Source organism: Mytilus galloprovincialis, chromosome 3 (genome assembly GCF_965363235.1).
Source record: "Mytilus galloprovincialis chromosome 3, xbMytGall1.hap1.1, whole genome shotgun sequence".
Lineage (NCBI taxonomy): Eukaryota > Metazoa > Mollusca > Bivalvia > Mytilida > Mytilidae > Mytilus > Mytilus galloprovincialis.
Genome location: NC_134840.1, coordinates 104,963,119 through 105,035,207, shown reverse-complemented (window position 1 = coordinate 105,035,207; position 72,089 = coordinate 104,963,119). Strand labels below are relative to the sequence as shown.

At 32.7% G+C, this 72,089-nt stretch overlaps 1 protein-coding gene and 3 long non-coding RNA genes across 4 annotated transcripts; all 4 read right to left on the bottom strand.

The window, feature by feature from the left end:
• Nucleotides 1–1,932: 1,932 nt before the first annotated feature.
• LOC143066688 (uncharacterized) lies at nt 1,933–2,496 on the bottom strand. Its single transcript, XR_012975743.1, has 2 exons — nt 2,273–2,496; nt 1,933–1,977 (listed from the first exon to the last, which is right to left on the bottom strand). It is a non-coding gene; the product is annotated as an uncharacterized LOC143066688 (long non-coding RNA).
• A 3,983-nt stretch (nt 2,497–6,479) lies between these two features.
• On the bottom strand, nt 6,480–7,033 carry LOC143069654 (uncharacterized). The gene is made up of 2 exons (XR_012976452.1): nt 6,820–7,033; nt 6,480–6,524 (listed from the first exon to the last, which is right to left on the bottom strand). It is a non-coding gene; the product is annotated as an uncharacterized LOC143069654 (long non-coding RNA).
• Nucleotides 7,034–33,535: 26,502 nt separating this feature from the next.
• On the bottom strand, nt 33,536–36,569 carry LOC143069653 (uncharacterized). Its single transcript, XR_012976451.1, has 3 exons — nt 36,461–36,569; nt 34,658–34,745; nt 33,536–33,762 (listed from the first exon to the last, which is right to left on the bottom strand). It is a non-coding gene; the product is annotated as an uncharacterized LOC143069653 (long non-coding RNA).
• Nucleotides 36,570–54,432: 17,863 nt separating this feature from the next.
• LOC143069652 (cholecystokinin receptor type A-like) lies at nt 54,433–58,544 on the bottom strand. The gene is made up of 2 exons (XM_076244395.1): nt 58,331–58,544; nt 54,433–56,399 (listed from the first exon to the last, which is right to left on the bottom strand). Exon 2 carries the CDS (start codon nt 56,373–56,375, stop codon nt 55,161–55,163), a length of 1,215 nt encoding a protein of 404 aa, XP_076100510.1. The 5' UTR covers nt 56,376–56,399; nt 58,331–58,544; the 3' UTR covers nt 54,433–55,160.
• Between the last annotated feature and the right edge of the window lie 13,545 nt (nt 58,545–72,089).

Here is a 72,089-nt window from a genome sequence, read left to right as displayed (position 1 = left end):
TAACCGGAATATTTGAATCTTTTTCAGTAACCATTAACCTGTTCCATAAAAATCTTGTGTAAATAATTTGAAAGTGTTATTACCTGGTAATACTTCAAGGTATTGTTATCAATTTAATTGAATTTCATGGGAAATTCTTTGTTTCATACAGAAAGTATTGATACAGCAAACATACTGTTTCACAATCGTGTTGTTGCACTCTTTGACAGAGTGAGTAAACAGTCCTTTCGTAAATGAACAATTTAAATGCTTTGTCGGGAAAAAAAAAGATTGATCAACGTAATAAACAAAAATATTAGCTGTATTTGATTTGCCGAGATTCTCACTTAAAAAAAATGGAAAAGATGTAAAAAGACATGCCAAAAAATAGGACAACACTTTGGCCAAAATAGAAATTGAATAAACGAATAAAAGGTCCACAAAACTAAAAATTGGGCATAACGAATGGAAAATGGTGAACTCGTGTGTTGCGGATTGATCTTGTGTTTTATTTACAACAATTATTTTCCGAAGTTTATGTGTCATTTCATACTGATAAACGTTACAAAGGGCGCAAAGTTCAAAGGCGACATTAGAAGGCAATTTGTACGTCAAATATAAAACATGTGGTCATGACGTGAGATCATGACATGTTAGGAAATATATTCAACTCTCTGAACTTACATATAAGAAACAAAAGGACGTGAAATAAGGAAAACATTTTGCGCGCTGTTGAACCTCGTACATCCGACAATTTTCATTTGAAATCGCCCACAAGTCATGAGTTGTTTACGTTTTGGTCGTTATATATAGATGACATCTCAATCAAAATCTACCAATATATGACTATAGCTTTTCATAACGTTCTTTAATTTATCTTTTATGAAAACAAGAATGTGTCCCTAGTACACGGATACCCCATCCGCACTATCATTTTCTATGTTCAGTGGACCGTGAAAATGGGGTAAAAACTATAATTTGGCATTAAAATTAGAAAGATCATATCATAGGGACATGTGTTCTAAGTTTCAAGTTGATTGGACTTCAACTTCATATAAAAAAACATCGACCCAAAACTTTAAACTGAAGCGGGTCAGACGGACGAACGAACTAACAGACGGACGGACGGACGAACGGACTAACAGACGGAAGGACGGACGAACGAACGAACGGACGCACAGACCAGAAAACATAATGCCCATAAATAGGTCATAAAAAAGTAATTTAATTTTAACTGTCTCCTTAAAAAAGAAACAGGAAACCAAAAAATTGTACCTGTAGTGCGTAGAATACGACAACTCCTCAACTTATTGAATATTATCATAACATATTTAAATATTTGAAATGTATGATTTTAATTTTTTTTCTCAAGCAGTAAAAATGACCAATCATTATAGTTTTTAAAAGAATTCGTCGACTGCTTTTTTCATTGTTTATATATTCTGTCTGTTTCATTTGGTCTCTTGATGAGGGTTGTCTCATTGGCAATCATACCTCATCTTCTTTTTTTATATATAATGCACTAAAATCATTTATTCATCAAAGCCTTCAAATCAGGCCCTGTGATAATTTCAAACTTTTGACCTATTTATTGTTTGACTTGAACTTTTTTTTGTAAGTTGACCTATATAGAAAACCGACAGCACAATAGAGATGTCTGCATGAGAAAATTATACCTTTTTTAATCTAAGGAAAACAATATTCGATAGCGTTTACAAGGCGAACAGCATATTTATAATAATTTGAATAAATAATCTATGCGCCTAATATAAGTTAAGAGAATTCAAGGGTTGGTGACAATAGTAATGTAGCTTTCAAAAATAGAAATTTTATCAATTTATTATTTAATAACAATAAAAGATTAACTATCCGTTTAATTGAAATGATTTTGTGTGTACTGGCCTGACCAGTGAGTGTAACCAAGACGACTGGGTTTAAGTAAAGATAAAACAATCAGGAGCTGACTTTTATTTCACTACCAATCCAAATGGTGAAAAACTGAAAATACAAATATAAATACAATTTTACAATGTGTTCAATGATAATTAAAGTCCATTAAAAATACAGATAAACAGTTCGTAGATATATAAAGCTGTTAATGTTCTTTATAATAATAAAAAGATGAATATTCTTGCACACGTCGGGTTCTGTCTTGAATAAAGTTGTTTCATCGCAGATACGAACAGTTTGAACGGTAAAATGTTCATAATTTCTTTATAACATATGAAAATATATTAAAACAGTTCGTCGCTGATGTAAATACATAATTTGTAATGTTTTAAAAGTAACTCACGCTGTGGTTAGCCACGAATTGTTCTTTTGGACAACGTGTCCGCTGAATGTTCTTTGCAGTTGTGCACACGACTCGCTGAGCAGTTTACGTCATTAGAAGAGAGGGGAAAGTAACGCGGATTCCTACACTGTCCTTTATAAAACTCCTAAAACTGGCGCACATAAAGCGATGTACGCAATGAAACGTTAACAATATAAAATGATGATCGAATGAAGAATAAATGATGAATGAGTTTCAGAATACTCCCCGTCTGAGGTCTATCTGACATCACTATTCTATTATCGAAAACAAATAAAATGTTAAATATATAACAACAGTGCAAATATTCGCTTAGAAGTAGTCCAACGGGAGGCTGGGTATTTCATAGCTTCTATCCTAGATATGGCGGTGTTTCCGACGAGATCGCGGCGATCTAAGATCCAACTCCATGGCTGTAGTTCTGATGGAAGAATCTCCTTTCGACATGGATATGTGATCTAACGAGGACGTCTTGCGAGACGGATGCTTTCCTTGACGTTTACGGCATACAGTAGACCATCCGGTACCATGTTCCTTTTCTCTGTGACTTAAGTTGGAATTGGTTATTCTGCTTTCCTCTTGTCCTTGCGTATCCAAAGGCGAATGGAAGCTTTCCATGGGAATTGAATGTTTTCGGGTGTACTTTTCTTTGTCGGTATTCACTTTTGGTGGCGTTGTTTCCGAGGTGAACTTTTCGGCTTCTGCAAATCTGACGATAGAAGTCGCTGATTTCGTTTTCGGTTGCCCATGTAAACGGAGATAAAGTTTAGACGAATCAGTTTGAATTTCATTTGACTGGGTGTTGGTTTTATTACAATCAGGTAATTTCTTTGTCTGTGGTTTCACAACACTGCAAGTTGGATTTGTTTCCTTTGTAGTGAGTTCAAGGTGAACATGTTGCTTATCGGAGCGTATTTCTCCAACGATAATCCAACCCAGGTTTAACTTTTGCGCAAATGGAGCCTTTGGTGGTCCTAGACGTTGATCAAGGACATGATGTGCCTCTATAAGGTCTCTTCCAATGAGCAATAGGATTTTGCATTTTCCATCAATCGGGAGAATATGTTTTTGTAGTTCTTGCAAGTGTTGATATTGCAATATATCCTCAGGTGTAGCAATTTCGTTCCGATTATTGGGAATGTTATCGCATTCAATCAGTTCAGGCAGATTGAAACTAGTATTGTCTTGTACAGACTTCACGACAAAGCCGTTTCCTCGTTTACCGGAAGTAACCTTGCTGCCGGAGCATGTGGATAACAAATAGTCTTTTGTTTCTGCCTGTACGTTGAATAGGCTGAAGAATTCAGGAGCCACGAGAGACCGGTTGCTTTGGTCGTCAATAATTGCATACATGCGAATAACTTTGTCCTGATTATCTTTGTGAAAGACATTCACAGGAAGTATCTTGGCACAAGATTTACTGCTGTTGCCGTCTTTGGAGATATCTGTGCAAGTTGAACTAACAGAGGTTAGCTTGGTTTCAGCTAACTCAAGTTGCTCCCCGCCGTCGACTGATCTAGGCGGTGAAGGCGGTGCACCTTTGGTTTGGTACACTCGATTAGTGTGTAATGCGGTGGTGTGTTGTTTACTTCCGCATTCATTGCAACTGATACTCGCGTTGCAATCACGACTTCTGTGCATAATCGAATCACAGCATTTGTAGCAAAGATTGTTTTGCCTCAACAGTTCCTTGCGTTCCTCTATAGTTTTGGCTAGGAATGCTCGGCATTCATTCAAGGTATGCTTTGTATTGTGTAGGATACACAGACCTTGTTGTTGACTGCTGTCTTCAGTTTGCTGTTCAACAGCCGTCTTATGGACGTTGACTTTAGAGTACGTCTGAGGTGTGAACCTTGGCGTAGCGTCTTTTGTATTTGGTGTTACCTTTGAACCAAAGATGAACCCAGGATCGTTCTTAATTTTGCTCATTTCCCTGATGAAGGCAGAGAATTCTGTAAAAGGTGGAAAGGCAACTTCATATTTAGACTTGTATCTTGAAGCCCTTGTTATCCACTTTTCTTGGAGTCCGTATGGTAGTTTTTCCACAATAGGATTTACCCCCTTTGACGAGTCGAAGTAAGCTAGCAAACATCCCAGCTTGGGATTTTCTTTGTGATACTCTATTTCTGAGATAATGTCTGACAAATCGTAAAGGAGTGAGTTGTCTTTATTTGTCAGTGTTGGAAAGTTGTCAAGTTTGTTGACGAGAGACGTCTGCAACATTATTGGAGCACCATATCGATCGTCCAGTCTTTCCCATAATCTGTGAAGGCCTCTTGTTGGGTTGTTGGCATTTGATGCCCTAATACTTATGGCATGTTTACCAGACTCTGGCCCTAGCCACTTAATTAGTAAGTCTATTTGTTCCGAGTCAGAAACTTGTAGTTCGTCTATGACATTTTTAAAGCTGGCTTTCCATGTATGAAATGATTCTGCCTGGTCGTTAAAGCTTGTTAGCCGGGAGAACAGCAAGTCCTTGCGAAGGAGAAATTTTGTTATCTCTAACGTAGGATTGTTTTGCTGCAGGTGTGCAGAAGGGGTCTCTTCTATTATAGCTCCTTGTCTTAGGTGTGAGACAGGGATCTCTTCTATAATGCCTTGATTTTGCTGTGAGACAGGGATCTTTGCTGAAACGCCCTGTTTTCCTATTCCAGTTACTGTTCCCAGATCTGGGAATACATTAACATCTGGTGACTTAGCACGTGTAGGCAAGACCTCAGGTGTTTGTGGTGGCAAGTTCAGTGCCACAGATGGCACGAACGCTGGTGCTTCATGTCTCAGCTCAATTTTAACAGGAATTTGTTCTTTCTTTTGAGGTCCTGTTACTTCTTTTACAACAGTTGATACAGGAAGTTTATTGACGAAATCTTGCACACGCTTGAGAGGGTCTTCCGTTTCGTCAGGGAGATCACTAACTGCTTGGCTGCCATCGTCTTCCAGGATACGAGCCTCGGCTTCTGCGGCTGCAGCTTCTCTTTTTGCTTCGAGAATGTTCATAGCGGCCTTAAGTTCGGCTTTTTCTCGGACCGCACGTGCGGCTTCCTGTTCCATTTGAGTTTTCCTGCGAACGGCCTCCTGTTCTTTTTTAGCTTTGATGTGCTCTTCCTCCTGTTCAATTCGAGCTTTTAGGTGAGCAGCGTGGCCTCTTGTTCCGCTTCAGCTTTTCTACGTGTGGCCTCTTGTTCCGCTTCAGCTTTCCTACGTGTGGCCTCTTGTTTTGCACGGATGGCTTCTTGTTCCATTTCGGCCTTGATTTCTGTTTGTCTGTATAGGGTTTGTTCCTGTAAAACGGCTTCCTGCTTTAGGAGGGCAGCTTCTTGCTCGGCAAAGGCTATCTTTGATCTAGCGGACTCTGCCTTGGCACGCTTTCTCCTTGCTAGGCTCGACATGTCGGAGGCGTGTGAGCTCCCACTGTGCGAGGTGGTCTTTCCCTTAGATGTCCTCGTTTTTGTTGATTTAGCCTTTGTCAAGGTAAGGCGATGCTCGTGCAAAGTTTCAATTGCCAGTTCGACTTTAGACATTCGGATATCCGTTGAGAATTTGCACGTATCAATGTCTTGAAGGCTGTCTAATGTTTTTGTATTTTTCAGAAATGTCAAGTACTCGTCTGTGAGCCTGCAATACTTAGTACAGGCTTGTACAATTTTATCTTGTGCTGTTAACAATTGCTGGAGGCCGTTGGGAGGCTTGGCCGTTTCTAATAACTGAGAGTCTAGGTTTGACCATAGGGCCTCTAAGTCGTGATAGAACTTGTCACGTTTTTCTATTAAGGCTCCCTGTCCCTTTTCGGTAAGTTCACGCACTCGCCTAGTCTCGGCATTTTCATCTACATTTGTTGTTTTAGACGGATTTTGTAATAATTCTAGATCTGGGACATTTCCCTCTTGGGGCTGAACCTCTTCTTGCTGTTCCGCGTGACTGGGATCCATGATGTAAATCGGCAATGTTTGTTCAACGTTGTTGGTTTGCTGCCGAGTACACACAAGATATGTAGTCCACTGTCAGTGTAAAGGTATGTACGTATGTACGTTGCTACGTTGTCGTTGAAACTACGTTGTTGGTCTGTTGACTGTCGTGGAGTGGCGTACGTTATCCAAGAAAAACAACAGGCAAGTTGTAGCTTTTTCACTGTACTGGCCTGAACAGTGAGTGTAACCAAGACGACTGGGTTTAAGTAAAGATAAAACAATCAGGAGCTGACTTTTATTTCACTACCAATCCAAATGGTGAAAAACTGAAAATACAAATATAAATACAATTTTACAATGTGTTCAATGATAATTAAAGTCCATTAAAAATACAGATAAACAGTTCGTAGATATATAAAGCTGTTAATGTTCTTTATAATAATAAAAAGATGAATATTCTTGCACACGTCGGGTTCTGTCTTGAATAAAGTTGTTTCATCGCAGATACGAACAGTTTGAACGGTAAAATGTTCATAATTTCTTTATAACATATGAAAATATATTAAAACAGTTCGTCGCTGATGTAAATACATAATTTGTAATGTTTTAAAAGTAACTCACGCTGTGGTTAGCCACGAATTGTTCTTTTGGACAACGTGTCCGCTGAATGTTCTTTGCAGTTGTGCACACGACTCGCTGAGCAGTTTACGTCATTAGAAGAGAGGGGAAAGTAACGCGGATTCCTACACTGTCCTTTATAAAACTCCTAAAACTGGCGCACATAAAGCGATGTACGCAATGAAACGTTAACAATATAAAATGATGATCAAATGAAGTATAAATGATGAATGAGTTTCAGAACATTGTGTAATATACATTTTGTATAATAATTTGATGGATCATTCCTATATGAATACTTTAAATCATTTCCAAATGTTGTCATTATATTCAAATGAAAGGTTTCGTTTTGAATGATGAGTGATTAAATAACATTATATAGTCAGAATTCTTATTTAGAAATAATTTTTGATCAGTATCGTAACCGATATTGTTTTACTGTTGATTTTCTAGATTTTTCAAAAGAATAGTACATTTCTACTTTTATCGTTCGTCGGTTTAGCTGCTGTATGCTCGTTCTCACATTAAGAGTCTAATTATTAGATATAAATCCAGTTTTAATACAAGGGAATGCAAGACGTATTAACACCTTCAAACATATATTAAAAACCTGCTTATTATTTTTCAAACATGCTTTGCTTATTTCTTTGAGGGCCTTGACTAACTTCTAGACGAATAAACTATAGATGTGAGCGATTTATTTATGTTTTTGTTTATTCTTGCTTGTTACTTTTAAAAAAAAATTACCCTTGTTATCCTCTTTTTTTCAAACCTACGCCACCGTGATGCTATGGTTATTCACAGTTTATCATATTCACAGTAAACAATTAAAAAAAAAACTGAATTGCTGAAAGCAACGTTTTGTTTCATTAATCAATATTCTGTACATTTAATCAAATAAATTGTTGAATGTATAATGTTATGATATTGTAATTATTATGTTTATTTATGTTGGCCTAATTTGTGTTGTATGGCCTGATAGTTGTTTACCAAATAATCTTATAACTGTGCAGTTTAGGAATCACTGGAACAATCACAGAATGATTGGAACTTTCTAGAATGATCCTTATAAAAGATGCGTAATTTAAACTTCTACGTTATTCCAGAAACTTCCGTTGTAACTTTCCAGGATTTTCCACAATGTTCCATTATAGAGTGTTCTAGAATTTTTCATGACAACACTATATATACAGACACTAAAGTTAAACTCTCATAATTAAACTTGGACTTAGACATTGATAGACATTAGTATTCACGGCATTTGGATTGACACTTTTATTCTACAAACAACATCATACTGGATTGTGACCTTAGTAGTGAACATAATATTCAGATTGGATTCCGAAAGATTTCCGGATACAGATAAAGATAAAAGAGTGGACTCATATTTTGACAGTTAAGTTAACAGTAATATTTGTGTAATACCTTTTGTAAACTTTTGTATATTAAATATTGTTAAATTTTATTATTGATTTGTGTCTTTTGTTGGCTACAATTTAAAGGCGATTTCTGGCCGTAACAGAAATTGGGGGCTCGTCCGGGATCTTAAAAATATTTTATTCAAAATTTGTTTAGTATTTGTATTATAACTAGCCAACAAAATTCTACAAAATGGCATTTGATGCTGGTAAATTTTTGAAAACGCCAGACCTGGAGAGTTTTGATAATTTAAAGAAAGACGAATTAGTGTTGCTTGCTAAACATCTGCAGTTAAATTTTAAAGTATCTATGAGAAAACAAATTATAAAAAATTTGGTTATAGACAAATTAGTTGACGCAGAAATTTTAGGTGAAGAGGCTCTTGAACTTAAGGTCGAAAATGTAGATGCCTTTAAATTAAAACAGCTTGAATTAGAACATGAATTTAAATTAAAACAAGCAGAACTGGAAATGAAGGAAAGGTTAGAAATGGAAAAGAAAGAAAAAGAAGATGAATTTAAATTAAAAGAACTGGAAATGAAGGAGAGGGAGAAAATAAAAGAACTTGAAATGAGGGAAAGGCTAGAGATGGAAAAACTGAAAATTGAAATAATTAAAGAAGAAAGCAACTCTAAAGTCCTATTAAAATCAGATTATTTTGATGCAGCAAAAAATATACGTTTGGTTCCCAGATTTTGTGAAAAAACAGTTGATAAATATTTTCCACAGTTTGAGAAAATTGCTCGTAATTTGAATTGGCCAAAGCCGTATTGGACTACAATGCTACAAAGTGTTTTCGAGGGTAAAGCCGCTGAAATATACTCCTCACTTCCATCAGAAAAAAGTTCCGATTATGACACTGTGAAACAGGAAGTTTTGAAAGCCTATGAGCTAGTACCAGAAGCATATAGACAGAAATTTAGATCTTATAAAAAGTTTGATTCACAAACCTATGTGGAATTTGCTCGGGAAAAAGAAGATCTATTTGATAAATGGCTTACTTCAAAGAAAACAGATAACAATTTTGATAACCTAAGACAATTGATGTTATTAGAAGAGTTCAAACAATGTGTTCATTTAGACTTAAAAACACATTTAGACGACAAAACTGTTGGGACAATACATGATGCAGCTGTAATTTCAGATAATTATACTCTTTCACATAAAAGAAGTTTCAAGGGTCAAAATGTTAATACTTCCAGTGGAAATTACAAAAATCAAAGCACTGAGCATACTGATAGTAAGCCTGTTCCACAGAATAAGAGTCAGTCCAGTTATAATATGTCTAGTCCAAAATTTGATACTTTTGAGAAGAAGTCACTGACTTGTGCTTATTGTAAGAAGATTGGTCACCTGATGGCTGATTGTTTTAGACTCCAGAAGAAGAATGAACGAGATAATAAGCCGAAGTCCAGTGCGTGTACGACACCTTATATTACCAGTACGTTGGAATGTCCTGCGAGTTAGGCTTTTAAGTCCAGTTTTTGTGATTACATGGAGGAATATAAACCCTTTATGTCTGATGGGTTTATTTCTATTGTTGATGATACCACTCTTCAGCCTATTAAGATTTTACGGGACACGGGAGCTTCTCAGTCTTTATTGTTAGAAGGTGTGTTGCCTTTGTCCGAGAAGACTTCTGTTGGTGCCTCCGTTTTGTTACAAGGTGTAGAGTTAGGTTGTATAGATGTTCCTCTCCATCGAATTTATCTGAAGTCAGATTTGATAACTGGACCAGTTGTTGTGGGTGTTCGTCCTAATCTCCCTGTTGAGGGTGTTACATTATTGCTAGGAAATGATCTAGCTAGGAACAAAGTGGTTGCTGAACCAATTGTTACCAGTGAACCGGTGGTGGATTTTAAATCACCTGAAGATGATGCTGAATTGTATCCAGCTTGTGTTGTTACTAGGGCGATGGCTAGAAAACAACAAAATGAGATTTTGCAAGAAGACAAGTTTGATTACATGGACCTTTCTGACACTTTTATAGCTGACATTGAAGGTCCTGGTAGCTCAGAAAAGGCCATTACAAAACCACCTAGTGTTAACAAGAATGTTATTATGCCATGGCCAGACGTTACCAGCCATTCATTAGACCGAAAGAATTTATTTGAAGAACAACATAAAGACCCTGAGGTTCTTCAGCTCAGCCAGAGAGCTCAACCACAAGAGGAAGCAGACAAAGTGGCCGAATGCTATTACCATCAGGACGGCATTTTAATGAGGAAGTGGAGGCCTCCTGATGCTACCCCAGAGGAGGAATGGAGAGTGGTGTACCAAGTGGTGGTGCCTAAAGTTTATAGGCAAGAAATTATTGGTCTTGCCCATGACACCCCCTTTGCTGGACACTTAGGTATAAGGAAGACTTGCCTAAAAATATTGCAACATTTCTACTGGCCCAGACTTAGAAACGATGTTGCAGAATACTGCAAATCATGCCATATATGCCAGGTTGTTGGTAAGCCTAACCAGAAAATACCACCAGCACCTCTTCTGCCTATTCCAGCCTTTGACGAACCTTTCAGTAGAGTTCTGATTGACTGCGTTGGACCTTTACCAAAGACCAAGACTGGAAATGCGTATTTATTGACGATCATGTGTACATCTACCCGCTTTCCTGAAGCTATTCCGCTCAGAAATATCAAGACACCTACTATCGTCAAAGCTTTGATCAAATTTTTCACATTAGTAGGACTTCCTAAGTCTATACAGTCCGACCAGGGATCAAATTTCATGTCGGGTTTATTTCAGCAAGTCGTATACCAGTTAGGGATTGCTCAGTACAGATCATGTGCTTATCATCCAGAATCTCAAGGTGCCTTAGAACGTTTTCATCAAACATTGAAGAACATGATTAGAACGTTTTGTCTTCAATTTGACAGAGACTGGGATGATGGAGTTCACTTTCTACTTTTTGCAGTCCGAGAGGCTGTTCAAGAATCCCTTGGATTTAGTCCCTTTGAGTTGGTATTTGGTCATACTGTAAGGGGACCGTTAAAACTGATTAAGGAAAAGTGGCTTACTGAACATACTGACTTGAATCTTTTAGACTATGTATCTAGATTTAAAGAAAAATTGTTTACTGCTTGTCAAATTGCTCAGAAAAACTTAAAAAATGTACAGAACAAGATGAAAATATGGTATGATAAAGATGCCAGGGACAGAATTTTTGAGCCTGGTGATAATGTACTTGTATTTCTGCCAGTCCCTGGACATCCTTTACAGGCTAAATATTGTGGTCCTTATACAATAGAGAGTAAAATTAATGATTTGAATTATATTGTAAAAACTCCAGGTCGGCGCAAACAAAATAGAGTGTGTCATATTAATATGTTAAAACCATATTTTGAGCGTACTAATGTTCTATGTGATAGTAAACCAGTTGCCACTTTAGGCATGGTTAAATTTGAGAACAATCATGACAAACCAGATGTAATTGAACCACCTTTTAGTTCTAAAACTTTGGAAGAGGCCGTTAGATTGAAAAATTCAGAAATTTTGTCAAATTTAGACTCAAAACTTGCACATCTGTCTTTTGATCATAGAGAAGAAATAAAAACTTTGGTATTTTCTTTTAAAAATCTTTTTCCAGATGTGCCAAACAAAACCACTGCTGTTTGTCATGATGTTGATGTAGGAGATGCTTCTCCAATTAAGCAACATCCTTACAGGCTCAATCCACTCAAACTTGAAGTTATGAGAAAAGAAATTAAATATATGCTTGACAATGATATTATTGAGCCGAGTAACAGTGAATGGAGCTCTCCTTGTCTCCTTGTGCCAAAACCAGATAAAACTTTTCGTTTCGTGACTGATTTCAGAAAAGTAAATTCAGTCTCAAAATCTGATTCCTATCCGATTCCAAGGATAGACGATTGTATTGACAATATTGGTCAAGCAAAATTTGTGAGCAAATATGATTTATTGAAAGGTTATTGGCAAGTTCCATTGACACAGAGAGCTCGTGAAATATCAGCTTTTGTTACACCAGATGGCTTATTTCAATATACTGTAATGCCATTTGGCATGAAAAGTGCTCCAGCTACATTTCAAAGAATGATCAATAATGTTATAAAAGATTTAGACTGTTGTTATGCTTATATTGATGATCTTATTGTATGTAGTGATAGCTGGGAACAGCATTTAACACATTTGTATGATACTTTTGATAGATTGTCACATTCAAATTTGACTGTTAATCTTGGTAAAAGTGAATTTTGTCAGGCCACTGTTGATTATTTAGGGCATACAGTTGGCCAAGGTCAAGTAAAACCTATTATGGCTAAAGTGGAAGCTATTTCCAAATTTCCACCTCCTACAAATAGAAAACAACTTATGAGATATTTAGGCATGATAGGATTTTACAGGAAATTCTGTTCAAATTTTGCTACTGTTGTTCAACCATTGACTCATCTTTTACGAAAAGATTCTAAATTTATCTGGAGTGAAAATTGTCAAAAAGCTTTTGAAAATAGCAAATCACTTTTAATTAATAGTCCAGTTCTGATTACTCCAGACTTTGAAAAACAATTTAAACTTGCCGTTGATGCAAGCGATGTAGGAATTGGAGCTGTTTTATATCAAGAGACAGATGATAATGTTGAAAAACCTATATCATATTTTTCTAAGAAATTAGATAAACATCAGAAAAATTATTCAACTATTGAAAAAGAGTGTTTTGCAATGTTGTCAGCACTTCAACATTTTGATGTATATTTGAATCCCACTGTTTATCCTATTCTTGTTTATACTAATCATAATCCTCTCACCTTCATGCATAAAATGAGAAACAAGAATCAGAGGTTGACTAGGTGGAGTTTATTGTTACAGGAATATGATGTAATTGTAAAACATATTAAGGGTAAAGATAATGTAATAGCTGATGCTTTATCTAGAGCTTATTAAATCACTTTGTATATATTATGTATTTTTGTTCATATTATTCATGATAAGTTTTTGTTACACTAAAACTTCTTTTAAGGGGGAAGGTGTTATGATATTGTAATTATTATGTTTATTTATGTTGGCCTAATTTGTGTTGTATGGCCTGATAGTTGTTTACCAAATAATCTTATAACTGTGCAGTTTAGGAATCACTGGAACAATCACAGAATGATTGGAACTTTCTAGAATGATCCTTATAAAAGATGCGTAATTTAAACTTCTACGTCATTCCAGAAACTTCCGTTGTAACTTTCCAGGATTTTCCACAATGTTCCATTATAGAGTGTTCTAGAATTTTCCATGACAACACTATATATACAGACACTAAAGTTAAACTCTCATAATTAAACTTGGACTTAGACATTGATAGACATTAGTATTCACGGCATTTGGATTGACACTTTTATTCTACAAACAACATCATACTGGATTGTGACCTTAGTAGTGAACATAATATTCAGATTGGATTCCGAAAGATTTCCGGATACAGATAAAGATAAAAGAGTGGACTCATATTTTGACAGTTAAGTTAACAGTAATATTTGTGTAATACCTTTTGTAAACTTTTGTATATTAAATATTGTTAAATTTTATTATTGATTTGTGTCTTTTGTTGGCTACAATTTAAAGGCGATTTCTGGCCGTAACAATAATATGTTACTTGGAAATATTTAGTTAATTTAAAAAATTTCACAATGGTCCTAATAAATACGTATTAATGGAAAATAAGGGGAGTCCAGGGAAATACAGTTCTTTAGCTGATGACGACGAAGATCAGTGTCGTAGATATGTGTCATTTTCAAAGTAAGATGTTTACTATATACGCCAATAAATAAGCAACCAAATGACACGACGAAATCAAAAACCTCTAACTACAAGTAACCAAAAGCTAAATAAAACAATTTCTGAAATATCAGTATGAGACTTAACACACAAACATAGCAATTTAATCACAAAACTGTTATATACAATTATGTAATCCCAGATCGTTTCAAAATAACCTTTACCTATTGACTTAATCAGGACTATTATCATTTTCACGAAAACGCCCAATGTATTAATAGTTAAACTTCAACTGATCTGTTACTACATGAACGTGAATGTGAATCGAACGATTTTCTGCAGACAATACTGTATCATTGATCCTACTGTGAAACATTTTTAATATTTCATTACCCATTTTATTCTTGATTTCCCTGTAAATACATCTAATGGCTCCTAGACGTACTAATTGAATTTCTGTGAAAAAAGTATTCCCAAGTAGTTAGAACTTGTTGACATAACGTTAACATAACATTGATTATCATTGATTAAACATTATAGCAATTGATTGTGCTGATGTCTATGTTTTCAACCTTTATGGGAAGATTAATCAAATGCTCTTCAATTTCGTACTATATTTTATTGGAGCGAGACAGATGAGTCTTTTGTGGGCGAAACGCGAGTCTGGCGTACTAAATCTACTGCCCCTGTATTGGTAATTTTAAGGAAATTTTGCTGTTTTTGGTTATTTTCTTGAATAATATTATAGATAAAGATAAACTGTAAACAGCAATAATGTTCAGCAAAATAAGATTTACAAATAAGTCTGTACTATCGAAATAGTCAGTTGACCCCTTTAGGAGTTATTGCCCTTTGTAGTCAATTTTTAACCATTTTTTGTAAATCTGAGTAATCCTTTACAAAAATCTTCTCCTCTGAAACTACTGGGCCAAATTAAACCAAACTTGGCCACAATCATCATTGGGGTATCTAGTTTAAAAATTGTGTCCAGTGACCAGGTCAACTAACCAAGATGGCCGCCATGGCTAAAAATAGATAATAGGGGTAAAATGCAGTTTTTAGCTTATAACTCAAAAACCAAAGCATTAAGAGCAAATCTGACATGCAGTTAACTTGTTTATCAGGTCAAGATCTATCTGCCTTGAAAATTTCAAATGAATCGAACAACCCGTTGTAAGGTTGCTGCCCCTGAATTGGTAATTTTATAGAAATTTTGCTGTTTTTGGTTATTATCTTGAATAATATTATAGATAGAGATAAACAGTGAACAGCCATTATGTTCAGTAAAGTAAGATTTACAATTGTCAGTTGATCCCTGTAGGAGTTATTGCCCTTTATAGTCAATTTTTAACCATTTTTCGTAAATCTTAGTAATCTTTTACAAAAATCTTCTTCTCTGAAACTATTGGGCCAAATTAAACCAAACTTGGCCACAATCATCATTGGGGTATCTAGTTTAAAAATTGTGTCCGGTGACCCGGTCAACCAACCAAGATGGCCGCCACGGCTAAAAATAGATAATAGGGGTAAATTGCAGTTTTTGGCTTATAACAAAAAAATGAAAGCATTTAGAGAAAATCTGAAATGGGGTTAAATTGTTTATCAGGTCAAGATCTATCTGCCCTGAAAATTTGAGATGAATCGAACAACCAGTTGTTGGGTTACTGCCTCTGAATTGGTAATTTTAAGGAAGTTTTGCTGTTTTAGGTTATAATCTTGAATAATATTATAGATAGAGATAAACAGTGAACAGCAATAATGTTCAGCAAAGTAAGATTTACAAATAAGTCAACACGACCGATATGGTCAATTGACCCCTTTAGGAGTTATTGCCCTTTATGGTAAATTTTTTACATTTTTCATAAATTTTTGTAGATTTTTAGAAAATATTTTCCACTGTAATAACTGGGCCAAGTTCATTATAGATAGAGATAATTGTAGCAACAAGAATGTTCGGTAAAGTAAGATCTATAAACACATCACCATCATCAAAACACAATTTTGTTATGAATTTATCTATGTCCATTGTTTAATATGCACATAGACCAAGGTGAGCGACACAGGCTCTTGAGAGCCTCTAGTTATTGTTCGTTCTTACGTTGTACTGTTACACCGCTAACATTTTTTATACATCTTCCTATATATATTATTAACTCACCACACTCTGGATGTTTATGCCTATCCAACTTCAGTCTCGGAGAAGGTTATTCAGTGGTTGTAATTTCTTGTAATTTGTTGCTGTTTTTCGTCCATTTTTTTTTTCAATAATTAGGCCGTTCTTTTTCTCGTTTGTTTTGTGTCATTTGGTCTTTTTGAAATACAATGGCTAAAAGAGACAAAAGGGAAGACCAACAAACAAATAAAATAGTACTCAAAGCATAATATAGAAACCTAAAGACATAGCAACACGAGTCCAACCAAAACTTGGAGGTGATCGCATGTGCTTCGGAAGGGTATGAAGATCCACTTGCTCCACATGTGGCACCCGTTGTACAACTTATATGCATATTGGTCACCTGTTACCAAATTAAATTCTTAAAATACATTTTGACACCATCTTTGCAAAGCATATACAATATACTCTGCATATTTTAAAAATGTTGCTCTTCACGGAACTTTGAAAAAGAAGCAAATGATTTCGGAGAGAACATACAAAATCATTATGTCAAATTTCAAAGAAAAAATCTTAATGACAAGGCAAATCTTCAAAACACTGTTTTATATAAACTCACGATAGATACCAGGACTCAATTTTGTATATACGCCAGACGCGCGTTTCGTCTACAAAAGACTCATCAGTGACGCTCGAATCCAAAAAAGTTAAAAAGGCCAAATAAAGTACGAAGTTGAAGAGCATTGAGGACCAAAATTCCTGAAAGTTTTGCCAAATACAGCTAATGTAAAACTGTGTTCCGACACAGAATTACATAATATACTGAATACTTTTAATCATGACAACATTACTATTTTGTAATAACAGGAAATTGCAATGGTCTTAAATCTCGCTAAATAATATCCAGTGAGGCAGTCAAAAAGTCATTTACTTCCTATGAAATTAAAATATTAAGAAAACTACTTGCTATCACACGATAACTGTCGTTTTCACCTTGATATAAAGCATGTATAATGTTATATAATACAATATATACTCATTAACGTCAGCAAAGCATTACATAACATAGAAAGATTCTACACATTTTCTCTGAATTTAAACCCAAAAAAAATGGTAGGTTTTTTTTTTAATAGAGAAAACTAAATAGAATGACATAAAAATAAAAAATCTGAACAATTTTAAAATCAGATGACCAAATCACATCAAATCTGCTTTCTACATGCAAACATTTTATTATAAAGAAATGCCATTTGGTCAATCCATCTATTCGGATTGATTCAAAATATAAAGCTGATCGGCACATAACTATCTTAGCAAAGAAATTCAAAAACGGAAAGTCCGTAGTCAAATGGCAAACCCAAAAAATTTCTGACAGTCATTTTATTATGCAGAAAACGGTGGATTGAACCTGGTTTTATAGCTAACTAAACCTCTCTTTTGTATGATAGTCGCTAAAAACTACATTGTGCAAATTAAGCAAATAGACATAGTTTGTAAAAATGCCAAAAATAGGGATACAACAGTCAACATTGGTCGCTATAAAAACAAACAAATATGTTAATAAAGAAACACAAAAGGCCATATAGATAAAGCAAATTAAAAAAAAAGACAAGAATACAAAAAATTACCCTTGAAAAATAATACAATGACGGAATGCCTTGCCTTATGAATATAATTATAAATAGACTAAACAGTCACAGAAGTAATTTACGAAGAGAGAAAAAGAACACTTTCACAAATAATTAAGATGATAAAAAAACATTAACAAAAACAATACCTATAATCTATACTCCAAGACCATTGTTTATAAGTTGTGAAGATAATACACAATATTTATCAACAAGGCTTTCGAATTTTCCAATGAACTCTTTTAGAAAAAGGACGAGATGATCATTTCTTAATCTTGGTTAATTAACCTTTTACTCCGATACTCAACCTTTCTGTGTGTAGGGCACAACTTTTATGAAGAGAAACTTGAAAGAAGAAAGTGAAACACTGTTTTAGTCATGAAAATCTGATGGAGCTGTGGTGTTATTGCAAAAGAGAAACATATCTTCAGAAATCAAATGTATGTAGATGTAAACAACTATAGGTTACCGATCAGTTTTCGACAAAGCTATTACCGAAAAAACCGCTATAAAAATCTCTGAAGTTACAAGTGTAAAATAATTGAAACATACAAACCTTCGACCTTATTGATAAAAGAAACAATGAACGAAAACACAGATGACATTCAGCAACCAACGACAACCACCAAGCATATGATGATTTCTAGGACAGTCGCATAAAGAATGTTGCGGGGTTGATGTTAAACCTTGTAATCGTGTGACTTTATTGCAATTTATTTGCTCTCTTAAGAAGTAAAATAACAAAAATACTGAACACGGAGGAAAAATCAAAACGGTAAGTCTCTTAAACAACTGACAAAATCCGAAGTTCAAACACATCAAACAAAAGCAACTGTCATGTTTCGGAACTGGTACGTGCATTTTCTTATGTAGCAACTTCAGGATTTAACATGTTTTCATTGCTGGCTAGACCTCTCCCTAGTATGACAGTCGCTTACAATTGCACGATGATGACAATAATGTGTTAAAAAAACAAAAAGACATTGATTTTGTATTTACATTGTATCATATATCAAATTTATTCGTTCAGTGTATGTTCACTTGTATTAATATTTCTTTTGATTGAGTTAAGGCATTTCAATTGATATTTTTAGTGGTTTTTTTTTCTATACTGTGATGTAACACTAATGTTCCAGATAAGAGTTAAGGTTGATACCTATTAAATCATTTAATACCGCTGCAACTTTTTGCACCTGTCACAAGTAGACTGGGGCAGAATTCATGACAAAAATCTCTTTTGTTGATCTTTAATGTTTTTGAATTTTTTCTGTTGATGGTTACTCTCTTTCTTTTTTAGCTTTTTGCGTCAAAACTAAGATGAAACTCTATTGGGTATCTCCTCGCAGGTAGCAGATGCGTTCATGAATATCTTAATTGACAAGGATTATCTGTTTCCCTACAGAAGGTCGAGGTTTCAATCCGGACACATGGCTTCCTCAAATAAATAAATGAAATAAAACCTGTCCACTAAGAAATAGCGAAATAGTATTGAAAGTTCCGTTCAATACCAATGTATTAATCAATCAATCAATCAATATATGATTGCCTCACTTGCAACTGAACATTTCATTATCAATGGACTAAGCTTATTTTGAAAACATTGAACCTATCTGGCTTCTAAAAGTGAATTATTATTTCAATATTCAATTTACATTTATGATTGAAAAAAAACGGTTAATATTTTAATTTTCGTCGCTTATTCCTCTTTAAAATAACTTTTATAACGTGGAGGCTTTTAGGATCCCATTGCAATGAAGACCCTTCGGGTGTGGTCTTCTCTTTAGTCGGGTTGTTGTCTTCTGGACACATTCCTCATATCCATTCTCAATTTTATTTTTCGTATAATTTTCAATAGTCAAAATTGTATCCTCTTTTAGTAATACAGTAACAAACAATCAAACGGAACCGTGCTTCATTTGAATTATGCTGGTACTCTTCCTGCAACATACTAGTATATGGGACACTCTTTTTGTCAAGGACCACTTTCTGGTATGAGCCTTACAGATTAAAGTCAGGGAACCTGCCTAAATGTGTATTATTTTCATGCAAATAAAATTGAGAATGGAAATGGGGGATGTGCCAAAGAGACAACAACCAGACCATAGAGCAGACAACAGCAGAAGGTCACCAACAGGTCTTCAATCCAACGAGAAATTCCCGCACCCGGAGGCGTTCTTCAGCTGGCCACTAAACAAATATATACTAGTTCAGTGATAATGAACACCATACTGAACTCTAAATTGTACACAAGAAACTAAAAGTTAAAATAATACAAGACTAACAAAGACCAGAGGCTCCTGACTTGGGACAGGCGCAAAAATGCAGCGGGGTTAAACATGTTTGTGAGATCGCAACCCTCCCCCTATACCTCTAGCCAATGCAGAAAAGTAAACGCATAACAATACGTATATTAAAATTCAGTGCAAGAGAAGTCCGAGTCTGGTGTCAGAAGATGTAACCAAAGAAAATAAACAAAATGATAATAATACATAAATAACATCAGATTACTAGCAGTTAACTGACATGCCAGCTCCAGACTTCAATTAAACTGATCGAAAATTATGTCTTCATCATATGAATATCAGGCACAATTCTCCCCGTGAGGGGTTTAGCATCATACCATCACAAAATATATGAGAAGAACATAACCCGTGTCATGCCAACAACTGGTTTATTATTAATAAATGTGTTTAGTTCCGATGCAGATACCCTATAAGTGAATCAATATTAACGCCAAAATATGAAATCTTTAATGACCTGACAACAATATCGTAACTATATCCCTTCTTAATAAGTCTATTTAAAGGTTTTGTTAGCTACTGAGGTGAATACTGACATGTTTCTGCTTTGTAAAGAATATTTCAATAAAATATTGTGAAATACCTGAACGTATAAGAAGTCTGCATGTTGAGTTCTATCTACGAATGATGTCCTTATACCGATGATAAAATTTAGTAAATATTTTGACTGGTTTGTGATATCGAAAACCCCGGTGTAATAATTTTTCAGTAATACATAAATTTCTTTTGTTAAAATCTAAAACATTGTTACATATACGAGAGAATCGTACAAGTTGAGATAAATAACCACCGTAAGATGGTGACAAGGGAACGTCACCATCTAAAAATGGATAATTAACGATAGGAAATGAAAAATTGTGACATTCATGTATGTATGATGTGCAATTGTTAATCGTATATTTTTTTAGAATGATGTATGCATCTGGAATTATTCTGTTTTGTGGTAATTCTATTTTAAAGAATTTCACTCGCGAGCTTGTGACTGTTTGTAATTGCATCGAATGTAAAGTGTACCTAGATAGACGGTCATAAAATAGACCCGTTTAACTGATTGTGGGATACAAAAGATATTTCTGCATTTAAATGAACATACAAGGTCACTTTAATGTTTAAATTTGATACAAAGGTCCCTATTTACTTCTTATTATACAATAACCAACACATCATTTCTGTTTCCAATACACTATACAGATGACAGACAAACATTTCCTGGAATCAGTTTTCTGCATAAATAAACAAAATAACTCTTGTTCTTATAATATCAATACTTTGGTATTAGTTGTTATACCATGTTTATGTTCAATAGGCTACTGTTTAATTGCTTAATTGAACGCACTCAATATGATAACAATCATAACATTTAACTTATTTATTAGTTGATAAAAATGAGTTTATTTATGTGTGTTAAACATAGAATATCGTTATACAAATGTAACTGTTGGCAGTTGTTTGCACGATGCTTCTGGTGAAATCATATCTGATCAAATTCAGTGAAACCAATTTGTAGCGTGAAAAGATCGCAATCTATAGAAGACACTAAAGAAATGTTTAAAACTGGGGATGTTAGGTGTTCCTGAAGAGCAGGCATATCCTGCTGCACATACAATTTAGTTTGTGTTTTCTAGAGGTCTAAGTTGATGCTTTTATAACTGAGGTTTAAAAACAAACTTATCTATGAGGCATACAATTCTGGCTGCAGAAGAATACAAGAAGTGTACAATTTGGAGTTTAGTATGGCGTTCATTATCACTGAACTAGTATATATATTTGTTTAGGGGTTTGCTGACGGACGCCTCCGGGTGAGAGAATTTCTCTGTATTGAAGACCCATTGGTGACTTTATGCTGTTGTCTTTTCTATTGTCGGGTTGTTGTCTCTTTGACACATTCACCATTTCCATTCTCAATTGTAATGTTTATTCCAATTATCATGAAGTTAAAATGATGACATGAAAATTATGGAAATTATATATGCACTAGTTTTGCTTTAAAAAAATACGTTTTCAAATATCTGTTTTGTTGATTTATCTTTTAAGATATTTAAAAAGAGACAAATTTTAGTGTTAAATCATAACTATATTATCAATATTCAAGGAAACATTTTATCGCGAATTGAAATGTTTAAGGGAAGAATAAATTAGCCATGAAACGAAGAAGCTATCATGGTATAAAGTAAAATAACAAAAATACCGAACCCAAGGAAAATTCAAATCCGAAAGTCATTAATCAATGGCAAATTTAAACGCTCAAACACATCAAACGAATGACAAATAAACTGTAAGAAGTTAGATAAAAGAATTCTATAACATTTAGACATTTTTTCAGTAATTTGTTTATTCTAAGGGTTGGGGCAACAAGTTTAGTAGACAAATTATAACACAAAACCAATAGATGTATGTATTTTATTTTTTTGAGAAGTACAATTATTAAGTTTGACAAAAAAGTTTTTGTCAAATATAGATATAAGACAAGACTTCTGATTGGCCACAAAACAAATATAAGACAAGACTTGTGATTGGCAACGAACCAAATACCGGTATACATCTACGGACGAGAATTTTAACAACCATAATTGCAGCCTTCAAATAAACTCATACCATATAGTAAGCTATTTAAACTATGTCATTTTAAAACGTAAAAATACAATTCAAAATACAAAATCAACAGACTGATACTTTTAAAACTAAAGTAGAAAATGAAAAAAAAAAACATTTATGGCATACAACAACAATGGTATACAGGGACCTGACTTGTGACAGGTGCACAAATGGTGAAGTGGTTTTTAACACGTTTGTGAGTGTTAAACACTATATGAAAGACCTAAATCGGTGAGAAAAGGATTGACTCATCAGTTCAAACGAGCAAATAAAACACTGCGTTACCCTGAAATGAAAAATTTCTTTGAAACCCTAACATTACATTTACTTTGTAACCCTTGAAGAAGAATTATTTAAAAAATATGTAAATTTCTTTGTAACTTTTAAATAAAAGTTGCTTTTCATACTCCTAAAATACGAATTTCTTTGTAACCCTCAAATTTGAATTGCTTTGTAATATGAAATAAAAGTTGCTTGTTAGTAGTTATCAAAGGTACCAGGATTATCATTTAGTACGCGAGACGCGCGTTTTGTCTACATAAGACTCATCAGTGACGCTCATATCAAAATATTTATCAAGCCAAACAAGTACACAGTTAAAGAGCATTGAGACAGAAAAGTGAAGAAGGAAAGAAAACAATAATAAAGAAATAAATAAATATATAAAATCAAAAGATAAATATTTAGAAAACAAAAAACAAAAACTAAATTACAAATTAAATAAACAAAAATGCAAAAAATAAAAAAGAGGATACCTTAAGTAAGATGATGAAGTGTGTGAGATCATGGTTTGCTATCCAGACAATTAAAAATAGTTCCGAACGTTAATTAAACTCCAAGACCTTTTTGAAAATGGTTAGCTTTTGCTCTTAAGAAAGAAGACAACTACCCGAGGTTAGTAGTTCTATGGTAATTTATTACAATCCTAAAATATAAGTTTCTTTGTAAACCTGAAATAAAAGTTACTTAAGGTGACTCGGGCTTATTCAAAGTGCCGTATTTTTTGTTATTTTATCTTTTACAGAAAGTGAATCAATTTGGTCGAATAAAAATAGGGGGGCACGGACCATTTAAGCTCAAAATTTTATTTTTAATTAGGTATGTAAAAGGGACCATTTTTCAATGAAATGATAGGGAAAATAGAGGTGTTGACCTATTTTAATCGGAACATCAAAAAAACGTTCTATGACACTAGGTCCAAAACTGTAATATAAAAAGCTGAAATATACCTTCAAAGAATGAACAAATAAAAAAAATGGTCACCGATAAGGAAAAAAATATATTTTGCTTAAAACCCACATTTTGGCGGAAAAATTGTGAAATTTGGCAAAATGTAATTTTGAGCCTTTAAGGAGGCTCGAGGGTATAAAAATTTCAGAAAAAAATTAAACATTTGTTTTTCATTACAAATTTTATTTATTACCTTTTGTAGTTGTTACTTTATCATATGGTACAAAAAACATTCAAAACAATTAATTCGTGTTGGCCCCAGATGACTTTAAAAAAGTAAACATCATTGAAAAAGTTCTAAATTATCTGCCTTTGGTGGAAAAATGCAATTTTTTGGCTTTAAAATTGAACTATCTCTTTTAACTCATCGGTGACCTATATTTTTTAATATAATTTCGATACATGCTGTACTTAAACTAAATTATTGTAAAATTTGAGCGATTTCTGTTATAAAGTTCTTTTTTTATTTCGATATTACCTTTATTTCTCCTATTAGTTCAACAGGAAAAAAACACTTTTACAAAGATGTATGCTTCTTTCGAAGGCAGATTGTGAGCGCAAATGAACGGTGACCCCATTTTTAGCTCACCTGGCCCGAAGGGCCAAGTGAGCTTTTCTCATCACTTTGCGTCCGGCGTCTGTCGTCGTCCGTCGTCGTCGTCGTCCGTCGTCGTCCTGCGTTAACTTTTACAAAAATCTTCTCCTCTGAAACTACCAGGCCAAATTAAACCAAACTTGGCCACAATCATCATTGGGGTATCTAGTTTAAAAATTGTGTCCGGTGACCCGGTCAACCAACCAAGATGGCCGCCATGGCTAAAAATAGAACATAGGGGTAAAATGCAGTTTTTGGCTTATAACTCAAAAACCAAAGCATTTAGAGCAATTCTGACATGGGGTAAAATTGTTTATCAGGTCAAGATCTATCTGCCCTGAAAATTTCAGATGAATCGAACAACCTGTTGTTGGGTTGCTACCCCTAAATTGGTAATTTTAAGGAAATTTTGCTGTTTTTGGTTATTATCTTGAAAAATATTATAGATAGAGATAATCTGTAAACAGCAATAATGTTCAGCAAAATAAGATTTACAAATAAGTCAACATTACCGAAATGGTCAAATGACCCCTTTAGGAGTTATTGCCCTTTATAGTCAATTTTTAACCATTTTTTGTAAATCTTAATTATCTTTTACAAAAATCTTCTCCTCTGAAACTACTGCGCCATATTAAACCAAACTTGGCCACAATCATCATTGGGGTATCTAGTTTAAAAATTGTGTCCGGTGACCCGGTCAACCAACCAAGATGGCCGCCATGGCTAAAAATAGAACATAGGGGTAAAATGCAGTTTTTGGCTTATAACTCAAAAACCAAAGCATTTAGAGCAATTCTGACATGGGGTAAAATTGTTTATCAGGTCAAGATCTATCTGCCCTGAAAATTTCAGATGAATCGAACAACCTGTTGTTGGGTTGCTACCCCTAAATTGGTAATTTTAAGGAAATTTTGCTGTTTTTGGTTATTATCTTGAAAAATATTATAGATAGAGATAATCTGTAAACAGCAATAATGTTCAGCAAAATAAGATTTACAAATAAGTCAACATTACCGAAATGGTCAAATGACCCCTTTAGGAGTTATTGCCCTTTATAGTCAATTTTTAACCATTTTTTGTAAATCTTAATTATCTTTTACAAAAATCTTCTCCTCTGAAACTACTGCGCCATATTAAACCAAACTTGGCCACAATCATCATTGGGGTATCTAGTTTAAAAATTGTGTCTGTTTACCTGGTCAACCTACCAAGATGGCTGCCATGGCTAAAAATAGAACATGGGATAAAATGCAGTTTTTGGCTTATAACTCAAAAACAAAAGCATTAAGAGGAAAACTGGCATGGGTTAAATTGTTTATCAGGTCAAGATCTATCTGCCCTGAAAATTTCAGACGAATCGATAGTCAATTTTTAACAATTTTCATAAAATTTGTAAATTTTTACTAACACTTTTAACTGAAACTACTGGGCCAATCATTATAGATGGGGATATATGTACGCAGCAAGAATGTTCAGTAAAGTTAGATCTACAAACATATCACCATCACCAAAACACAATTTTGTCACGAATCCATCTGTGTCCTTTGTTGAATATTCACATATACAAATGTACCAAGGTGAGCGACACAGGCTCTTTAGAGCCTCTAGTTTTATTTTATTTTTCTATTAACTATCAGATAAAGTTCATTTATAGAAAAATATAAAAAAAATCCTATATAAATGATTTAGACCCGCGAACCCCCTTAACAGATACACATAATAACGATAATATTTTTTAGTGACAATTAGTAACCACACTGATTTAACATTTCTTATCAATCAAAATATTTAATATCGAATTTACGACACATACTTTTCGTGTGCATTGTAATTCATGCGTGATATTATGCGCAGTCGAATAGTCTCGATCCACTTTAATAAATCTTAAATCCCTATGGTAGCAATACACAGTTAGAAGTTTAGTTTCGCATCATGGCCCCTGTGAATTTTTTAAATATGAAAGTTTTTGTACAATAAAATTGATTTTTATATAATTGAAGAATAATATAGCCTTCTTAGTGGGTTTATATGAACATTAAGATTGTTTTTAACATGTTTTATATGCCATTTATATGATTGACAGTCCGTATTTTCCTATCCGTACCGTTCATAGGTCCATACATTATTGTAGTGTTTATCAACAAAGATTTTGCGCTCGATCTTTTCAATTCAATTTTATGGAAAATCGAGCAGATAAGCATATGATTTTTTTGGGACCACTTGATAGATATAAACCTATGGATTCAGAAAAGTTATCACTGTAATTGATTGAAATTTTCCTTTAGACCAAATTTTGGAGACTTTTGTGACATGTTCACCCCCCTTTTTTGCTATATTTTGTAGCTAAGAAATGCAGATTGTTGCCATGGTTACACCCAAGAGGGTTTATATTTCACCCTTATGACCATTAGAAATCAAATCTATGGAAGATTCTCTTTCTATAAGTATATACATGCATAACACACATATAAAGCCTTCTTTGTTAGACAGGAGGGGAAAGAGGGTGTTTAAAAATTTTGAGTGTCAATTTTAAGTTTTTTTCCTAACTGTGTATTGCTACCTATAATAAGATATCAGCAAAAATATGAATCTGTTTTTCACGGAATCATGCAGTTAAATTATTTCACTTTAGAAGTTGGTGATCTCTGGATACTGAAATAATTGGTTGATTTTCATTTTGCTTTTCATCGTGCGACACATAAGATGAGCTTTTCAGATTGAATAAACGATTCAAATTGTACACAAAAATACAAAAAGAGAGATAGATATTAAAATAAATTTGAGTTTGAGTTGCTCCGCTTGGAAGCTAAATAATCATTGAGATTAACTTTTCAACTATTTCATGAAAATCAGGGTCTGTGTATCACCTTAGTAATACTGTATCAAACAAAATTAATAAATATATATAAAAAAAAGTATGAGGAAAATATCATATCGAGGCAATCTTTTATAACGGGTGTTATTATCTTCGTTGCAGTAACAAAAGGTTTACATTTTGAGGTTAACGACTTAAAATTATGTTTCTAGTGTAAACAACACTTTTACATCTTGATTATTTGACAGCTTTTATTTATGTTTCAGAGTCTTATTTCACATTACAGCTAATAAAGCACATGTGATGTCAAAAATATAATTTCTCTCCGGGTAATTCTATAATGCTGTGTATACTCTATAACTTTGTTCTTGGAGAAAGAAATTCTAGCATATATACTTGTATCAGTTGATTGATTGATGGTCTGTATATCCTCCAAATATATAAAGATTTTACAATTTATATTTTACAAATGATATCACAAACATAACAAAAAATAATTACATATTCGAAACAACATCTGACTACACCGTCAGTCAAAAAATGGTAATTTATTTTATATATAGAAAATAACTAAAGAAAACAAAGTATTTAGTTCGTTTCACTAAACAAATTGTAATGAAAAACAAGTAAAACATACAGCAGCAAAGACAACCACTGGATACTTTCAGGGATATGTTGAGACGAGGTCAAATATTTTTGTGAATCTTCAGTCCTCCTCCTAATAAGGGAAGAAGGTGTAACAATACAAAAAAAGAATATACTGTAAAAATCTGTAAGAAAAGGTTATCAGGTCGACTACAAAAATAATTTACTAAAATATGAGTTACTAGTACTGTGTAACCCTGAAACATAAATAGGGTTTTTTAACCTGAAATATTTCATTTTTGCAATTGTTTTGTAACCCTTAAATAAGAATAACTTTGTCATCCTAGAATATGAATTGCCTTTTTACCTTGAATAAGAATTATTTCGTAACCTTAAAACAAGAATCACTGTGTAACACTAGAATATGAGTTACTTTGTAGCCCGCAAATAGGAAATGTTTTGTAATCTTAGATAAGTGTTAAACAAATAATTATTTAGAAAAATATCAATAATAATCTGCATCGGAACGTTGCAGTTAAAATATTTTGCCTGAGGAGTTTTTTTTTCTGGCTATCGAAAAATGTTTTTTAATTTAACATTTTGCTCTTTATCATGTGAACCAGTAGCTTGTAAATTTAGTCTTTTTATTGCGATACAATATCAAATTTAACACATGTATACCAGCAGACAAATAATCAAAAACGGAGTTTGAGTTGATCTGCATTGAAGCATTGAAACAATAACTGATAAACAAATGTTTGAATCACTGTTGATTGATTGATTGATTGGTGCTCGCTGAATGATCAGTGGCAACTGTTTCATGAAAATTCAGGACGATGAACCATTTACAGCATTTTTGTTGCAAGATGAATTACGGAACATAAAAGTGATTAATTATAGAATATTAAATTAAGACAAGGATTTTAAAAATAGTTTGTTGATCAGAAGTTTAACAATGGCGGTTTGCGACTTCAAAAATAATTTCAAGTTCAAACGGCCGATTTACATTTCCTTTATTTGAATTCTTTGAATTTCAGTTTTAGAACTTTACTTTACAAAACTGCTAATGGAACACTAAACCAACGTGTAATATCAACATTATAATTTCTTTACGGAAGTAACTCGGGGGGGGGGGGGGGGGGTAAAAGAGGGTAGAGTATTTCATTATTTATCTTTAAAAGAAGATATGTACGGAACCAATTATTTTCTCAAAATACATTTTATCCTCTACACTTGTTTTGTCTTGTAAGTTTGCTTGTTTATGTTTAACGCCAATTGCATTGCGCATGTCCTTCGCTATATCACTACGTTCAATTTAATTGGTAGAGGAAGACGGAATGCACAGATAGAAACATCGACCTTCGACACGAAATTTTAAGATGAAGAGGTGTTAAGTTATAATGTTTTCATAGGTAAATCCAATAAATGTATTCCTTCTTTTAGCAATTGTCAGGTACTGAGTGTTGTTAAAGACTCCTATACATAATGCAGATACGGAGACGTGGTACGATAACTAATGACCAACGAGTTCAACTGACGAAGATATAAGCAATTATACGACATTGTACGTTTCGCGTTGCACATATTTTATCTTTCAAGTGAAAAATAACTAAAACAAAACAACTTTTTTTGTTGTTCTTTAAGCAATTTATAAATAAAAAGCATACTTAACATTTCAAACAGATATTCAAGGGCATTACTTAAAGTATACTATAAGTTTATGTAACATTGTACCCGTGAGCGCTAACGAGGCCATTTTACCTAAATTTGATATTTCCAAGGGTATTCACTCTTTTTTAAAAACTTGTCTGATATATTTCTGATATTAACAACATAAGTTTTATAAAAATCTGGCAAAAATTGAACCCGTGAGAGCACAAACGAGGCCAATTTCCATAAATCTAAAAATTCCATGGGGGATTATTCTTTTGAACCAGAATGTGTCCATATTACACGAATGCCCAACTCGCACAATCATTTTCTATGTTAAGTGGACCGTGAAATTGGGGTATAAACTCTAATTTGGCATTTACTTTAAACAGATCATACCATAGGAAACATGTGTTCTAAGTTTAAAGTTGATTGTACTTCAACTTCATCAAAAACTACCTCGACCAAAAACTTTAACCTGAAGTGGGACAGACGGACTGACAAACAAACCGACGAACGAACGGACGGTCAGACGAACGAACGGAAGAACAGACTATCGAAGGTGGGGCATAAAAGTCAATCATCAACCATTATAGAAACTCTTCAAGCTATTGGTAATATTAACCTATAGTATACGTTTTATTAAAATCTGACAAGAAGTTTACCTGTGAGATCGCTAAAAAGACATGACGCCCGGTATTTACATAAAAAGAAAAACCAACACCGTAAAGTCTTCTTTAAAAAACCCGACATCAAAAATAGGAATAAGTTAAAATGAGGACACCAACAACAACTGAATGACAGGTTCATGATTCAGGACAGGTACATTATGAATGTGGCAGTGTTGAACATGGTTGTAAACGCTCAAACCTCTCCTAACCTAGGACATTGGGGTTACAGTACAAAACATCAGGTGCAAATGGCATAACTCAATAGATTTCTTACAATTTAAAATTCCAAGCGGCAAAACTCTTTGAAAAAATATGGAATCATGATGCACATCCACATAGTATGCCCTAATTATATACGAAGTTCTATGAAATTCAGTTGTATGGTAGGAGGGTTGAGCTTATTTGCAGTAGTTTAGACCAAATTTTATTCTAAGGGTCATAACTACTACAAAAAACTGTAATCATCATTTGTTGTTGATAGGATATCTACATATCATGTCCTTATTATCTACAAAGTTTTATGAATTTCTGCTGTGAGGTTTCAGGTAGCAATAAACAGTTAGGAAAAAATATCAAAATTTGCCCTCACAAATTTTACCATCCCCTTTTCATTGCTTTCTTGCAATATTAAGCTTACTATTTGTGTCATATATGTGCATATGTATGTAATCAAAATCTTCTATAGATTTCATATCCAGTATATAAAATGGTAGAATATAGATATAGTTTCTTTTGAGTGTATCCATAGCAACAATCTGCATTTATTTTCTATAAAATATTGAAAAAAGGGGAAAAAGATGTCATATATTTCCCAAAAATTTGGCTAAAAGTTGAATTTCAATTGCTTAAAGTAATACCTTTTCTGAAGCTGTTTAAATATATCTTTCAGTTAATCCAGTTTTAATGTCTTTCATCTTACTTTTTTGTAAAATTGCGTCAAAAACTTCGTGACGAAAAAAAATGTTCGTAAACATTACATGAATTTCTGGACCGATGGCTGGTCTAACTATGAAAAAACGGGGAGTTAAACAGAAAATAGCCAATAAACCATCTTTGAAGGCTAAATTACTACTCAGCTGTCTAAAAAGGATTTTTTTTACACAATAACTTTCATATTTGAAGAATCCCCCGAGGCCAAAATGCGAAACTAAACTCCTAACTGTGTATTGCTACCTCAGAGGAGTTGCGATGAAGAGAATATGACTGACGGAGGAGAGACTTACGGACGTATGGACGGGTTAAAATATTATACCCCACGCAAAATGACCTCCAAAACATTTGTAAACGTCTTCTTCAATACCCCAGTTCTACTGTCTTATTCTGTAAGAAACTTACAATTTCGCTTGGGTGCAGTTATGATATGTAAGATAATTATATAAACAATTCAATTTTCTCAAAATAAAAAAAACTCTACATCAATTCCGTTACGACATCATCGTTATTTCAAATAACTTAACATCATCACGTGACCTGGAGCCAAAGGCTAGTGCTAAATTTCGAACCAGTAGTAGCAAGGACACAACTACAGATCGTCAAGATTTTAAGTTCAAAACACAACGACAGTTCCACGCATCTAGTTCGAAGCATATACAATCGCAGTTTACTGTTTACGGATCTTTTTGCAGTTGACTGTCAAAATGGGGTCATTTTTTTCCCCTTCTTTTTCTGTTTTGTCTTAAGTCTTTTGTGAGAATGGTTTCAGGGGGTACAGTTGTATGGAAACTTATCTCAGGAGCAGGTTATTCTTAAAATACTCTACTTAAGATATGACTCAATCCTTCAGACATGATTATAGGTAAAGGAGGGCTTTTGACTTCTAGTGTAAAGCTGAGGACATGAAATCATTGATTTACTACTATACTGAGATATCTTCAGTATAAGCATTTTTGTAAAAATGGTGGAACTTTTTAAGGAAATGATGTATCTAATAAAGGCAACAGTAGTATACCGCTGTTCAAAACTCATAAATCCATGGACAAAAAACAAAATCGGAGTAACAAACTAAAACTGAGAAAAAAACGCATTAAATATAAGAGTAACGTTTTTCATATTGTTACATGTATGTCTGTATCTAAGTACTTATGAAATGCGGAAAAACGAAAACAAAACTGAATATTTAACATGTTTTTTTTTATATATATTACGCTGAAGAAACAACTACCTCAGTTGTATGCTCTTTCCAAAAAACACCATGTTTTATCTTACTCAAAAGTGACTAAAGATCTTAAAATTCTAGGTGCAACCACTGTAGCGCTGTAATATATTTAGGTCAAAATTCTAAGTTCAACTCCTAGAAATAGACAATAATAGTGGATTGACTTGACATATCAACGATATAAGGCTTAGAAACGGGGAAATGCGAGGCTGTGCCGAGCTTTTTCCCCGGTTTGGGCCGAATCCTTATTTCGTTGATATTTCAAGTCAATGCACTATTATTGTCTTTATACTGCAATCTAAAGAAACATTTTCAATTGTTTTTTAATGCGTTAAGGTTATTTATTTGATTTAAATATTTGGGGAAATCCCCTTTAAAACGGCCTCATATCATGCTCACGGAGAAATTTTCAACACAATGAAATGTACATTTACCTGTTGAAATCCACACTCGATGGTGAACGAAATCATTTGAGTATGGACTAAAATATCCACCATAAGCATAACAAATTAAGGATCTATAGGTTGCAAACAAAAAATATTATTAATAAATGAAATATGTTTTTCCAATAATAACAAGGTTGAGTCGTTCCACGCATCGTTGTATGCATTGGAAACAGGAACAGGTTGAAGAGGTCATATGAATAATTAAATGTTATTTCGGCAACTTCTATTTGAATGTTCATGAGGAAAAGTGATATCGGGTCAGTGACTGTATATGACATAGAAATATACAGTCAACGCATTTTGACTGCTCAAATAGAATGAGTGCAGTATAAAAAAAAAACTGTAATCATTATTTGCTGTTGATAGGATATCTACATATCATGTCCTTATTCTCTACAGTTTCATTAATTTCAGTACCGTGGTTTCAGTGAAGTTGCTATGACAAGAACAGTACTGACGGACGGAGAGACTGACGGACGGACGGATGGGTGAAAACATTATACCCAACGCGTAAATGACTTCCATGTTTTGTATTACGCAAAAGTGACTAAAGATCTTAAAATTCGAGATGAAACCACCGTGACAATGACAAAATACAAAGGAAGACCACACCTCCATATGAAAAATATTAAATGGCAAATATAATCATTACGAGATTAACCGTTTTAACTTGTTTCGTTTGGAATTTAAGTCTCCAATGTGGTTACTAACATTTTGGTATCTAGATAACCTGATTAAAACTGTTATGTGCTACATGTGTCATACTTAAAATTAAAAATAATTGATACAATACAATTATATAATTTTATTATAACTGTAGATATTTTCACATCATATTGTATTCTGTAGACATGTGCACATAACATTGTATTCTGTAGTCATTTTCACATAACATTGTAATCTGTAGACATTTTCACGTGACATTGTGTTCTGTAGACATTTTCACGTGACATTGTGTTCTGTAGACATTTTCACATGACATTGTGTTCTGTAGACTTCCAGGATCAGATATCTTGACTAAAACGATAAGATGGGTTTTGTTAAAATGGCAAAGTTTAAGCTAATGCATGTAATATAAATTTCGAAATACTTATTATCAAAATATTTTTAATTTTAAACTAAAACAGAAAATCTCGCATTTTTTACGTTTGAATAAGTAATGCATATTTGGTTGAAAACCCTTTTTTTGCAAATACTATACGAATGTTCATGTCATAAGATGTTTATGAATATTTATGTATTTATAAACAGCTGCAATTTGGCAATGTACATATTCTCCCGTTCTAAAACCATCGACAAAAGAAAGAAAAATCAGGAAATTTTGTTGAAAAAAGTTTGAAGACAAATATTTACGGCTAAATGCCATTCTAACTCGTCACATGTGAATGTTCTTTATTTAAACTGATTACCTATAAAATTAATAATGATCTTTTAAATTGAAGAGCGTTTGTGTTCAACTTTAGAATATACGCGAAATTTTGTGCGAAATACCCGGTAAAGCTTTTAATCTATAGAAATGTGAAATACTATATTATAATACAGAGTAAACGACAATGTAAAACTATCAAAATATTATTAACAAAAACTTCATTTGACCAGTCTTTCATTTTAAACAGTATTCCAAAAGTAAGAAGTTGTTGAAGACTAAACAATAGTACATGTATGTATATTAAGAAAAGAACAACATTCAAATTCTAAAATGGAATAACATTCACCATACATGATAAATATGATGTTGGTGGTTCTTATAGAATATATATATAAATAAATACTAAAACATCTGTACAAAAAGAAACATATCTTAACCATTTTTTTCTAATTCTAACAGGGTCAGACAGTATGAACCTAATTTCAAAAACATGTGTTGTGTGGTCAAAAAGTCACATTATTTGGTTTGATATTTTGCACTTACTAGCAGCATATCGATCCACAGCACTCTCCTTCTCTTACATTGCTGGCATGGCAGGGATCATAACAAATATGAGGACAGTTAGTTACACCTGTAAAATTATTAAGTCGCTTTTCAAAGGGATACAAGTACAATCATTTGTTAGTCAATTTTTGTAAAAAAAAATGTACTTTTTGTCTTTTCATCTTTTATATTTTGTTCCTTCTGAGACTTCATTTTTTAAAGTCTTCATTGTATTTTTCGCTTTTAGAATGTGTTGTTTAAGGTTGATATTTATCTAAATACTGTAAATATTTGACGTCATGTTTTTGTCCCGATTGAAACATTTTGACTTATTGTTGATTCTCGTGGCGGTTGATGAGGGTATAAGAGGAGACGCTTATCCTGTCGAAATACCCGGTCTCAATCCTTTTAGTGTTAATTAATTTCCTTGATTTGTCTTCTAGATTCATAAATAAATTTTAACATCGGTAGGTTACTGTTGCCTTTATTATGTTTAACCATATCAACTTATTCTTGTCCCAACATTGACGGTACTAATTTACTCCACCAGATGTACATTTTTACAATTAAAAAAACTCATCATAGATACCAGGCTTATCATTTTGTATGCGTGCTTTTTTAATGATAGAATCCTTCCTTGCAACAAAAAACAACTACCTTAAAGGAATATATTTCTTTTCAATTCTAAATAGAAAAAAGTGGGAAAGTAAATTAAGACGTATGTAAAAGTATGAAAAAATAAGGAGTATACATCAATGTAACAGTAAACAAATGCCTCAAATAAAGGTGTGTGTCCATAGTCTGCTGAATTGATATGACGAAGTTTATATGCAGACAGACTTTAGAAACGCAACACTCGATTATTTTTTTTAGTTTTTCATTTTAAAATACACATTACGTATGCAATACATTATAAAGTTGATTCATTCTTTATCGTCTAAGGTAAGTTTGAAATTCGATGGTTGAATTGATTAAACGCTTAGAGTTTAAAGCATGTGATATGCACTAAAATCATGGTTTTCTCTTCATTATTGGCCGTGTCAATCGTCAAAGGCAAATACAGCTGTTTAAAATCCCTAAATTATTGACAGAAAGGTTAATCAATACTGATAGGAATGTTTTTAGTCAAGTTTTCTTCCTTCTGATTTGGCCCATTCCTACCTATTTGATTTTGCATTAATACGAATGTGGTGTACACTGAAACCTTTAAAAAAAACTATTATACAGTGGATTATGTGGTATTTCAGCATATGAGAAACATTGCTTAATTAAATCTGCCTGCCATGACATTCAACGACTTGGTAATAAAACTGACGTGGTAGTCGTTATTCTGTGTTGCAAATGACGTCGCCTAATTATATTGCAATGACGTGACATTAAACTACAGGTTGACTGGGTCCAAAGGTGGTCGCTAACGAGTAATGACTAACTGTTCAGAAGTTTCATGGACTTAAAAGTAATTTTATGGCGCAAAATTGTTCTCAAAAGACCGTGCACTAAATTCTGTCAGTATATTTCTAACTGACTTAATTTCAATTTTTATTCCATAGTCGTGACAAAAAGAAAAAAATCAACAACTTTTTACTGATTAAAACTTGGCAATGGTTTTCAAGAAATGTTCAACGAAGAAAAACTTCTCCAAAAAATCATGTATGCGCTTCTAATCTTGCATCAAGAAATTCCATCGACATCAAAATTCCGCCATGTTTGATTTTCTGAAGGAATTCAGGTATTGATTGTTCTATTCAAAAAGACTCTCATTCCGGACATTATCTATCATCTTTTCATTTGTAAACAACTTACATGTAGTTGGTGTACAGCAGACCCTTTTGCCACAACATCCTTTTGTGTCTATTATTCCATTACATGTATCTTCTTCTCTAATACATGTTGAACCGGCAGGGCATTGATCTTAGAATCAAATGTAGAGGTATTAACAGAATTCTCACATACATGTGGAACCGGCAGGGCATTGATCTTAGAATAAAATGTAGAGGTATAAACAGAATTCTCACACGAGATGTTGAACCGGCAGGGCGTTGATCTAAGAATAAAATGTAAAGGTATTAACAGAATTCTCGTACGAGATGTTGAACCGGCAGGTAATTGATCTTAGAATAAAATGTAGAGGTATTAACAGAATTCTCACATGAGATGTTGATATGTGATGTTGATGTGTGATGTATAAGGAATAAAATGTAGAGGTATTAACAGAGTTCTCACTCGAGATGTTGATATGTGATGTTGATGTGTGATGTATAAGGAATAGTTTACCAAGTCAGGAAAATAGCAGTTTTAATCTTATAGTTCGTTTCGATGTGTGTTGCGTTGTCGTTTGTTTTTTCTTTTGCACTGAAGTGATTCTGTTCTTTCGTTGTTTTCCTAATATAGCTGTTGTGTTTCCCCCGGTTTTGTTTTCTCACGATTTGACTTTCGAACATTGGTATATTACTGTTACCTTTATTTTACAGAATTAAAATTCGAATCTACTTATAATAAAGACATAAAAATAATTTGTATATTGATGTTTCTTACTTGTAACATGTCGATTCGTTTAATGTCAATGTGTGAAATGTCGAAGTGTTAAATATCATCAACATGTTACAAGTTACAAAACATCAATATAAAAATTGACAATTTACCAATGAAGATTTTATGAAATCACACAGTTACAAATTCAAATTGACAGTTTAGAAATTAAGAACTTTGAAAGTATTTAATACAAGTTTCAAATTGACAATTTACGAATTACGAATTTGGGGATTGCAAAGATACAAGTAACAAATTGACAATTTACGAATACTTTCTATAAAATCAATGCCATGTGTTCTCTTGTGAAACATAGTCACATTGGCTTTCATATAAACTTCTTCTAATTATTTTTATTCAAATAGGCGAAGATACCAAAGGGTCGTTCAAAACTAGTTAGTTAAATAAAAACTGACAACGCCATGGCAAATACGAAAAACGATGAAAAGCAAGAATCTTGATTTCAGTTCTGAGAATTCTTGTTATAATCCGAATGGTTTTAACAAGGTATTTGTATCCACGTTGGTCATTCTTTTTTATGAAAGAGATTTGAACTAGTTCTTCAAGTAAAGGCAACAGTAGTATACCGCTGTTCGAAATTCATAAATCGATAGAGTAAAAAAATCCGAGTTACAAACTAAAACTGAGGGAAATGCATCAAATATAAGAGAACTACGACACAACAGAGACATAACATTAAAATGTTACACACAAGAAACGAACTATAATATTACAATGGTCATTTCCCTAACTTGGTACAGGGTATGTTAAGAAAATAATGATGGGTTGAACCTGGTTTTGTGGCATGCCTAACCTCCCGCTTTAATGGCAATGTTAATTATAACTTTAAAATGACAACATTCGATCTGTCTAAAAGTTTGCAGCTGGATATACTAGTGCAAAGGGCATAGAAGTCAAATGTTGATATACTATTTAAAGAGGTTAAAGACTTGGATTTGTATGTATTCTAACAGATCATTCGAATGTTCTAATATCCAAATTTATTCACTAACCTCAAAGAATATGCTCTTGCATGGTAAGTGAAGGCTAACTTTGATTGCACATACAATTGGTGTTAATGTTCAGCACAAACCAGATTCACAAATACAATCAACACATAAACTTTGCCAGGGTCGTCTATAACTGTTCTTGAACGGTAATCAAATATATCATTATCCTGGCATGAATGTTAAGGTGGTACCTAACATTACAGGGAGATAACTCTATAAAATCAGTTAAACGTTTTAATTACGTTGTGTTGTTAACGGAATATTAAGCTTCTAAATGATCAAAGTTAGTGTTTGTTAAACTGCTATATAACCAGTGTAATTTTTCTGATAAAATGCTTCAATTTTTTTCTAATTATTATACTTTTGTAATCAGTTAGTTTCTTACCAGTACATTTGCAACATGCTTTTTTACATTTACATCTTACAGGCAGTTTCTCTACTTTCCCTCCTAACGAACTACATATTTTAGAGTCCGAACAATATCCTCCATAAATCCCAGTACATGCAATGTTTGCTTCACCTGTAAATAGTTATCAAAGGTACAAGGATTATAATTTAATACGCCATACACTCGTTTAATCGACATAAGACTCATCAGTCACGCTCAGATAAAAATAGTTCAAAAGCCAAACAAGTACAAAGTTGAAGAGCATTGAGGACCTAAAATTCCACAAAACACAAATATTGTACAGACAAATAGAAGCCTAATCTTGAAACGTCTACTATTTGCAGTCATGAGCAAACCATACTTATACGTTTGTACTTTTTAAAATGTCAGTAGGTAGGTAAAATATCATATTGTTGTTGAAATAGGTAAAATATTATATTGTTGTTGAATAAGGTGAATTATAATATTGTTGTTCAAATGGGTAAAATATTATATAGTTGTTGAAATATGAAAATATCATATTGTTGTTGAAATATGTAAAATATTATATTGTTGTTAATATATATGTAAAACATTATATTGTTTCTAACGCATCTCTATTTTTATTACCCAATACTCAGTCAAAATGTTTTTAATCAAAACTTATTCCCTTATTTTATTATAAATTGCATCAATAGAAATAAGAGTTTACTTCATTCTAATGTGGTTAAAAGTAAAAATTTGCTTGAAAACTATATGTGATTTTTTAATAAATTTCGAGGAAATATAATTTATGTCAAGAAATTTATGAATAAAAGTGCTTATAAACAATGTCAGTTTAACCGAAAGGCTATTCATGACTTGCTTTATATAATTTCGCTAATAGTAGGATGATGAAAACCAAACTTTTTCTCAGCAAATGACATTTATACATCTGTTAATGCTAATATCAAAATTGAAGATAACAAAATAAACTGTGTAAAAGTTGGTTCTTTCTTTTTCTTAGCTGTATTTGGCAAAACTTTTAGGAATTTTGGTCCTCAATGCTCTTCAACTTCGTACTTTATTTGGCCTTTTTAACTTTTTTGGATTCGAGCGTCACTGATGCGTCTTTTGTAGACGAAACGCGTGTCTGGCGTATATACTAAATTTAGTCCTGGTATCTATGATGAGTTTATTCTAATTATTTAACTACTTATTATTATTTTTGAAGATACGTTTTGTTCTGCAATGTTTTGTGTTTTCCAAACAATCCAAACTAAACTGTATCATTAGTCTTTACATATTATTTTGTATTCGAATTTTGACTTCGTCACTGTTCTGATATAATTTAGATTTTCTTTAGGAATTTCTTTTGTTCAAATGTTAGAGATAAAAAAACTTTTACAATTCATGACAATTATACAATTATGGTCCACACACCATCAACGGAAACAACTCTTCTCGATAAAAAAAAAATAAATAAAAAAAAAGTTTTAAAAAAGTCATGAATCTTTTAACATTTAGATATTTTAAAGTATTTGTTGAACATATGTGAACATTAGAAAAAATGTATTTCATTTTACTGTATTATGTAATTTCTTTTAAATACAGTGACAAAACCATAGAAACAAACTATGTTAGCTGTGTTAGTATTTGATTCCAAACCACTCGTTCCGATACGATCCAACTTCTACCAACAATGATATACATTTGTAAATGCATTTTTCAGTAAGAAGAAAGTAAAAAAAAATGAAAATAAACAGTTACCTTTAACCGCAATGAAAACTACAACCAACACAAGAATAACAGTTATTTCCATGTTATTCGTCTGAGAAGTATCATAAGAGTATGATTGGAACAAAGACGGGGATAGCTTAGAATCTCCGAGACGTGGAAATAACACGTAGTCAATGTACAACTTCAGAAATTATGTTGCCGTAAAAAATGTCATTTGTATTTTTATTGGTTCATATGTTACAATCGGGGAGTTTTACGATGCTGGATGTGTTTGACGTCTTTGCCAAGATCTTACACGACGATGATTTTGTAATAACATTAACGGTACCAATTTTCCTGCACCAGATGCGCATTTCGACAATACATGTCTCTTCAGTGATGCTCGTGGCCAAAATATTTGAAATCCAATGCTTATATAAAAGATGAAGAGCTATAATCCAAAAGGTCCAAATAGTATAGCCACATCCGTGAAAGGAATCAGAGTTTTGCATGAGGGAGCAGAGATGGGTCCAATTACTTTCAATGTAATTGATTAAATTACAATTACTTTGTCATTTGTACGATTAAATTAAATTAATGATTACATCATTTCTGAAAGTGTCTGATTAAATTAATGATTACATTAGCAAAGTAATCATGATTACATCTGATTACAATTAATTTAAAAAAAAAACACATTTTGAATGATATGAATGAATTAACATTTGATACAACTAAAGCACTTCTTAGAAAGGATTTTGTTTTATATATTAGAAAATGATAACTTCAAACTTCAAAAACCACGAAAGTTCACAACACACATACATGAACATTGTGTCACTGGTTATGACCCATTACACTTTATCAGCATTGATCTCTTGACTATTTTGACTTCAATTGAATATGGCATTATAAAGAGTTTGCTGTTTGTCTTCTGACCTCTTTAAGACTTTATATGTATTTCAAGGTGTAGTTTATGGAAGTTAAAATATGGATGAAATAAAGTTACCAATTAAAAACTATGTAAAATTTTAATAGAATTATTTAATCAAAGTGTAAACAAAATACAAGTCCTATAAATCATTGCATTTTACATGTCCAGTTTAAGAAAATACAAAAATTTGCTTATCTTGAACAAGATATTTGTCCAACTTTTAATTTAGTTTGTGCCAATTAGTCCACCAACAGAGGCATCGACCAAGTGTTAGTAATAACATTAACGGTACCAATTTTCCTGCACCAGATGTTTGTAACAGAGGCAAAAGGATGAATAATATGCGAAAAACGACAAAAAAATGACAGTTTGCATTCTACAGAATAATAAAAAAAAATTGGAAACTAGGCTGAGCCACACTATCCCCATCGAAAACCTTGGGTTGTAAGAACAATACGAATTTGCATGATGTTCGATGAGAGAGACAATTAATCTTCCGAAGCATCCTTTCACTTCCTTTAAAGTTCATTCGATTCTATCAGAGATATTTTCATATTAAAAAGAATTGGCAATTGTTTAATATAATTCTCTTGTTGCCTCTCACATTGTATAAAAATCGTTTGTTTTTCTTTCTATTATATTCAATTATTGTCAACTAAACGAAATCATTTTATTGAATCAATTAAATTAAAGATTTGATATATCTGTAGAAATTAAAAAACAAATACGTGCGGTTTCATGCTGTGAATATAATAAAACATTTCCTCGTTCTTGTTTTGTGAACATCTGTTGAAGCATTGTAAAACAATAAGACTTCATACATTTACTAATAATCATATTTTGTTTCTTTTTTTCCCTATGTATTTCCTAATTTTTGTGATATTTTGCAACGAGAATTGATCTTCCTTTTTTGTTTTCCTAGTTTGTTATTTGCAATTTATTTGTATTTTAAAAAGAAATTATTTCTGTGGTGATGTACATTAATTTCATCTTTTCAAATACATTTCTGTAAATATGACGTGGCTCTATCCTTCTACATCCCTTCATTGGGTTATTGTACTATTGTACATTTTTGTATTCTTTAATTAATTGCTAATATGTTTGGTGTTTACGTCATTTTGTGCTTCTTTATTAAATAATTATTTGTTTTAATTGTGATAAAGATTATAACACAATGTTGACTGCTGTACCCCTATTTTTGACATTTTTATCTATTTTATAAAAAAGAAGATGTGGTATGATTTTCAATGAGACAACTGTCCACAAGAGACCAAAATGACACAGACATTAGCAACTATAGGTCACCTACGGCCTTCAACAATGAGCAATGCCCATACCGCATAGTCAGCTATAAAAGGCCCCGATAAGACAATGTAAAACAATTCAAACGAGAAAACTAACGGCCTTATTTATTTTAAAAAATGAACTAAAATCAAATATGTAACACATAAACAAACGACAACCACTGAAATACAGGTTCCTGACTTGGGACAGGCACATACATAAATAATGTGGCGGGGTTAAACATGTTAGCGGGATCCCAACCCTCCCCCTAACCTGGGACAGTGGTATAACAGTACAACATAAGAACGAACTATAAAAATCAGTTGAAAAAGGCTTAACTCAGATGGACAAAAATACAAGTGGACGTGGCCGTGTACTTATACATCCCGACACAAAACGACACAATGAACAGATCTGAGAGTACTCGCAGTTATCTGACAGCTAGCTAAAAGCCACTAACAACTAATAAAAAAATCATATATCTAAGACTAAACTATCAATCCGTACACATTCAACATCAAATGGATTTAGTGTAAAGACGTCATAAACAGCCAGAGAAAAACATGACCTTGTGCAATGCCAAGTTACAGGTATCGACAGATTGTAAATCCATGAATATGTATATGTATATAACATACTAGTAATATTTAGTTAGCTTTTAATTTACTGATAACAAAATCAATATTTATACCAATTATTGTCAATATTTATACCAGTTATTGTCTGTTTGATTTGTTCAAGCATCGTTGTCGATATAAAGTCATTCGATGCGACTGTCATACACGTGAGAGGTTTGGCTACATAAGAAAATGCCCCTGTACCAATTCAGGAATATGACAGTTGTTATCCATTGGTGTGATTTGTTTGGGCTTTTGATTTTGAAATTTGATTAGGGACTTCAGTATTTTTGTGTTTTACTTTTTAGATTGGGTTGCTAAATCGGTCTTTTTATTGCGAATTAACAATTCAAATTTTACACAAGAATATAAAAAGACAGATAGTAAAAATAAAATAAGGGGTTTGAGTTGCTCCACTTTAAAGCTTGGAAATAATCACTGTCTGAGTAACTTCAAATTGATTGATTGGCGTTTGCTTGACGTCCAGTGACGAACAATTTGATTTTCATAGTTTTCAAATAGAATAGTTTCCACTACATGTACCACTGCACTGGATAACATGTACCGATAAAAGGGTATTTCTTGTCATTTATTATGCATACATGAATATGATGTTTTTCCTATACAAAGATGTGAGTTTTTTTATATGAAGAATGCATTAGTTAATCAATTTGCATATGTTTATTTTGTTCAAAAACCAGAGTCGATGCGTAACAATATTAATGAGACAGGCTGTTGCTATACATTCTTTAACCTTAGTATCTACAAAACTGTTTTAGAAAAATATGTTTTATTTTTATATTTTGTTATGTTATTGTCTCCCAATCACTTTGCCAATAAGTAGTTGTAACTGTCATGAACTGAACAAAAGATACCGTTAAAAAAAGGTGTTTGACAATTCCATATGACGACTTTGCCGAGACCGTCATGCCTCCTGCTTCTATAACTTTTCTTTTTAAATCCCCCTTTACCAAGATTATCACCTAGCACTGGACATGTCTACCTGATACATATATGTCTTAAATGATATAATAACTGCAAAATATACACTTAATAAATGAGTGTAAATGTTATACAGAGAAAACTATTATTATATGAACGTACGTTTTCTCTAACGAAATAAATAAAAAATGAAATGTGTTGTTGTAATAACTCACATTGCGGCATTTTGTAGATAAGTTCCGATCGCATGTTTACATAATACACATATTGAAGATATGTCACGAGCTATGAAAAATAACGGGTTGTATTTTAAAATATGGAATTAAAAGTGTTGTTTTCAATTGTTCATAGCCTTTACAATACAACAAAAGATTGGATTCGTCATCTATGAATTGAGACTTGAACATTTTACATAGGCGTTGGTCAAGTGGCACATTCGAAATCTACCCTTATCGATCTAAAAACGTTAAGTTCCCCTTTGCATCCGGGCTATCACCGATCTTTTGTTGTCTTGATAAACATTTTATTTCATATATGGTTCTACAATGTTGACAGTTTTAATGTTTTTGTAAGTGCGTAATTTGATACCCTATACATCAATCAAATCAGGAAAATTAACTGCATATCTCACAATCAAATTAGGTTTGGAAATGAATGATGTATGTATGTTGTGCAATTGTTAATCGTATATGATTTTATAATTATATATGCAGAGCAGGAAATGCATCTGGTAGTATTCTGCTTTAGGGTCATACGATCTTAAAGAATTTCACTTGTGTCTTTGTCACTGTCTGTACTTGTATTGAATGAAAAGTGTACCCTTCCGGCGCACCTGATTTCACTCCCGTTTTTTTAGTGGAGTTCGTGTTGTTTCTTATTAATCATTTATAACTGTTGATGTAAATGTCCTTTGGTTTTGTGAGTCTTGGAATTGTTTACTCCTTGGTTTTGATGGTTAATGTCTCGAGGTAAACGGTCATAAAATAGACCTGTTCAATTACCGGATACTGCAGATATGTGATTTAAATTAACATCCAATGTCACTTTAACGTTCAAAATTAATACAAAGGTCTTTACTTTGGTAATCTTACAATAATCAACAAATCATTTCTGTTTTCAATGCACTATTCCGGTAAAGTTGAAAGACAAACATTTCCTGTATATCAAACTTAAACAAGCACTGTTCGTATCACATCAATACATAAGTGCATTTTACTGTTCTATGGACCACTGTTTAATTGCTTAATCGAACGCACTTAGTATGATAGCAATCATATCATGAGTTCATTTATGTGTGTTAAACATTGAAGATGTAAGAATATTGTTATAACTGTTAGTAGTTGTTTACATGTAAAGAATAAGCATGATGCTTCTGTTGAAATCATATCTGATAAATTTAAGCGAAACCTATCGTGTATTCAGAATTGTAAAAGAGGGACAAATGATACCAGAGTCAAACTCATAGATAGAAAATAAACTGACAACGCCATGGCTAAAAATAAAAATTATAAGATCGCTAGACACTAAACAAACGAAACAGAAGAAAACAACGCTACTGGTTTACAGTAAAAAGAAATATATAGATGTTTAGACCGATTTTCGTTTAGTAACAAATGAGGACATGAAGGTAATTGAGTTCAATAGAAACATTTATAATATAGGATCTGCTTACCCTTCCGGAGCACCTGAGACCACCCACAGTTTTTGGTGGGGTTCGTGTTGCTTAGTCATTACTTTTCTATGTTGTGCCCTATGTACTATAATTTGTCTGCTTGTCCTTTTCTTTTTTAGCAATGACATTGTCAGTTTATTTTCGATCTATGATATAATTCTTTCACCCCTCCCTTACATAAAGGAAATAATTTTTCAAATGTCAATTAAGTTCATTTATTTTTGCATTTAGGGTCTTTGAAGAGAAACAAAATTACGTGTAAAATCATAATTATTCAATCAATACCCAGGAAAACATTTTCATCGCAAAATGGAACAATTTAAGGAAGAATGAACTAGACATTTCTGGAAGAAGTCGTCAGGGTATAAATTAATATAACAAAATCAAAAGCTCAAACACAGCAAACCAATGATAAAAAAACTGCCAAAGGTTAGATAATAGATTTCTATCAAATTTAGACAGCTTTTTAAGTGATTTTTTATTCTATTGAAGGGGGGTAGAAAAATAAAACGCACAACTTATGGATACATGAATTCTCTTCTTTTAAGAAACTCTATTAAGTTTGATCTTCAGATCTACATATAAAACAAAACGTGGTATGATTGCCAACAATTAGGACGAGGATTTTAACAACTATACAATATAGTTCATCGTGTAGCCTTAAACACTATATAAACTCAAACCGCATAGTAAGCTATAAATGCTCTGGCATTAAATGTAAAACCCATTCAAAACACAAAAACAACAGATGATTTTTACTAAAAACAAATAAGAAAACATGTTTGTGGGCGTTCAACCCTCCTATCCAGTGAAGGTGGTTAAACGACACAACATATGAAAAAAAGGACACCTTTTATAAAAGTCTTGACTCATCAAGACGACACGAAGTACCAAACAAAATACTTTATTACCCTAAAATAAAACCCTAAGGAGGGCATGTACTAGCGTAACCATAGCATAAAATTACTTTGTTATCCTAAATGCTTTGTAGCCCTAAAATAAAAATGACGTTGTTATCCTAAATGCTTCGTTACCTAAAATCTGAATTACTTTCAAAATTGTTGTCCTGAATTTTTATTTACCCTGAAATATGAATAACTTTGTTATCCTAAATGCTTTGAGCACCCTAAATTAGAATTAGTAATACTTTGTTATCTCAAATGCTTTGTACCCTTGATTCAGAATTACTTTGATATCCTAAATGCTTTATAACCCTAAAATAAGAATTATTTTGTATCCTAAATCCTAAAATAAGAGACGCATATGCAGATAGAACTGTTGTACAATAAAGCGGGTATAATTGAATATAAGATGCATAGTTAAACAATTACTTAATTATTCATAAGTAAACCTAAATTTCATAAAATAAGAATGCATTAAATATGAATCTGTTTTTCATGGAACGATGCGATTGAAACTTTTTGCTGGAAATATTTTTTAATTTTCATTTTGCTAGTCCTCGTGTGATTTCTTATTGCAAACAAACAATTCAAATTTTACACAAGAATACAGCTACAAAACAAAATAAAAGTTTGAGTTGCTCCGCTTTGAATCTTGGAAATAACCACTGAATATATAAAAATGTCTGAATACCTTTAGATTTGATTAACACCCAGTGGTAACTATTTTAGGAAAATCAACGACGATGTATCACATTATAATATAGTTATACTGTTTTATACAAAATGAATAATTATAAAAAAAAATATAAGGGAATATAATATCGAGCCCGGCATTTTAATAAAAATGTGAAAATCTTCGATCAATGTAGCTATTCTTAAATAAAAAATTAACATTTACAGAATTACGACTTAAAATAATGTTTCAAGTTTATAATGCACATTTGCATCTTATTTATTTGATATCTTTTATTTCTGTTTTGGAATTTTATTCCACATTACTGCTAATAAAGCACGTAAATATGATGCACCTATACCAATACGCCTCACCATTTGTTGATCACGGTTGTGAATCATCAACTCTTTATTCACATATAAGATTTACATATTGTATAATGTTCAATTAATAGAGTCGATGTGTATCAATACTAATGAGACAGGCTGTTGCTATACACTCCTTAACCTTAGTATCTCATAGACTGTTGTCGTTTAGTTTTTGTTGCACTTGAGTGTGTATGTTGTTTCGGTGTTTTCCTCTTATAGGTGATGTGTTTCACTCAGTTTTAGTTTGTAAACCGGATTTGTTTTCTCTCAATCGATTTATGACTTCCGAACAGCGGTATACTACTGTTATCTTTATTTAAAACATTACTTTATCCAAATGCTTATCAACCACACAACCAACCTGCGATTTCAAAATAAAATGTCTCGGATTACACTATAGGGAGATGTGTGTAACTCATAAATTTGTTTTTGTAAAAAGTGATGTACAAAACCAACATTTTTCTCGAAACACTTTGTAAAGTAGTTTTTATCTTGCATACCAGTTTTGTTGGGGTTTTTTTTTCGCTTAAAATTAAATATGTGTGTTTGTCTGTTTTTAGAACCACTTTTAAGGCCATTGGTTATATCAGGAGGACCATTTTTATTTTTGAAACTGGATTGATCTGAGCGTCACGGATGAGTCTTATGTAGACGAAACGCGCGTCTGGCGTCTAAAATTATAATCCTGGTACTTTTGATAACTATTGAACTATCGACCATCGTACGGTTATAACATTTTCAATATTATATCAAGCAGGCTATATCCTATAAAAATTGTTTCAAAACTCTTTGCCCTGTTAACAAGCATTTATAAGCTATCAATAATAAGCATTTCAGTAATAGTAATACACCGAGGGAAAGTTTTACACGCCGTATCCCGAGGTGTATAACTAACTTACACCCGATGCTAAACCATATCTTTGTTAACATTGGTTATACAATGAAAAAGAACGAATATTTATTGACAAAATCAAACGATAATTTATAAGAAATATTGTTTTGGTACATGAAACCCGACTTCTAACCTTACTTTGGCTATCTTTGTTCAAACTGTTACAAGTGTTTAAATTTAACAAATGTCAAAGTTTCTGTTTTGCATATTCTCGTTAAATTCATGTGCTAATATGGACCATCAGCTCAAGGTGGACCTTTTCGTGCATTCCTATTACACAAAAAATAAATACATCATGCTCCTTTTATGCAGTTGTCAATAAGGACAGGTATAAGACGACGACATTCTTTTTGAGTCAAGTATTAGATTTGGTAGAAGAGACTAAAAATTACGGCTATATTATAACCCAAAGTACTTACCTGTATCAGTTTAATGAATGTAATCATAAATGTATTTTACATGTTACGGTTTTATAATACCCCCCTTTCTCCAGAATAAACAAGCATTCCTTTTCGAACATACTGATGAAACGATGTGTTTGGATAGTACCCCGACGACCGGACACGCTCAACATACAATACAATATGCGATATGGGCTTTGCTCATTATTGACGGCCGTATGGTGACCTATAATATCTCTGTCATTTTTTCTCATTGGCAATCATACCACACTTTTTTTTTAAAAATTATTATTTTTCGCTATTAGAATTTCCTTAAAATGTGCATTTTTAATATCTTGAAACAACTGGTAGTGAACACTATTAATAATTTCTAGTGTTCATGCTATTTACTATTGTTATGAATAACAATGGACTTGGTTTTCTTGAATGTAGAAGCAGGGGTTTCCAGAAACCCCTATCGTCACACCCTTTGGTCAAAATCAATTTTTATTTTTTATTCGTATCAATAGTTCTATTCAATTAAAACTTGTTTCCGATATAAAACTAAGAAGTATAACAATAGAACTGTGGTGTAATTTTTTGGGGTTAGAACAATATGCAGGTTCCTCTAATGTACTTTTGTACTGTATTACATGTATATTTTAAAGTGCATTTCCTGTAATTCATATAGCATGCATTAATGACCCTATATACCGTTATTTTATCTGTCAAACTTTACAAATGTTTTACTCAGACAAATATTTGATTATTTTTTATGAAGTGGTTGTAATCAACACTTGTTATTCAATCATTTATATTGAATGCATTCGTTAATCAATTTGCAAACTTTTGCGTTGTTCAATAAACAAAGTTGATGTGTAAAAATATTAATAAGACCGGCTGTTGCTATAAACTCTTTAGCCTTAGTATCTACAAAACTGTTATAAGAAAAATTCAAAACGTTTTTAGTCAAATTTTTATTTAAGGGAGTTATGTTGTTGTCAACCATTCCACTTTGCCAATCAGTATTTGTAAATGTCATGAATTAAATAAAAGATATTGTTAAAAACAAGGTTTTTCAAAATCTCATATGGCGGCTTTTCTGCGACCAACATTCAACCTTTTAACCATTATACCAATGATTTGTATACTAAGATGTTACTAAACAAATCCTTGATTAGACTAAAGAAGGGTTTATTTTGTTCGTGGGTTTATTTTTTGTGCCAGTCACTTTTCTGAGTTTATTTAACAAAATAGACAACGAAATTTGTTTTACATTTGTAGCATTTTGTAGTTAAGTAATTATTGTAAGTTTACATAAAATAAACTCATCATAGATACCAGAATTAAATTTTGTATTTACGCCAGACGCACGTTTCGTCTACAAAAAACTCTTCAATGACGCTAAAATAAAAAAAAGTTAAAAAGGTCAAATAAAGTACGACTACACACATTGAATACATTTGAATTAGATTTGTTATGAGATATTGAGATAAACGATTTGCATTTGGAAATAAGGTATGGATAGCGTTTAATAGTATTTTACTAGTCCATTTGTTGGTCTCGAGTTTCTATTCAAAGGGAGATGACGTGGTTTTTTTATCACCACCCTAATTTTCTCGAGAGTTTTTATGTTATTTACTGTACGTACTGTTATGTTCATTGGGTCTTCACTGTTTGTTATGACTGTTATACTGTCATTCATGCTCTGCATGGACCATTAACTGGTTCAATAATATAGCGTATTATATTGTATTTCCTTTCCTGTCTATGTCTCGTATGTCTATGTAACTTTCTCTCTCTCGCATACCTTAGATATCACTGCTTAACGAATCAATTTTTTTTTTTGCTTAACCTCCAGTGGTAAATTATTGCAAACATCCTGATTCAGGAAGAGAACCAACTACAGAATTTTGAAATATAATAATTAGATTTTAAAGGCAAAGCGACATGGACAAAGGGTGCGAAAATTGTCTGCCATTGGAAAATAATGGTATGTTGTAAAGGGACAAAGATTTTGACTTGAACAGGCAACATAGACCCTAAAAAGTTGTTGCAAGGTTTGTGTAGCAGAATTACGATCACTCCCTAACAGCAGTTATTTCTTTCAATCTCTGTCAATAAATAAACTTATCATAGATACCAGGTTTAAATTTTGTAATTACGCCAGACGTGCGTTTCGTCTACAAAAAAAGGCAACAGTAGTATACCGCTGTTCGAAACTCATAAATCGATAGAAAAAAACAAATCCGGGTTACAAACTAAAACTGAGGGAAACGCATTAAAGATAAGAGTAGAACAACGACACAACAGAAACACAACATTAAAATGTAACACACATAGAAACGAACTAGGCATTAGACAAAATCCGATGAGAATAACAAATATACATCAAAACTTGATACATGAATTTAGGATAGAAAAGTACCGTGACACGTCTTATAGCAATGCTAATTCACACTCAAATATAAGAGGAAACAAACGACACAACAGAACACAATGTTTAAATGTAACACACACAGAAACGAACTATAATGTAACAATGGCCATTTTCCTGACTTGGTACAGGACATTTTTTAAGGAATAAAATGGTTGGTTGAACCTGGTTTTGAGGCATGCCAAATCTCCCGCTTTAATGGCACTGTCAAATATAACATTAAAATGACAACATAACATTACAGGACTACAATACAAATCAATAGGGGGACATATAGGACAGAGAAACACACGAATAATAGCTAACAAAAGGCAACAGGTTTAATTTTTAATACTCCAGAAGTGCGCCTCGTCTACAAAAGACTCAAGTGAAGCTCGAATCCAAAAAGGTTAAAAGGGCCAAATAAAGAACGAAGTTGGAGAGAATTGAGGACCAATTCTTAGAAGTTTTGCCAATCTGTTCCCTGAGGTAGAAAAGCCTTAGTTTTTCAAAAATTCAAAAGTTTTGTGAACAGTTAATTTATAAATACATGAAATATGACCATATCAATGATACTGTCATCTCAGCCGGAAGTGCTGACTACTTGGCTGTTGATACCCTCGGGGAATTCAAACTCCACCAGCAGTGGCATCGACCCAGTGGTTGTAAATAAACTCATCAAAGATACCAGGATTAAATTTTGTATTTACGCCAGACGCGCGTTTCGTCTGCAAAAGACTCATCAGTGACGCTCGAAACCAAAAAAGTTTAAAAGGCTAAATAAAGTACGAAGTTGACGAGCATTGAGGACCAAATTCCTAAAAAGTTTTGTCAATTTTCTATACCCCGTGATACCAATGGTCCAGTCGGCCTAACTATGCATGACATATTTGCCTCTGGCTGTTATGAAACCATTCAACAACAACCAATGGCGCACACATGTAAACCAATGACAAAGTTACGTATCTCTAGCAAGTTTAAATATATACTTACACTTCTTCTGGTCTTAGTTTACAGTTCGTCATTCTGTCTGATGTCTTTGAATACTTATACAAGCCATCTGACTCTTTTCATAATTTGAAAAACATGGCTCTTATTCAAAACATATGTTGTGTGTTTGTTTTAATTAGATAATTATAGTTAATTAAAAGTACTAAACCCACTCTCATTAATTAGGATACGCTGCTGTTGAAAATATATCATCTTAAGAGTTAGGGGGTATACTTTTAAAGAAACTGTGAATCATGATAAATCTGATGATTTACCATTTTGAATTCGAATTGATTTTACAGAGAAATTTCTCACATGATTGCAATAGAAGTATTAAGAAAATAAACTTAGAAGCTCATAGATTCTAACAATAATAAACAAATGAACAAATATTAAAAGCCTAAAGATAGTTCAAAACCACGATTTTGACAGATTGTTGCAAAACTGTAATAATTGTCAACAACAAAAATGTACGATTGAAATTCTAAACCAAAAGCAAAATATTTTGGAAGTGAAACTAATAATTGTCTCTCCGATAATAACCAATTCATTTTGATACAAGAAGAAACTTTCGAAATAAAAACGGTGGAAAGATCTTCGTAAAAGGGTTTATTTGATATACTTAATTCAAAGCTAGACTTTTTACGAAATATAATTCATGATGTGTGTATTCCAGCTGTAAACGTATTTTATAATCGTGGAAATATTAAGTTCATTGAAAGTTGAGATGTTATTTCAAACACTTGCATATAGAAACAACTAAAAAATGTATAAAACGAAACTTCTTATTATCGCAAAAGATAGTAAATTAAATAAAGGAAAAGAAAAGTAATACATTTTGGTATTCGGAACAGCAAATTATGAAAAAAAAACGATGATTTTTCTTGCTTAGATTGAATAAAGGTACTATCACTACTAGTATGTTCAGGTATAATGTTCATTGGTGTCTTGAGAAAAGAAATATAGATGATTAATAAAAATCTGGATTAAACAGCCGAATCTGCTAGTAAAGTCGCCTTTATTAAAACGAAAACCTGTCTTGTAAGGTCATCTTCTTTACCTGTATCAAGTCAGGAAAATGGCCACTGTTATAATATAGGTCGTTTCTGTGTGTGTTCCATTCTAATGTTGTGTTTCTGTTGTGTCGTAGTTCTCTTATATTTGATGTGTTTCCCTCAGTTTTAGAGTGTACCCCGGATTTGGGTTTTTTTCTCAATCGATTTATGGATTTCGAACAGCGGTATACTACTGTTTCCTTAATTTAGCCCAATAGTAGAAAAAACAACTCTATCTAGACCTCTCCAGTTTTTGGTATGGTATGTGTTACTAAGTCTTTAGTTTTCTTAATTGTGTTTTGTGTACTGTTGTTTGTCTGTTTGTCTTTTTCTTTTTTAGCCATTGCGTTGTTACTTTATTTTCGACTTAGTTAGAATGTCCCTATGTTATCTTTTTCCTCTCTTTTAAAATGTCAGTTGTTCCCCGTGTGTGACCTTTATATGCTTGTTTGACTGTATACGTCATCTTAGAAAAAGTCTTCATGCAGTTATATATCTATTATTAAAATGCACAGTGTAAAAACAAACGGATAATGTGTTTACTTTGCAAAACATATTTCATACTTATTAATGCTTTGACTTTGGAATGCATATATCAACATCAATCTTAATATAACACCTTTCGAATTATAACATAAACATGTGTGATGAAAAGTTTATCTTTTATGTCAATCCCGGGTGTATACTGTAGATAAGTATATAAGAGATTTCTAGACAGATTTCATTTTTTGTATTAAGATTGTAACAAATCTGATTCACATGTTCACCAAGTCATGCAAAGTGGTAGAATTTTAAATGTGCATCGGTATGTATTATAGGATGTTCATGACCTGTATTGAAAAAGTTTTATTTTCACCATCCCCTCTATGGAGAGGCTATCGGGATATATGATGTCGGGACGAAAACCTTTTCAATTCTTTTCTGTGCCTTATAATCAAGTGTAATTTAAAGAAGCTTCTTTTAATTTTAGCAAATTAAAACTGATGCAGCCCTCACAAAAGTGTTTCTATGCAGAAAATCATACTCCGTAAAACTTAGTTGTCCAGTTTTCATCCATTATTAAAATACTTTATTTTGGAAAAGACAATATAAAGATTAATGTGTAATTCTATCAAAGTACCATTTCAAGACAACATTATTGTTTGCTCAAAATCTTACAGAATGTTTACAAATGAACGTCTATGTATCATTGGTGTCTGCAGCAGATGACATAATGTAGGTTTTATAATATTCAAATATCTAAACCTGAGCTTTCATACAAAGTACTTTAACTATGTTTTTTATGTTTAACATGTTTAATCATGGTATTTAATCATGATGTATTCCTTTTAACAGTCACATCAATGCTTGTCTATAGCTTCCTCGTACAGTAATAAATACTGAAAAAATACTGAGACTCTGTGGCAGATATTTCATCGGTATCCAAGATTAAGGGTTTGTCTTTTTCAAACTTGCTTTGAATATTCATACAATTTATACATTCAATAAAATAGATCAACAAACTCGTCAACATTAGGTTGTAATTGTTTTCCTCCTGTTTCATAACTAGCTCCTTGATTACTTATTTGCAATTCTGTTTACCACCATTGTAAACAAATATGTTTATAAACTAAACACATCTGCCCGTTTTTGTGTTATTTTTACTTAGGTTCAATGTCGTTAACAGACTTACAAACACAAACGAATTACATCAACGCCAGAAGTTGCAATTTCCGTACTATTGCGTATATAAACTTTCAACCTCAGAATATTTTATACATAATCTATCATATTATTAAGGTCGATAAACGTTTTGTTTTGTACAGAAGAGTTTCCGGTAAAACTTGACACACTCTTGTCGGAATATCCGGTTGAAGTAAGAGTATATGATTGGATTGATAGCACAGTTGGATAAGTAGGATCGCAAGAAAAATTGATAAAGTGTTTCTCCGGCCTGTGATAGTTTCTCCCATCGTTCTGGATAAATCGATCGATGACTTGCTAACCCCAAGAATGGCGAGAAACAAAGAATGTATGCAATGGTAACCACAAATAACATGATTGTTGTTTTCCCGATACGTATCGCCCGAGAGTCAAATACTTTTTTCTTCTTTAACATGGTTGAAGATTGGGATAAATATGGAAGTCTAGCAACATCCGGTTTCATTTTCGGCTCATTTTCATTTACAAGGGAGGAATTATTATCCTTTTCCTCGTCATCTTTCCAAACGCTGTCATCTTTATCATTGCAATTAATAGAAGAAATATCAGCAATTACACCATCGTCACCATCGCCAACGGACTTCAATGATGTTGTCCTAAACTTCCAACGACGGCATACTTGGGCGCCAATAATTGAATATATGACGACTAAAACTATAAATATAACTATAGTACATGCGCACTGAACAAGAAGATATGCCAATGGGTATTGCGTGTCACGATATCTAGTTTCAATTAAGCAGAATTTCAGTTCGATCGTTGGTGTAATGCGCCGAACTTCTATGCCGTATATTATCAGAGAAGGCCAGCACGTGGCGACTGACGTCACAATAATTACGATTGATATCAGTTTAGCTATCTTTGGGTTCATTGGCTTTTTATACGGTTTACAAATCCTCATATGGCGGTCTACGGCAATAGCAATCAGCAATAAAGCCCCGCCACTATTACACGTGTAAGTGGTGAACCGAAATAACTTACACAATACAGGAAAATCAAAGTTAAATGGGTTGAACATATGTGCCAACTCAAAAGGAAATGTTAACGTACAGTTGGTAAGATCCAGTATTGCCAGGGCAATAATAAAAACTCGGGTAGAACTTTTCTTCCATCTTGTAAAATAGATGTAGAAAACGGTGGCATTGCCTGGTATGCCAATAAACAGTAATATAAATGTATATATTATAGACGGAATGTTGATATAGACTCTTCTCTCTGATAATGTCTCCAATGTAAATGGCACAGATCTTCTAAAACTTTGAGTGTTGTTTAAGGCAGTAGCATTCATGTCTCCGCGTTGATTTTGCGATGGCTGAAAAACAAAATAGATTTATTTTAATGAACTGTCTTTAAAATAAACAACACGATACTCTTCTTGTTTTTTTTATGGAATAAGAAATTCAGACCCAGTAGTTCTGTGTATTTAATTTTTTACACTGTGTGCTCTGTAGATATTGATAGAATTGTGTAGTGTCGTCAATTATCCACCAGAATCTTAAGTGATGAAGATATGAACAACTATATAGGCCACTGAACAGTCTTGAGTTTTCATCAATAAGCGAAACCTAATCCATAAAGTAAGCTTTAAACATCCCCGGCATGCATAGCGGGTTTGACAGTCCATGTGTTAGTAACTATCAAGCTTAAAGTTTTCAAATTCTTTTCAATTTTCTGATTTGTAAATCGTAAAGAAGCTAACTTTTAAGATTGAATCATAAATGCATTGCAATCTATATTTCACCCCAGTTCTGTAGACATCTGATACAATTCGTTTATATTCTGAATACACATATATTATTTAAACATTGTGTACAGATGTTTTTCTTGTATAGTCAATGAATTATAAATAAAAATCAAATATTGAATAATAATCTGTATTGGCCTTAAGCATATTGAAAACAGCTTGTGACAAACAAAATACAAATTACATAATAATATCAAAGTTATTTAATATAGATAAGCAAAAATAAGTTGCAATATCGAACGATTACACATAATGATTAATTCAAAGACGGCATGTACAAGTCTAGTATCAGCAAATCAAAAATAGTCTTCGAAATGAAAACAAAATATTCCATGAATTTGAAAAATACGATACTTCAAATTTTAAAACGTAATGAATACAAGATTAGACATAAGATGAAGAAAACACAATATCTTATTACTTCCATTCGCATTAATCCAACAAATATAAACTTTGATTGTATGACTTCAGCTTCTCGCATTTATGTTCCGCTGAGATCCTTAGGAGAGAGTGTGGGTGGGGTTTATGGAATAGAGAATAATGGAGAGAGTGTGGGTGGGGGTTTATGGAATAGAGAATAATGGAGAGAGTGTGGGTGGGGGTTTATGGAATAGAGAATAATGGAGAGAGTGTGGGTGGGGGTTTATGGAATAGAGAATAATGGAGAGAGTGTGGGTGGGGGTTTATGGAATAGAGAATAATGGAGAGAGTGTGGGTGGGGTTTATGGAATAGAGAATAATGGAGAGAGTGTGGGTGGGGTTTATGGAATAGAGAATAATGGAGAGAGTGTGGGTGGGGTTTATGGAATAGAGAATAATGTTCAGCTGAGATCCTTGGGAGAGAGTGTGGGTGGGGTTTATGGAATAGAGAATAATGTTCAGCTGAGATCCTTGGGAGAGAGTGTGGGTGGGGTTTATGGAATAGAGAATAATGTTCAGCTGAGATCCTTGGGAGAGAGTGTGGGTGGGGTTTATGGAATAGAGAATAATGTTCAGCTGAGATCCTTGGGAGAGAGTGTGGGTGGGGTTTATGGAATAGAGAATAATGTTCAGCTGACATCCTTGGGAGAGAGTGTGGGTGGGGTTTATGGAATAGAGAATAATGTTCAGCTGAGATCCTTAGGAGAGAGTGTGGGTGGGGTTTATGGAATAGAGAATAATGGACAAACATAAGATTCATATCTCTATTTTATAAGTAAAGATAAATATACAAACTTTTAGACAGAAAATATAAACCGCTACGTACGGTTAATATCGTTCTCATATCCACCTTTTTAATTCATTAATAGAATAATAATAATAATGGCGTTTCCGTACAGAGGAAAACTATTTTCCGTCGTAATTTTAACCCATATAAGCTACAATATACAAATTTTGTATCGTATTTTTCAATTTAAAGGTATTTGTTGATAGATATTAAAATATGTATTAGACATATTTCTCATAAAATTATAATCCACCCCCTTAAATTCATATATAAAATAAGAAATAAAACTTACCGTCTAGAAATTAAGCAATGTTTATAAATGCTTGGGATGTTGATAAACCTTTACCATGTCTACGTACATAATGGGTTTCACAGGAAGGAAGAACGAAAATTAACGATAACTAAAAACTGTTAGTAACACTTTACATCAATGAAAAGTATGTCATATTCTACCCATCCCAACTGTTTTTACTTAACATCACATAAACTAAAAGCTTTAGAAAAGCACCATTCATTAGCCTGATTATGTTTACCAAAATTAAGTCATGATCCAACGAAGAGGAATACAACTCGTAAACCCCAGATGCATGGCTACTGATAATAACTTGCGCTCGGTATTAGTCGATATTTTCATTAAAAAAGTGTGTAAACATTAATTATAGTTAATTAACACAAAATATGGATTTAATTAAATAGTTGTATCGGTTATATGACCTAACATGTGACCCATATTTTATAAACTAAACAATTATCTCTACAATCGGAGGATTCAGTACAAATCATATCAGATCAAAATCAAATTATTTCAGTGTTTATGCAAACTACGAATATTGGATTGTTAACTTACAAAGACAGATACTAGTATGCAAATTTTTATAAGCATACAACATTCTGGGTTCAAAAACATTCATAACATATAATCCGCTGCATTTGTTTGCACCTATTTTAATTCAGGAATCTGTTGACTTGTTCATTGGTTCTTATTTGTTGATGTGGTCCATAAGTTCTTTTCGTTTCTCTTGGGTTTTTTTAAAATCGATAATAACGTTAGTTTCCCTGTTTGAATGTGTTTACACTAGTGATTGTTGGGGTCCTTTATAGCTTGTTGTTCGGTGTGAGCCAAGGCTCTGTTTTGAAGGCTGTGCATTGACCTGTAATGGTTAATTTTTTATTAATTTATTTCTTGAATGGAGAGTTGTACCATTGGCACTCATATCATATCTTTTTATATATCTATATATCATATATGCAACTCGTCTAAACATCAACCCAACAATGTTAGATCTGTAAATTTGCTTTCGCAAATTTTTGGTTCTTCCCTCGCCGGGATTCGAACCCATGCTTCTGAGATATCGTGACACCAAATCGCCTGCACTGCAGCCGTCCCGCTAGACCACACGACCACTTGGTATGTAAGACAGCACCTATATACATGTATTATAAAAATAACACTCTATGATAAGAAGTAATGGTTTACAAAAATAGCATGGGTTCGAATCCCGGCGAGGGAAGAACCCAAAATTTGCGAAAGCAAATTTACAGATCTAACATTGTTTGGTTGATGTTTAGACGAGTTGTATATACATTATGTACACAGCCATGTATCACCATCATTGATGGCGATCCGATGGATACATCTGTTGTAGAGTTGTCACTGAATCAGACGTACTTATATATATCATATATGTATATAATGTATAAAATACAGTTACGTGATGTAGTATAATGGTGAATAGATTACAAATTGAATTTGTTTCTCTAGTGGATCCATGGTCACGGAAGTAGCCGAGGAAAAATAATACACCAAAAGTATTCAATACAAAAATGCTTCATGTATAGTAATTGGCATTCATACTAATATTCAACAAGTATAACAACAATACCGAATTCCAAGACAAATTTAAACAGGGGAAGTCCATATAACTGACATGTAATCAAGCGCTATCAATGCATGGAAGAAGTGAGAGAAAACGCAACTGTCTGCCATATTCCTGACTTGGTTTCACAAAGAATCGTACGTCAAATCGTAAGTTTTTGACCGTTTTATAAACAACCGTAAGTCGAAATTTATCGCAAGTTTGATCGTAAACTTACGATTGTTAACAGGCAGTCGTAAGTCAAATCGTAGGGATTTTACCTGTCGAAAATTTGTTAAAATCAACACCATTACATTATCTTAAAGAAAAATAAGTTTCATTGGATGCTTAGAATACCCGTATTTATGTAATATTGTCCAATCATAAGTAACTGAAACTTTATATTCCTGAAATAATCGTATTTCTCAGTACATTTGGTGCTTGTGTCTAACTGTGTACTAAAGTACAGCAAAAAACAAGAAAATTATAAAAGCTTATTTACTAGTTCTACAGCATTTATCACTCATGTTTTACACGGACTTTATGAAGATAACAATAAATACATATATGTCAAGCTTTTAAATGACAATCCAAATTAAGACCTCTTCTAGTCTTTAGTCCCCCATTTTCTCATCTATCGATGCATGTCCTGCGGTCATACACTACAGAGGAGGACTATAATGCTCTTTATTGATAGACAAATAATAGTCCAAAAATTGAGAAAACAATCATTTATAAGTACATGAATGTATTGGTATGAATCCATAGTTTCAATGTTATTTACTAATTACACCAGTTGCCATGTGCTCTATCAAGTTCGCGTTTGTTTAGGTATAAAATGTATGCTTCAACTACGTACTCAATACCTGCCTGGATCTTTCTAATAATTGTATGTTTGAAAACTATGATAATTCACTTTGCTATATGGGATTGTTTATGTCTATAAATATCCTTATCAAATTTCATTTTCAAATTAAGAATATTGTAGGCATAAAAATCCTAAATTTATTATTATTATTATTAATATTATTATTATTATTATTATTTCTGTCAAAATGATTCAACTTTCTCAATGACACTGTGTAATTACATAAATAAAATATGCAGTACTTTAGGAGAAAACTCAAAAGGTGCAACACAAGTCTATGGGATTTAGTATAAAATAAGAACACATTTTTATAACGTTTTGGTAACATTTAAGGGAGACACGGAAAATACTGACAAAAAATAAAATTAGAGAAGCTGTGTTTGAAATAAAAATGTGTTCGTTAAATTCAATAAAATTACATTTGCATGTAGAGGTGCTGAACCTTTTCTATAATTTATGTGAAAATATTGTTATATCGAAGAGCTTGCTGTCAATTTTGTGTACTCGAATTTTCAATGATATTTATCGTAACCGTTTCACACCATGAATATGATCATATTAGGTAAATATGATATCCTACCTGTACAAATTTCATCGAATTCCATTCAGTAGTTTTAATTTTTTCTTCGTTTATATTTGGATGATTGGTTATTGTTGTTACGTCTTACACGGCAAAAATGGCATAATAAACACGAATCATTGCTTAATTTTGTAATAATACATAATATTAAATTTATTAAAATCAGGTTTTATTTTATTTCGATTCATATGATGAATCAAGAAAAGTAATTATTCAATTAAACGTAGAATTGATTTGTTTTTGTCCTACTTATGCCTCAAGAAATGGTCAAATGAAACATAGACCGAATACCGTGCGTAACGTCTTCAAGAGCCTAATAGTATAGTTACATTTCAATATATAGTTATATATTTGAAACTGAATTTTTGGTGTAACCGATTAAACAATGAAATAAAAGTTTGTTTCCCATGAAACCGTTTAATTTGTTTTTAAAAACACTGAATTTTGTTGATTTCCATAAAAAGTGATAGTGAAAGATTGGGCAACGTATTATCTTGATCGTGAAAGAAAATGCGTGACCAGACAGACGCAGGACGTGTGTGGGTCTGTGTGGGTTATTTTTAAGTCCGTGGCTATTTTGATTAATTATATAGAGTGTTGCTAGTTAGCCGGTCATAATTAAGAAATAGAAGTATATGAATTAAGAATAATAAAAATATAGAACCATATTAAACTTCAATAAGAAATCTCTATATAACTATGTCTTCTGAAAACATTTATACAAAATTGTTATTCTATATATAGTCTCTTAAAAACATGTTTTTAAAACATTTTTAAAAAGTAAAATATTAAAATTGATAGGAGGTATGACAGGTTAAAAAAACACTTTAAAATAATAGTTAATAATATATTGCCGTACGTACAAAAGCATTTAACAAGGACACAAATATCTGCAATCGCTAGAATTCGCTGTGGTACTTTCCCATTAGAGTCATTAAGACGCTATAAAAACATTCCAATCGAACAACGATGATGTAAAATGTGCAATTCTTGGTCTATAGAAGATGAACAACACTTCAACTTATATTGTCATCGTAACTCGGTTTTGAGATATAAACTACTTACTGCAATATGAGCAGATCCTGCTTATCCTCTACGCATAAATGAACTTCCACCAAATGCTGCCTTAAATGAACTGTTATAAAACATTATGATATCCTACCTGTACAAATTTTTTTTTTATATAAAAACAACGTTACATATGCATAGCGAACATTATCTTGGACTGTGATCGTATCCGAAGAGAAATTCTCTAACTATTTGACTTTAACTGTTGAATTTTCTTATTATTTAGAAATTCGTCCAAAACTATTTGTTATCTATTTAAAAAAAACCTGAGTTTTAATTTGTCCTTTTAGTTTTGAAACAAAAAGTAACATCAAACAACCTCATAAATAATTTCCTTAAAAATATATAATTTTATTTCATATAGTCTGAATTAAAAAACTGAAATAAGACCGGCAAAATAGCAAATTTCATATAGTCTGAATTAAAAAATCTGAAATAAGACCGGCAAAATAGCAAAACTCTATACCAATCGCTATTTTGCCCTAGCTGGCAAAATAGCGCCAAGGAGACATTACGTTAAGAAAAGCAACGAGAACCTATATTGTTTTAGACAAAACAATATACTCTCCGAATATTATATCTGTAATTATATCAAGTTTTCGTTAAAATAATCAACTGTCTAGTCTGTATTTCGAAAAAGGCTATCATTGTAGTCTATGAGGAAATTAATTTTTTATTACTGGCAATTTATATATATAGTAGTTCACATTGTTCAAATGTTCCGACATAAGTGTAAAAGTACAAATTAAAGTACACTCTTCATGTATGAACAACACTTTTGACGGTCTCGCACTACGTTTGCGCGCATTTGCGGATTAAAATATTTTACGTTTGCGCGCAGCTTTTGATTACATTTGCGCGCATTCATTTTACAGGTAATCTCATGTAAAATGATAATTCATATATATTAAATTATAAATGACTATATTTTATTGGTATTTTCATAATAGATATGACTATCAATTATAAATTTTGAAAATAGTTTGTTAATTCAAATCATATATTGTTCATATTGAATTCTAAAATCAATTTAAAACCCCTTTTTATCTTAAGTTCAAGTTATGATAAATGGGCTATGTCACAGATTTCTTAAAGTTTTGTCTACACCTTTGACGTGTTGAATTGTATCTGAAAATCGAAAAAAAATATACGGCTTTATCTCCTTTTTCCCTGTCTAAGAAAAGACTTAGACTAACGGAAGGGGTACTGATAATTGTAAATAATTGATAAATAATAAAGTATTATGACCTGTATTTCACCTTAGTTTACCTGTCAAAAAAATGCGCGCAAATGTAAGCAAAAGCTGCGCGCAAACGTAATGATTTTTGCGCGCAAATGTAGTGGTAATGCGCGCAAACGTAATGCACCGCTCCACCTATACAAGGATTTACTTGCTATAAAAATCCTTGACCTTTAACACGATACAAAATGTGTTATTATCATTTTTTAAAAGAATTAACATGTGGCGAAGATGTATGAGATAATGAGACACATATGATCATGAAATAGTTCTTAATACAACAAAGGATATATCTTGTATTCCACAAAAGATTGTCGATGTTCTTTGCGATATAGTTAGTTTTGATATTGATTTATTGCTGATGTTTAACGCCACGTACGTTTGTCTATCTTTGACATTTTTCTTCTAGTTTAGTGTTTTTACCACATGTATCTGCTAGCATCATTCCGTACAATTCGAAAATGCTCAAATTAGAAAAACAATTGCCAAAAGGTTTGCACTAGCTCAAGTGTGTGTAATACTTAAAGAGCATATGGTCCGAGAACACAGTTATTCGTAAATTACACGATTCGCCCTTTATATATACACAAATAAAAAATTAAACATGACCCAAATGAATAAGTAATTTGGGCCTAAAAATTACAACTCCCAGATACAAAACAAAATAATTAAAAAAAAAACGTATCATTAACATATATAGGATAAGAACGTGTTTACAAATGCATTACAAGTTTTATGCTTTTTTTTATCTCCTAATGACTATTATATTTGTTGGATGATACAGTTACAAATACACCGCATAGTGTTATAAAATATGAAATAAAAATATGCATATACTTTTTACGTTTCCATAATTGATTGTTGTTTTGTCAGTGGGTTCCTCCTTGACAAAAAAAACTAGACACGCACTAGAAACTATCACAATGCTTAACACATTTTATACCTGTTCATAAATAACATTGAAAGATACTTATAATTTCTAGTAAAAAATGTCCCAATGAATGTAACTTAAGAGGGTCGTGGTTTTCTTGTTATATGTATTATTTAATTTGTTAAATAATTTTTCTATAATCTTTTAAGACTTTGTAAATTTTGCTCATTATTCTCTATTCTGCACGTTATTCGCTATCCTTATTATTTTGGCTTTTTTTCTCGGTTTTTTATTTTTTTTTTTTTTTATCCATTTTCTGTATTTCTCTATTCTATAAACTCCATTTAGACCTTCATATATTTTTTATCCTAATTTCAGGACCAGTCAGCAATTTGTTTCCAATCATTAATGTTGAATTAATAAATCGATGCATTAACAATAACCGGTTTATGCATACATATGTATCCATATCCAATCTCTGCTCGCACTTCTAAACCCAATAATTTAACATCACACACACTTTAACAGATATTTCATTGAACACTGACTACTAGTATGGAAATCTTGGTAAAACCACAAGTTGCGCTAAGGGTCGGGTGGTTTTTTTTAGACCCGTCGCCATTTTCATTTAATTTTTCATGTTGTAACTGTCGGAAATCATGACACCTTTGTATTTGTTGCATATACAATTAAAACTGGAAATGTTATTTTGTTCGTAACATGTATAATGGGGATGATAAAGGTGAATAGAACATTTATACATCAATATGGTCCGGGAACAATGACATAGTCCCTAGTGTGGACTGTGTGTTGGTTGCCATTTATTTTTATACTCCTTCCAAATTTATTTCTTCATGTTTTATGCCTCAAATAGCAATTACACTGTAAACAAAAATTGGGTCCTGAATTTTAAAGTAAAAAAGAGATTTTGTCCAGCTGAAAAAGGTTTAAAATTAGCATTTCGGAAGATGTGAAAAGTTTTCAAGACCCCCTTAACATAAAATTGTCCATATTTTGGGTTAGAGTCGATGAAGTTTTCTATAGTTTTGATATAATTTGTCTCAAACATAGTAAAACACAGTGTAAGTTATAATTGAGAAAGCGCAGGTGTCAATTATTTAATTTTCATTTATTTTCTAAAAGAAATACTTTACGAAATAACTGTGTTCTCGGACCATATGCTCTTTAAGTATTACACACACTTAAGCTAGTGCAAACCTTTTGGCAATTGTTTTTCTAATTTGAGCATTTTCGAATTGTACGGAATGATGCTAGCAGATACATGTGGTAAAAACACTAAACTAGAAGAAACATGTCAAAGATAGAGAAACGTGGCGTTAAACATCAGCAATAAATCAATATCAATACTAACTATATCATAAAGAACATCGACAATCTTTTGTGGAATACAAGATATATCCTTTGTTGTATTGAGAACTATTTGTCTTATAATCTCATACATCTTCGCCATATATTAATTCTTTCAAAAAAATGATAATTACGCATTTTGTCTCGGTCAAGGATTTTTATAGTAAGTAAATCCTTGTATACAGGTGGAGACCGTCAAAACTTTTGTTCATACATGAAGAGTGTACTTTAATTTGTACTTTAACACTTATGTCATAACATTTGTCGAATGTGAACAACTATAGATTGTAATAAATAATTTAATTTCCTCATAGACGACAATGATAGCCTTTTTCGAGATACAGACTAGAAAGTTGATTAGTTTAACGAAAACTTGCTATAATTACAGATATAATATTCGGAGAGTATTTTTTAGTCTAAAAAAATGTAGGTTGTCGTTGCTTTTCTTATCGTAATGTGTATACTTATTTCCCATGCATGGGGGGAGAATGGCTATATATCACCTGTATAAAAAAAAAACCACACACACACAGACCCACACACGTCCTGCGTTTGTCTGGTCACGCATTGTCTTTCACGATCGAGATAATACGTTACCCAATCTTTCACTGTCAATTTTTATGAAAAATCAACAAAAATCAGTGTTTTTAAAAACACAATAAACGGTTTCAAGGGAAAACAACTTTTATTTCATTGTTTAATCGGTCACACTAAAGATTCAGTTTCAAGTATATAACTATATATTGAAATGTAGTCATTATAGGCTCAAAATGTGTTCATATTTTGTTTTCATATTTTAATAAATCCCATAGCCTTGTGTTGCGCCTTTTGTGTTTTCTCCTAAAGTACTGCATATTTTATTTATCCAATTGCACAGTGCATGTCATTGAGAAAGTTGAATCATTATTACAGACATATTTTTTTCCCCGAATTTATTCCGTATTAAGAAAAAAAACAAAAGATTTTTCACAGATTTAAAAGTAAAATTTCAATTAGATACATTCACAATCCCGATTCACAATTCTTGACCACCGTTGGGTATTCTTTCACGATCATTTCTCTCGATAATTCGAATGACACCCGTGATCTGTAACCGAAGAGCGAGTGGAAGGCAATCAAGGGGGTTTTGTAAAATTTTGGGAATGTTAAGGAGGACTTTCAAACTTGTATTTAATTCTTCTAAGCGGGACGGGGAAGGGGCAATGAAATGTTTTCAAAATATTTTAGCAATTCTGTATACAATGAACACACTATTGTTTAGGTGGAGATGCATACTCAAGAGACAACCTACCGTGCGCTGCCTATACAATAAAAAATTGTAATATTTTGACACAGAGAAAATAGTTTTTGATGTGGTTCTTGTTGCTCAGTCTATAGTTTTTTAGGTTGTGTTTTGTGTATTGTTGTTAGTCTGTTGTTATTTTTCTATTTTAGGCATGGCGTAGTCAGTTTATTTTTGACTAATGAGTTTGAATGTCCCTCTTGAAGAGTTCCATCATTTCTGATTGTTTTAGCACCAATTGATGTTGTTGTTAGTTGAGTTGATGCTACTTCTATGAGAAGTAAAAAGATATATCCTTGTTCACTGACTATCTTTCAAATACAATAACCGATTTATGATTAACTAATAAAATGAATTTTGTTTTATAATTTCTTAATACTCTACAACAATCATCAAATTCGTGAAAAATCGACACCTCTTTCCTTCATGTTCAGTGACAAATATTTCGCGGATAATCAAGATACATTTTGAAAATAAACAAAACTCTAAATGAATGACTGACGTATGCTCTCCATCCAATTAGTATGATTTCATAATCTGAAGTCAAATCAGCAGATAAAAAGGCTATTAACTTTATAAACGCATCTATACAGCAGATCGAATATTATTAATAGGATAATTGTGTCGTCCCTAATAGAAAAAACGAATGCAAATACAATTTTCTCTCCAAAATGATAATGTTCATATAATCATGGTCGTATTAATGATACGTTTTTTCACTCTCAAATGCAGAAAAAATGAGTTTGTATAGACACTAATCAGACAGGTAATCGCAGAGCAGAATTGCCACTGTAAGTTTGGACCCTTGGGTTGATATTTTAATCAAGGTCGCTAGTACTATGATATGCCCGTGTTCATTGAACCGAAAAATCTGATTCAAATTTTGGCGGGTGGGCAAAAAGGTGGACAAACCAGAACCCATTGCTCAGCACAATAATGATAAAAACTGTCTTGACATCAATACTAAAATCATAAAACGTCAAATATTGTTAAGCAAAAACAGTCACAACAGTCTATACTTCCAACGGAAGCTTTGGAGAACATTACGCACTGAAGTCACAACAGTAATGATCATTAAGTCTATATACGTCCAAACGGAAGCTTTGTAGAACATTCTAATACTCTTTGATTTATAAATAATTCTAACCACTAAAGCGTAGGCATGAAATACCACATTCTGTTTTATTCAATCAAACGGAATCATGTTTCTAATGATAAAATATCGCTTTACATCAATTTTACTAAACGTGACTTTGACGTCATCATTTTAATGAATAAAGGAAAATGTCCGGTATACGTTAATGCAACAGAAACTATATCAAGCACCTACTGAAAAGCGGGATGTTAAAGACTTCATAATGTAATTATTTTCACGATCGCGTTTTAGAGAAGAAAAGAATAATAAAAGACTTAATACATGAAAGGTCCTGAAAGATACATATATCAAATATCTCCCCCCCCCCCCCCCCCCCCCCGAAAAAAACACAACACAAACATACCAACGAAAAAACAAAAACACATAGAAAAAAATCAAATGAAAACAGAAAAAGAAAACAACAACAACACCAAACAAACAATCCATGCACCCATGAAAAACATGTAGATGCATTAATTCAAATCAATTCAATTACTATGATATATGAACATAGTAGAACAGAAAGAAGAAAATCATAAAAACACTTAAACTGTCAGACTAGTGATCAATTGATCTTACAATACATGCACTCTTAGATAAAGAAGACATATACACTTGTGTGTTAATTGATATAATTCATCATCATCAATAATCTTTGGAGGGGGAAACACTTTTGTGATGTTGGATATGGGAGGAGTGGGGCTGAGAATTTTAACTATATATAGGGGTTAAAAAAAAGGGATATGGGGAGAAAAATGAAACAAGTTGAATTTAGAAAATAAGCACTCCCGTGTCATCCCTCAAAAGTTAATTGATATAATGAAACATTCTCAAGCTTTTTAATCATCTATGTTACTTAAGTTCAATTAGGCTAAGCAGATAAGTTCAAGTATGTTTTCATCAGTGTATTAGTTGCAAACTTTATTTATTTTTAGACTGCAGTTGTAACAAGGTCGGCATATTTCAAGTTGAGGTTTGTCTCGATTTTCGCGTTTTAAATAGCAAAATGTCGGTCTTCTGTTAATTCTCTCAGAATCATATGATATCTTAAAATAAAGTGTACAAAAGAATTAGTTTAGGGAGCAACCATTTTACTTCAAGGGGACGGGTATGGTTTATTGTCCGAGTCAGAAAATTAAAAACTTTGAGGTGTGGGGGAAATCTGTATTAGGATACTTTGATCTTTGTCATCTGCTTGACCACAATATTTTTTCGTTCAATTGGGGATCAGAATCTTTTTCTTGGAAAAAAAAACCCATAGCCCCTCCGTTGAAGATAAAAGGTAGTTCCCTTAGTGAAGTGCCTTGTGATATTTTCTAGGTCAGTTGTCATATCAAAATTTCTAAATTTTCTATTTAATAGTCCCTTTTTAACTTATACATCTTCCAAATGCATTTAGGTTTTTTTTTCTTATCTTCTTATATCAATTCTTCATCTTTTCTTGTCAGTGTTATGAGTTCGCTTTGTTTGCAGTTGTTTGTGTGTGGAGTTGGTTTTGCTTCTTTTTATGTTTAATATGAATAAAAAAAGATATGAAAGTGAGACACCACATTTGCAACATCATAGCTAAGAGTCCCGGACATAAGAAAGGCAACATACAGTTTTCAACAATTTAGAAATTTGGTCATACCATTTATGCCAAACTCTCCGTAAGTTTGGCTGTGCGTGATATATAGATACGCAGCCACGTACGGTCAGTTAACCCCAATTCATTGGAGAGATATATTGCGATGCCATCATGATCTTCACATTAAGAACTCTTGCCAGTAACAATTTACTCTTCATGGGATCCGTAGGGGTCTGTCACAAGGCTAAATTTCTATCCTTTTCCAATATAACTAGTTTCCAGTGGCATTCCAACTTATTCATCCTGGTAAGCCACCTTTTCATGACCTACCTATTGTATCAATTGTGAATTGACCAAGTGTGAAATATTTGCCACTGGACGTAAAGCAAACAACCATTAATCAATCCTAAGCCAGAATAAATTTTGAGAGATAATCTATTAACGAACAACTTTATATATTTACTACATGGGCGACTCCAGGGTCCGACGAATTTTTTTCCAACGGCTGTTACACATGTATCTCAAAAAAAAGTTTTCATAGGATGATCATGATCTTTTAAAAAAAATGTTTTCATTTCATATCAATATAATAAGCCTAATATAATATACTCACTTGTAATCACAGTAGAGATATAATACATCCGCTTGAATACACTCTAACTTTAATTAAAAATGTTTTGTGATTCTGGGACATCTTTATTCATATCTTAGTTAACTTCCTATCGCAAACGTAATAGACACAATAAAGTCATTCTTCTACTGTTCAATCTCAGCTGTATAGTTTCATTTAATTCCTCCGTTCATGAAATAAGCTTCCAATGGTATTAGTGAAGTTTTAGAGAGAACGATACGCGAAGCCATATATCGAAAATGATTTCTTTGCGGGGATGTCAAATCGTTGGAATAAATATCCAAATCACAACACAAATGCAAAGTTTATTATGGTATTGACAAATAAATATGTCAAAATTACCATATTAGTTTGTTGTAATCGCCGCCCAGTGTCTTTTAGAAGATGCAAAGAAAACGAACAAACCAATTCTGGCTAGCAATCCGCTATGAGTATAAAAAATTGTTCCTGAAATTATCTTCGATTTAAATATAAATTATGAACACTTTTATAATTAAAATCGTTCCTTTTGACTGGTTCGTTTAAATTAAAGAGTTTTTGGGGGAGAATGGTGTTTACTAGAAAACGAGGATACACTTTATTTCTAAATTCAAAAAATCTTTCCATTTACTGAAACCATCGGACCTTGACACAAAACACAATAAATATTTTATTTGGAACGTGATATTCCGGAAGGATCAGCTAGAAATGTGCATGCGGACATACAAATTAATAATATATATACAACTCGTCTAAACATCAACCCAACAATGTTAGATCTGTAAATTTGCTTTCGCAAATTATATATTATATATATATAAAAGGTAAAGCTTTAACCGAAACCATCCAGGTTTATTTTAAACTTCCTTGAATACAAAAGCCCCATGTAAGGGAAGATACAATCTGTGAACGCTGGGGCAGTTAGTACTTCAAAAGTATTTAGTTTGACGCTTATATCGAAACCAATGGATATTAAACCGACTTCATCTTCATGATACCGATATCTGTATCAGAAAACCCCTAGAACCATCTTTTAAGCCATACCAAACCAAAAAATATACTTGGTATTATATTTATCTACAACACGGCAACTTTTGCATCATCCAAATTTCACAAATCCTATCTACATGTAGTGATAGTAAATTGCCAACGAGACAAAATTTCCAGTACAGACCTAAAAACGAGGATATAAACAAATTATTTTTCGATTGCACAACAAAACATCAGAATACTGAAGATTACTTGTCGCTGCGCATACGTGGTATTCGCCTAAATTTAGATACCTTGTAAAGTTGGTCCAGACTCAATTCCATAATTCATCCTGAAAACAGCGGCGCTCCTTTTTTAACAGATTTGTACCAAACATCCCTTAACACCGGAGAAGTCCCACAAGACTATTTCTGGAGAGATGCTTACGTGGTACCTCTATTCAAGAAAGATGAAAGACATTTAGCTTCCAACCATAGACCTGTATCATTAACCTCTGTCACATGTGAGGTCTTGGAACACATAGTCCCAGTAGTATTATGGACCATTTTGACAAACACAACATACTTACCAACGCACAGCATGGATTTCGCAAAAAAACGATCATCCGAACGGCAAC

What these genes read in the sequence shown, in the direction of transcription:
- LOC143069652 (XM_076244395.1), bottom strand. Translation starts at nt 56,375, where the DNA reads ATGAATGCTACTGCCTTAAACAACACTCAAAGTTTTAGAAGATCTGTG.